At 36.1% G+C, this 59095-nt stretch overlaps 2 protein-coding genes across 11 annotated transcripts; one reads left to right on the top strand and one right to left on the bottom strand.

Moving 5' to 3' along the window:
- Positions 1 to 2791: 2791 nt before the first annotated feature.
- LOC117338786 (transmembrane anterior posterior transformation protein 1 homolog) lies at positions 2792 to 19187 on the bottom strand. Its single transcript, XM_033900131.1, has 11 exons — positions 19036 to 19187; positions 18599 to 18729; positions 17474 to 17598; positions 16857 to 17019; positions 16166 to 16301; positions 15218 to 15315; positions 14449 to 14599; positions 13058 to 13167; positions 11824 to 11883; positions 8777 to 8922; positions 2792 to 8181 (listed from the first exon to the last, which is right to left on the bottom strand). The coding sequence occupies exons 1-11, from the start codon at positions 19133 to 19135 to the stop codon at positions 7680 to 7682; spliced, it is 1722 nt and encodes a 573-aa protein (XP_033756022.1). The 5' UTR covers positions 19136 to 19187; the 3' UTR covers positions 2792 to 7679.
- A 114-nt stretch (positions 19188 to 19301) lies between these two features.
- On the top strand, positions 19302 to 52840 carry LOC117338784 (phospholipase DDHD2-like). Of its 10 annotated transcripts, none has more exons than XM_033900122.1 (23): positions 19302 to 19454; positions 19927 to 20214; positions 20483 to 20995; positions 21501 to 21679; positions 22392 to 22535; positions 31098 to 31121; positions 32489 to 32552; positions 32818 to 32907; positions 36376 to 36517; positions 36829 to 36931; positions 38009 to 38114; positions 38709 to 38836; positions 39302 to 39433; positions 42722 to 42817; positions 43025 to 43134; positions 44013 to 44229; positions 44959 to 44970; positions 45296 to 45389; positions 45563 to 45769; positions 46167 to 46305; positions 46965 to 47956; positions 48010 to 48140; positions 48671 to 52840. In XM_033900122.1, the coding sequence occupies exons 1-21, from the start codon at positions 19313 to 19315 to the stop codon at positions 47287 to 47289; spliced, it is 3255 nt and encodes a 1084-aa protein (XP_033756013.1). In that variant the 5' UTR covers positions 19302 to 19312; the 3' UTR covers positions 47290 to 47956; positions 48010 to 48140; positions 48671 to 52840. The 10 variants fall into 10 exon arrangements, with proteins under 10 accessions (XP_033756013.1, XP_033756014.1, XP_033756012.1 ...); XM_033900123.1 differs by having other exon boundaries at positions 48010 to 48677; positions 48731 to 52840; XM_033900121.1 differs by having other exon boundaries at positions 48010 to 48730; positions 48777 to 52840.
- The last annotated feature ends 6255 nt before the right edge of the window (positions 52841 to 59095 follow it).

Below are 59095 nucleotides of genomic sequence, written 5' to 3'. Positions count from 1 at the left end.
AATATTACTAACCAGTTATGTAAAGTATCCTGTCTGTCTATGGAGTGTCTGCATTGTTCCCAAAACTTAAGTTATAAACAAACTAATTAGTTTGATGGTTTGATCAGAGGCATTTTTAACAATCGGGACCGAGTCGTCAAAAGGTGATTAGGCTAATCACTTTCTCTGTTACTTCAAAACCTCCGTCTGTGTGTATTCCAGAAAACAGACAGGTAGGATGAGACTGAGGAGCGTTATAGCTTCATAAAACTTTGTCAAGTTGGTTTCACCAGAAATTATTTTATCAGGATTTTGATATTGTTGTTATTCACCTTTTGAACGACTGGGCCCTGGACCGAGTTATCAAAAGGTAATTAGGCTAATCACAGTTTAACAACAACTTAAATCCTGATAAAATCATTTCTGATAGAACTAACAAAAATCCCTGCAACTATAACACTAGTCAGTCGCTTGTTGACTTTTTAAGGAAAACACACACTCTAGTTTTGAAGTAAGAGAGAAATCAGATTTCACTAATCAATTGATTAGGGTTTAACTGGAGTCCAGGCCAGCACACCAGTTAGTGCGACTACCGGGGTATTTTACGGGGAAATTAGTTCTGGCTAGTGTTACAAAAACTTAACAACCAGTACAGCGGTATCGTGGTGTATATTGTATATGCTGATCACAAACGTTGGCCATGTTTGGTGGTGTGTATGGAGACGGGAAAGGATACTATGTAGGAATGTTTTACCTTAATTTGATATTCAATTCACAGAGGTATGATAGTAATAGATGTTACAGAGCCATTAATGTAGTTTTGTACAGAATACATATATTTTATTAGTGTGGATTATCTATACATTTGACATGTCAAACTGTTATTTTATTAGAAGAACTAGGCTCTCATGAGGTTCCCTTATCCATCCATGCAATGTCAAAATAATTTGTTTTTAATTTATTTTGCCTTTTGATCATGTGATTGCGTTTTGTAGTTTGTGCACCATCGGCAGATTTGAATATTCGAGTTTGCATTTAAATGTTTTGTTAGGAGCTCTCTTGGACAGGATGTAAATATTACATGGAGCATACATTTATATGCCATTAATCTGAAAAAGATCCAGATGTTTTAAGTCTGCTAATTATCTGAACTACTGTACACTATATGGTGCCATATGTTTGATCATTTTATCGGTAGATTTGTATGTAAGTGTTCGACTGATTACTCAATCTTTGAAACTTTTTTTTTCTATCCAGTGCCATCCTTCATTATCTGATATTGTTTGTCTTCAAAACAACAAACCCTGAGCTCAAGATATTTGTCTTGTAACACACTGATATAGAGTAATCAAATTGTTCCAATAAATGACCTTGACCTTCATTCGAGGTCACAGTGGTCATTTAATGTCACAGGCTCAAATAAGGTTACATGGGTCAAATAAGGTTACATGGGTCAAATAAGGTCACAGGGGTCAAATGTATATGCTACATTTACAACCTTTTGATGAATTAAAGTTTGGGGAAATATTCTTAACTGTTGGGTAGCCAGGGCTTATCAATACAAATTAACCTTCATTAAGGCTAACAGAGTTGGAACATGTTTAAATATTTTCTTTTCAAGATTGACTCATAAAACCAAAGGATGATGTTTGGCTGTCAAAGTTTTGTTCTTTTTGTCTGTAACACATGTACTTGTTAATTGACGAGTACATTTGTACCAGTACATCAGTTTTTTACAGACAGGTCCAACTGTATGTGTTTCTGTTTTTTCTCAGGTAAATTGATACTGGCAGCATGTTCTAAGATTAACTTTGTCCAAGCTTGATTTACCTTGCTACACTATATGTTACATGTTCACAATTCCATGCTGAACATGACTTGGCCAGCTTATAGATATTGTGAGTGTTTGTAACTTAGTATTGTTATCATCTTGTAAATGATGAACATCTGGTCAGTTATTGATACTTTGGTATGTTGGACAAATTTCACTGACAATAAAATTTTCATTATCCAAGCATGAATGCAAAAATTTTGTTTATGTATTTAGACATTGGCTTATAGCTGAACAACATTCAAGTCTGTCATCTTAACGTGCTATGTAGTGACCTCAATATGTTCCTGAAACAGAGGCAGATATCGACCAGAATTCAACTCCAGTCATTTAAGCTTGCAGGTGACCTCAAATCATACCTGGATTGGACAGAGATATCGGGTGAATTCCACATCAGATGTGGTGAGGGGTGTCGTGCGGTGACCAGAGACACTATGAGTCCAACATGTGGCAATAAGACAACACTTGGTGCCACATGTGGTGATTGGAAACATCAGAGGTGCCACATGTAACGATGGGAGACATGAGAGGTGCCACATGTGGTGATGGGAGACATCACAGGTGCCACATGGTGATTGAAGACATGAGAGGTGCCACATGTGGTGATCGGAGACATCAGAGGCGCCACATGTGGTGATCGGAGACATGAGGTGCCACATGTGGTGATCGGAGACATGAGAGGTGCCACATGTGGTGATGGGAGACATGAGAGGTGCCACATGTTGAAATTTGAGGCATCAGGAGAGGTGCCACATGTGGTGACATGATCTATCATGACATGTGCAGGAAACGTCTTTCAGAAAAAAATTTACCTTTCTGTTTTGGTGCTCATGACAAAGTCCCGCTTTGTATCATCTAGGATCTTGTTGATAACTTTCAATTTTCTGATTGTTGGTGTCCAATGGCACTGCTTGTCAGCTTTGTATTTATTCTAAATATTTATAGATAATTATCTAAATATAGAGACAAAAAAAAACACTATTAAATTATTACCTTTCGTGAATTTTTTTATTTTGCATCACTGCATTATACAGTATATGGATAATGATTAAAGCAAAATATTGGCGATCATGTTTGACAAAATTATACATGTACTACAGTATACATCCATGTACATCATATATCATAAGATAAGTAATTAACTCGTGAAGTTTTGACACACAACAGATTTCATACCAGGACGCTCAGATAAGGTATTACAGGGGAAGTCACATCATAGGAGATGGAAGTGGCTCATGTGTTTTAAAAATCTGCCCTTAAAACATTATAATAGTACATGGATATACAGTTAAACAGCAGATAAAAATAATCAGATATACAGGTAATGTGTAACAGTACTAATGATGATTTAATGTCTCTGTAAACAGCAGGAATTATTATACTGTTATAAAGTTTACTGAACATGAGTTTCCAAAATCATATTTTGGCAATTCATGTATAATAAGATGATCACATCAATCTTCATTAATAATAATAATAACGAGCAATTAACAGCTTAAAATTGACAAAGTAACAATGTTAATGCATTACCAGGCACAGCAAAAACCAAGTCAACAGAGAGGGTGCCTTACAGAGGGAACATCTGATTTCAGTTTACATTTTAACAATTTTTCAAATATATTGGGTAGGTAATAGCAGTCGGGGGAAATGTACAGAACTCGTAGTCAAAAGAGCTATCTAAAGACCGGTGGTCTGCTTACACTGAAGGCACAAATGAATTCTTATACCATCACTAAAATGTATAGTAAGCTGGGCATCGAACGTAATAAAGGTTTAATGTGATGACTAGATTTGACTTTAACCAAAAAGCCCTCTAGACAGGTGTTCTGACTAACTGAGGGACCTTGAGAAAGCTCTGACCTCTAGACAGGTGTTCTGACTAACTGAGGAACCTTGAGAAAGCTCTGACCTCTAGACAGGTGCTCTGACTAACTGAGGAACCTTGAGAAAGCTCTGCCCTTTAGACAGGTGCTCTGACCTCTAGACAGGTGCTCTGACTAACTGAGGAACCTTGAGAAAGCTCTGACCTCTAGACAGGTGCTCTGACTAACTGAGGAACCTTGAGAAAGCTCTGACCTCTAGACAGGTGCTCTGACTAACTGAGGAACCTTGAGAAAGCTCTGCCCTTTAGACAGGTGCTCTGACCTCTAGACAGATGCTCTGACTAACTGAGAAACCTTGAGAAAGCTCTTGACCTTTGGACAGGTGCTCTGACCTCTAGACTGGTGTTCTGAATAACTGAGAAACGTTGCCACCAGTGAACTGCCATTCAAGTTCCACTACAAGATAAAATGATTTTCAGTACATACATAAAACATTATGGATCATTTAGTTTTCATTTTATTGGTATTGTGAACAAGCTATCGGAATAATTACACATCAAGAACACATGCAACAAGTGACTAAAGGCAAAGAGACACTTTGATATTTTGTTGACAATCTCAAATTCTGCATACCTATTTGTAATCAACTTCATTAATTTATCACATTGCATAATTGAGCAAAACAAATTTAAACAAAAGAACTGAACAACAATCACGTTTAAAACATTTCTGACATTTAATGCCTTACAAGATATCTATATATGGATTTGTTGGCAAAGACTATCTTATAATCAACTCGGGCACCATGCGTATAACTCAAGCACCATGCATATAAAGCAAATACTGATTCATATATAAGCTGTCCTAAAATGACATCGTTGCTAGGCAACCCTTTTAGACACATGTAGGGGCTTGGCACGAACTTCCTAGCCAGTCCATATATATGTATTATACATGCCTGGTAACACATAGTACATATGTATATAGACCTGTGATTTAGATATAATGAATATGCCAGTTACTGTAATTTAAGATGATTAATTATCACACATTCAGAGTCAAATAATTGTTAAGGTACAGGGCTGTATACCTAGTACATATACATATTTCTACCACAATAGGTGGGTGTTATTCAATGCCCAAGGCATGAAATAATCATCAAAACTGTTGAATAACATTCAGTTTATACCACATGTCCAATAAACTATAAACGTGGTGACCTTTGACCGGAACTACTTTCTAATCACATGGTTTAATGCAATTTGATTGGCCAATACTTAAAGGTCACTTCATGATGTCATGGAAATGATAATGCACAAGAAGTAATTCGCAGTTGTTTTGTTATATTCTTCAAAATATATAGATTTTTATCAATTTATTGCTTTGAAAGAATAAACATAATTATTATTATGTTATAATTTGTAATAAATTGTAATATTTCCATACATTTCCGAATTTGTCAGTTTTGCATATTAATTAGCGGCATTTCAATTTAGGCCATATCCTTACACCACACCTGATATCGTGAAAAGAACACAAATTGATGCAAAACAGGTCGATTCATCCTCAGAATAACTTTTCTATTGCAGTAGAAACAGGTCACACAAACTCGTGGTTGTTGTATATGGTATTTCTTTCACTCTCATTAGCTATTTTTTCAAAATTACAAAAAAAACACTTGAGTGAAAGGAATATAAGACAACCACTCGTTGTGCAACCTCTATTTAACACTCATTCAGAATATGTTAAAATCCCAGATTGAAATATATTTTGTAGATCTCTATATGTATAAGGGTAACTTCGTAATTTACAGATTTGATTATGTGAAGGATTGTCTTGCAAAAAGCACTCAAGATTTATTCTGAGTGAGTGTACTGGTGGAGACTGAAAGATTTGACTTCAGATGAACATACTCGTGGAGACTGGAAAATTTGACTTCAGATGAACATACGCGTGGAGACTGGAAAATTTGACTTCAGATGAACATACTCGTGGAGACTGGAAAATTTGACTTCAGATGAACATACTCGTGGAGAGTGGAAAATTTGACTTCAGATGAACATACTCGTGGAGACTGGAAAATTTGACTTCAGATGAACATACTCGTGGGGACTGGAAAATTTGACTTTATATGAGCATACTCGAGACTCAAGTGTAGGAGCCCAAAGACAGGCTCTCTATGTTTTGGTGGACACTCATGTACATACCCTTCACTAAATTATTACTGTCATTCATATACATGTAATTCATCCACAACCTTAAGGATAACACACTCGCCGATTAACCATGTATTTCTACAGCATTCATGGTTGCCACTTCTCACGTTCTTGGTGGAAGACTCACGATTTTTAACGTTTTCTACCACTTACTACCTCAATATTTAACTCCCACTTACTACCTCAATATTTAACTCCCACTTACTACCTCAATATTCAAGTATCCCAGTTACATTGTATGCACTTTAAACTTTCCACTCTGAACCGATGGTGAAAGTGTATTTTGGGTGAAAAAGTGAGAGTCAAAGTAAAAATGTAAATCACATTGTGTCATTGTAGATAAAAAGATAAATATCACATAGATCTTCTAAAGGTCAATCTTAAGGTCAAGCTTAAGGTCAATCTTAGGGTCAATCTAAAGGTCAATCTAAAGTTTTATCTAAAGGTCAATCTAAAGGTCAATCTTAAGGTCAATCTAAAGGTCAATCTTAAGGTCAATCTAAAGGTCAATTTAAAGGTCAATCTTAAGGTCAATCTAAAGGTCAATCATTCTTGGAGTGAAACATTGCATGGGTGCTTTTCAGGAAGCAATATCACATACATGAACTGCAATTTATAATTCTATCACAGGCATCAAATTCAAACTCCAAATCTAATATCCCTTTCCTTTCCTGAGAGTAAAATTATGCTTTAAGCAGGCAATGATTTCAACAAAGTCATGACAACACTATCACATGTACAATGTATATTAACGAGGACCCATAAAACAATAGGACAATGGGTAACGAGGATCTTATTCTCCATCGATTAAATAAAGTTTAGATTTTACAGTTAAATAGAAGTTAAATAAAATGTGGACGTTGTATGAATAAAGTACCCAGTATTTCATACTAGGTTTCTGTCCAACATATAGATTTCAGTTTCCTGAGGGATTACATAAAGCATAATCCAAAGGTCTCTGACATTTTATGGGCCTTTTAAAAATCTAATATGGTTAATTGGCCCATATTAAATTTTTAAAGGGCCAAGAAAACATCAGAAACCATTAGATTATTAAAACATAATTAAATTAAGCGTATAATTTGATATTTAGTCAGTGGAATTCTACAGATGATCTGACTCGCTGGCTATACGCCACTGGAAATCATCGAACAGCATGTTCTGTAATTTTAAAATCCTACTTCTGGCGAGAGAAATGGTCACTGCTGTTAAAAAAAAAATGAAAATTTTGAAAAAAAGGAAAAATGGGGAGATACGACTAGAATGCAATCATATACAATTACACTGCAAACATGACAGCTGGTCTGAAGTACACACATAACTGTATGTAACTATATTACACTTTTGTTTGTACCGTAGAATACCCAAAGTACCCAAATAAAAAAGCTCTGAACTTTAAATATTCAAAAAAATTTCCAATGGATACACACTTCCAGGCACCTTAAAGCTGTTGATGAGATGATAGTGTGTTTCATTCCACGGCATGCTAATTAGCGGTTTAATTGACTACTAAGATCCCAAGGTTGACATCTCACTATTAGCAGAAAGGATAAACCTTTTTGCTATGTAAACAAATTTCCATCATAATTGATTTTCATATTTGACCACCATTTAGGTTTTACAGTAGTATCTCCAGAAAATTAAATTTTCAGATGTTTTTATGTCGGTGTTGCAGTAAATTTAATTAATATAGTGATTAAGATTTTACATTAAATAATTCAATAATGATCAATAATCACATGTTTTTATGTCAGTGTTGCAGTAAATTTCAAATATAGTGATTAAGATTTTACATTAAGTAATTTAATAATGATCAATAATCACAAGTAATTAGTCCTTTGTAGGATTTCTTTGTCTAATGTCACTAAAATCTGAATTAAAAGATGGGAAGATTTTTTCATCATGTTTTGAACCGATCCTTTTCTCCGTGAGAACGGAATCTTCTCCAGCGGCTCTTTGATCATCTTTATCAGGAGGTACAAAACCTTCTGAAAAAGTCACATTTTTAGTTAACTGTTCTGACACCGTTTTGATTCGGAATGGTGAACAATTTTCAACAGATGTACAAGTGGCGATATCTGTTTCACTTTTACTGCGGGAATTTTTGCCATTATCTGTTTCCTTCTGATAGCCATTACCAGCTGTAGTTGTGTCCCTTGATGAGAACTCTCCTGTGTTTGAGATTTGAATGTCAGACTTAGATCTGTGAATGGGAGATGAAGGCGGAATATCGTTGTATTTATTCTCAGAAGTGGGTTGTGGAACTTTTGAAGTCATCTCAGTCGCCTGCCCCAACAGGATTATACTGTTCAATACTTTAAATGTCACCAAACTGGGGGAAAAGAAAAGATAGGAATGTAGGAATTATAAAATCATACTACTTTGGGTATACATGGATGTGAAGCAAGTACATTTAGGTGAACCGCTTTCAAGACAGATCATATCATTATATATCTGTAATCCAGAATATTCAACTTCTACATATATTCTACATATATTTATCTTAATGAATCTACCAAATGTTATAAATGGGAAATTAAAATTGTCAATGAAGAAAGTTAAGAACACATTAATTATACTATAGTAATGTTCTAAAATCAAAGAGAGAGTCATATCAGATGAAATCCTTCGACAAAAACTCCAACACCAATTTCAATATGATATACATAATAAATAACAATTCTAAAAAAAAAAGATTTTGTCAAAACTTGTGACATTCACAAAAGAAAATAAACGTTCAAAGAAAGTTACAAGACAGTATTTTGTTGATCATGCCTCTGCCAATTCAATGTTGTACCCATTTTAAAATGAAACTGACAACTCCCAATTTTGTTAAATTTTCTTCTTCTTTTTTCTTCTTTTTTTATGGCTTCACATGAAGACTGACAATTTACAACATTAAATTATCAGACACAACCCTGACTTACCATAAAAACAGACAGAAGACAACAAGAGCGCCGGTCATACCAGTGACCTTGAATGACTTTGTACAGATCCTCACCAGGAGACAGGCCAGTGGCAGTGGTGTGAAGCCCATCCTTCTGGCTACCATGTCAGAGTAGTCTATGTAGGCCTAGAGAATATAAAGTTTATTTATAGGCCTAGAGAATATATAGTATATCTATAGGCCTAGAGAATATATAGTATATCTATAGGCCTAGAGAACATATAGCATATCTATAGGCCTAGAGAACATAAAGTATATATATAGGCCTAGGGAATATATAGTATATCTATAGGCCTAGAGAATATATAGTATGTCTATAGGCCTAGAGAATATATAGTATGTTTATAGGCCTAGAGAACATAAAGTATATATATAGGTCTAGAGAATATATAGTATATCTATAGGTCTAGAGAATATATAGTATATCTATAGGCCTAGAGAATATATAGTATATCTATAGGCCTAGAGAATATATAGTATGTTTATAGGCCTAAAGAATATATAGTATGTTTATAGGCCTAGAGAATATATAGTATGTTTATAGGCCTAGAGAATATAAAGTATATATATAGGCCTAGAGAATATAAAGTATATCTATAGGCCTAGAGAACATTAAGTATATCTATAGGCCTAGAGAATATATAGTATATCTATAGGCCTAGAGAATATATAGTATATCTATAGGCCTAGAGAATATATAGTATGTTTATAGGCCTAGAGAATATATAGTATGTTTATAGGCCTAGAGAATATATAGTATGTTTATAGGCCTAGAGAATATAAATTATATCTATAGGCCTAGAGAACATTAAGTATATATATAGGTCTAGAGAATATATAGTATATCTATAGGCCTAGAGAATATATAGTATATCTATAGGCCTAGAGAATATATAGTATGTTTATAGGCCTAGAAAATATTTAGTATGTTTATAGGCCTAGAGAACATATAGTATATTTATAGGCCTAGAGAATATATAGTATATTTATAGGCCTAGAGAATATATAGTATGTTTATAGGCCTAGAGAATATATAGTATGTTTATAGGCCTAGAGAATATAAAGTATATCTATAGGCCTAGAGAACATTAAGTATATCTATAGGTCTAGAGAATATATAGTATATCTATAGGCCTAGAGAATATATAGTATATCTATAGGCCTAGAGAATATATAGTATGTTTATAGGCCTAGAGAATATATAGTATGTTTATAGGCCTAGAGAATATAAAGTATATCTATAGGCCTAGAGAACATTAAGTATATCTATAGGTCTAGAGAATATATAGTATATCTATAGGCCTAGAGAATATATAGTATATCTATAGGCCTAGAGAATATATAGTATGTTTATAGGCCTAGAGAATATATAATATGTTTATAGGCCTAGAGAATATAAAGTATATCTATAGGCCTAGAGAACATTAAGTATATCTATAGGTCTAGAGAATATATAGTATATCTATAGGCCTAGAAAATATATAGTATATCTATAGGCCTAGAGAATATATAGTATGTTTATAGGCCTAGAAAATATTTAGTATGTTTATAGGCCTAGAGAACATATAGTATATTTATAGGCCTAGAGAATATATAGTATATTTATAGGCCTAGAGAATATATAGTATGTTTATAGGCCTAGAGAATATATAGTATGTTTATAGGCCTAGAGAATATAAAGTATATCTATAGGCCTAGAGAACATTAAGTATATCTATAGGTCTAGAGAATATATAGTATATCTATAGGCCTAGAGAATATATAGTATATCTATAGGCCTAGAGAATATATAGTATGTTTATAGGCCTAGAGAATATATAGTATGTTTATAGGCCTAGAGAATATAAAGTATATCTATAGGCCTAGAGAACATTAAGTATATCTATAGGTCTAGATAATATATAGTATATCTATAGGCCTAGAGAATATATAGTATATCTATAGGCCTAGAGAATATATAGTATGTTTATAGGCCTAGAGAATATATAATATGTTTATAGGCCTAGAGAATATAAAGTATATCTATAGGTCTAGAGAATATATAGTATATCTATAGGCCTAGAAAATATATAGTATATCTATAGGCCTAGAGAATATATAGTATGTTTATAGGCCTAGAGAATATATAGTATGTTTATAGGCCTAGAGAATATATAGTATGTTTATAGGCCTAGAGAATATAAAGTATATATATAGGCCTAGAGAATATAAAGTATATCTATAGGCCTAGAGAATATAAAGTATATCTATAGGCCTAGAGAACATTAAGTATATCTATAGGTCTAGAGAATATATAGTATATTTATAGGCCTAGAGAACATATAGTATATATATAGGCCTAGAGAACATAAAGTATATCTATAGGCCTAGAGAATATATATTATGTTTATAGGCCTAGAGAATATATAGTATGTTTATAGGCCTAGAGAATATATAGTATGTTTATAGGCCTAGAGAATATATAGTATGTTTATAGGCCTAGAGAATATAAATTATATCTATAGGCCTAGAGAACATTAAGTATATATATAGGTCTAGAAAATATATAGTATATTTATAGGCCTAGAGAATATATAGTATATTTATAGGCCTAGAGAATATATAGTATATCTATAGGCCTAGAGAATATATAGTATATCTATAGGCCTAGAGAATATATAGTATATCTATAGGCCTAGAGAATATATAGTATATCTATAGGCCTAGAGAATATATAGTATATCTATAGGTCTAGAGAACATATAGCATAGCAGTATGTTTAATAGTCTAGTGATATGAAGTAATACACACACAGATATATAGTAAGTCTATAGGACGGACGGATGGATGGACGGACCCAAATTGATATCATGTTTTGGTGAAAGCGAGGAATAATAAAATTTATAGTGTATAGAGTGTGTATGATAGACATTTTGTGGAGAAGTTATCCAAAAGAGTGTATATGATAGACATTTTGTGGAGAAGTAATCCTAAATTAGTCACATTTCTTGGTTAGAAATCCATACAAACAGCTACACTTGTACTTACCCTACTTTGTCGGTTGGAGATCATATCCTCAGACAGCCGTAATTTATACGTATGATAAATCTGTCAATAAATGTAGAATTGTTAGTATTATATCTCATTGTCAGTCAAAGCAGTGAGTAGATCAAAACTACACTGCCATGAAATTTTAAAGTAAGAATGGTCAAATCATTGAATTAAGTTTCACTCTGAAAAATCTACAACAAAGACCATGAAATGTATTCCCATATTGTAATACTTCCCTGACTTTTTACTTTATCAAAAGATGTTTTTACTGCATGACGTTTTTATTGCTGATTTTAGATTTTCATCTTAAGTCTTCTTTGCAATTGTATTTTCAAATATCTAAAGAGCCTTCAAGATTATTAATTTTACACATATAAGACATTACTGAATCATACAGTCTGATTTGTATACAAAGTTAACACACATCATATCTACACAATTGTTTCCACATCTAATTGGCTGTGCTGCAGTTCTGACTAGTTACCGTATTTGACCTAATTAGGGCACCTGCCCTAATAAGGGCGCCCCTACCTTTTTCAAGGAAATAAATCTTTGACTGAGTGTCAAAATGGTGTACAAAAGTAATAATTCATGTGAAATGTTTGCTACTTTATGTGTTTAATTTTCTTCAGCAAATTAAGTAACTGGAACAAGTTTTCGCCACATTTTGTTTATTCCTACAGATGACATGTCAGTGCAAAGAGCACCCAAAACTAAACACACATACAAATAATAACTTACCATCTTTATTTGAAGATAAAGTAAAAGACTTCATTCTTGTTGATAAATAACTTTTGTTCAGAACAGAAAGCTAGTAAAATACATTGTAAATCAATTATTAGGTCAAAGAAAACAATGTCTGATATGATCTGGGAAATCACCTGTGTCTATAAATAGAACACAAAAAAGTTCCATTTGAACATAAATGGTGGAACATTTAGCGGTCTCTGGTCAAACGATCAGCTGGAATGGTTTATAAGTTTACAGGAATATTCAAGTGATGTTTAAGCCTTATATATGATAATGAATAGATACTTTAGTATCTTTATCTGGAATATTTTTATGACTGAATATTTTACCGTTTCCACAGCCTTGGGTATTCTGCTATAAGGTATACTATTGTCTGTTTCATAAACTTCAGAATAACTAATCTTAATAAGGGCGCCCCCACTGTCAATTACCCGCACCCTGCGCCCTTATTAGGTCAAATACGGTATATGGTAAAACTCACATCAGCTGGCATTTCATTGAACTTGAGGATAAAGGCGTGTTTGACCCAGTCCACCATTAATTCAGCACACAACACAATGACAACATCAGGGATGATCAGCCAAACATGGTCTGTCGAGGAGAAAAACAAGGGAAGATTAGCCAAATATGGTCTGTTGAGGAGAAAAACAATAATTTCACAAAATAATCTACCATGAGAAATTTGCTAGGTAGTTCTGATAAATCACAATGATTTTTTTCATCTTCAACCTTTCATAAAGAGACTGAAATATGCACTCATGGTTGTTGGTTTTAGTTTCTTGAATTTGTAGAAAACTGAAATTAGGAATTTATGGGTAGGCAGGCCATCTTTCACACTATCTTGTAAAAGATTTTTAGCAGTGACCTTGATATTGACCTTGAAATGGTCTCAATTAATGTTGGTGTGAAATTTTGTGAACTTTGGTAGAAAATTTATTAGGCTTCTTGATTAATGGGAGATCTGAATGTTATATCAACATCTTAAGATTCTGTAGCATGATCTGTGTCCTTGACATTGAATCTATGACCTTGACCTTCAAGACCCTCAAAACCAATTTGTATCTTTGTGAAGTTGGGTTGGGAATGCTTCAAATACAACTGTAGCAAATTGGCTTCCATCAGCTGAGAAAAACCTCAAATCATATTGGAAGATAAGATTTACTTGAGAAACACACACACTCCCTAAAATGATTATATTTTTGGCAATGTTTAAATGAAAACTTAAATTTAAAAGCAGAATACATTTGTATATCAAAAGTAGTCTGAAGTATGATCGACTCCTATATGAACAAAGTACAAATCTGTAACCGTTTTGGAAATATGTTCTTTAAACCAACATCCATCAAGCAGCTGTTAATCAACAAATATGTTTATCCTGCAACTTGCACTGCATTTTCGGACTATACCCACCATACCAGGTAGATATTTTTGCTATATGGCAGTGACGGAAAACAGCTATATTTTAGAATCTTAGCATGTGCGTCAATTCGACTGACCTACTTCCAAGTAAAACAACATTTAAAAGGCGAACATATTTGGGACAATGTTGATACTGTTTCTCTTAAAAATGCTTATTTTTGATGACTGTTGCATGATAAATAGAAAACATGGTCAGTGTCTTAAAATATAAGTTGTATTTTTGGCTCAGGACAGAAAGACAAAAGTCTTTCTTTACCCTCGCCAAAATACAACTTTTATATATTTTAAGACACTGACCATGTATTCTCTATATATTCCGTGCCAATATTGCTTGGCATAGGATATTACTCCATGAAACACCAGTATTATACAGACACCCTAAGACTATGGGTGCCAGTTTCAGGTGTCCTTGTAAAGACAGACATAGTCTGGGTGTGATAATCATGTCCTCACCTACGTTCCAGGAGAACTCTGTCATGTTACGTATGAAGACGACGGCCAGTAGTATGGTGTAATGGAACCGCTCCTTCACATCACTACAGGAGATATGGTACAGTAGTTCCTTGTCTATCTTTCTAAACAAGCTGCCCTTGATTTCTACAAACTGTAAAATCCAACACAGATTTTATTACACAGTAAAACATTATAATGTCACTCATTTCATTTGCCTCCTTGCTTACCACAATATTATTTAAGACCCTCTATTATTACATTTTTACCAGTGAAACATAGAGAATTATTCATTCCATAAAGTTATATTTTCTGATTTGACCAATCAGAACACTTCTTACAAACGACAATGGGGAAAATTAAGATTTGCATATAGTTCTCTGTCATGTTATATGACGTCATTAAGCAAGACTTAATAAGAAATGTCATGATTTGGCGTAAATTTATGAGCCATTGACAGGGGGACCGCAATGAATTCTGGGAGAGATTGAGCTGCCTCAGTATATTTTGATATTAAATGTAATAAACAGAATATCTAGCAGTATCTTCAGCACTACACACTCATGAAAAATATCAAAATATTAGCCACACGAGTGAAATATATTTGGTATTACTGAAGACACTGTTAGATATCATCTATGTCTTTTTTCTTTATGCATTTAATGTCTTCATCACCTCTTCCAGTACCCTAAAATAAAATAAATATATGACAACAAGAATGAGGATTGCTATTGAGGGCAACATTACAATAAGACTTGTCGGCCATACTTACATTGTTTGACATCATGATGGTGAGTAGTGCTTTATTGTGAGAGTTGAAGGCGACATTGAGCACCGTGGCTTGGAACAGAATCAGCATACAGTGGATAACTAACAGTTAAGGTGTTACAATACACAATGGTAGACTTCTGTGATAAGGGCTGTTCCAAAATTACCTGTGAGGGGTGGGAGGCATTTTTTAGAGACCCTACCACCAGAAAATTACCAGTGTGGAAAGGGTAGGAGGCATTTTTAGAGACCTTACCACCCAGAAATTATCCATGTTGGAGGGGTTGGAGACATTTTTTTAGAGACTCCACCACTCATCAAATATCAAAACAGTTTTGTTATAACGAATTTCTAGAAAAATGTGGCTTTACCGCCACCAACCATCAAATTTTTATACAAGTCCCACCCCTCCCACACAGATAGTTCTGGAATAGCCCTAACAAATTCTTGATGGTCCTGTGGAATTTTTAACAAGTTATTTAGTTAACCCCAACAGACCTTTATTTTACCCATATCAACAGACCCACAGCGATAGCTCATCAGATCAGTCAGTTAGAGGACCGACCACACAACGTTACCCCAGGTGAAGATTTGAGGTGTGTGGTTCAACGCTCCCTACCCATATAAGTTTGTGTTTCTCGGAAAGCTGAGAAACGGGCCGGTTTGTACTACCATGGTTGCATCCTTGAGCAAGACCCTTTACCCTAATTGCTCTGGACTGGATCACTGGATGCAACAGGCAACCAGTATGTTGTTTAGTGAGGTATTCATCAACTACTACAAGGAAATCCCACCACAAAATGACCCTGGCAGTACACAGGTTGATAAACCCAGTAAACAAACAACAAACAAACATCAACAAAGTCTACTGAAGTTACCAGGATGTTACAAGAAGGAATGAAAACATCCTTGAAGCTTTGTCTGTGGCTAGAATCTTAAATTGTAAGGATACTGACATACAACACGGCCAATATTAGATGGGGTAGCACACCAAAATGTTGACGTTTCTTGTCCCGAGGCTCCATAGCTGTCCAGTACAAAGCATCCAAAATGTCCTGGCCGAAACTGGAGAATAGACGGTCAGCCATCTGTGACGAACAAACAAGTTGTAGTGTTAGTCATCCCTTTGCTTGATTGATACAGATTTATGGATCAGTGAATATGGGTACATAACCCTTGTTTAATTCTAAAATTCTAGATTACAATAACTAAGGGATATAACTCTCACACAAATTATAGGTATATACAGGGTGTTTCAAAATATCTGATACTTTTTAAATCCTGATAACTCATTTCATTCTAGTCATAGGAAAATAATATATATACCACAGCAAAACACATTTTCTAAATTTTATTGTCATATCTTACTGACCATACTGAATAGGGTATTAAACATTTAACTATTGGTATTTTATTTAAAATATATCATACAAAGCCTTAAGGGAGATAACTCACATTTAATTACATGTTACATAAATTATAAGGGAAGTGAAATCTCTCACTATAATAACTGGTAGTGTAATCTTTAGGGAGGTAAAAATGTAGCATACCCCCTTAAGGGAAATACCCTCAACATGAATTAATGGGTGATGTATCAAGTTTTCCTTAAATAAACTTATCAAGTTTTCCTTAAATAAACTTACGTCCAGCATATTGAAGAAGACGTAAAGTTTGACAATGGCCTGGCCTCTCACTAGGTGGTACATCATTGATGTATCAATGTAATTCATGATGAAGAAGGACGCTAGAAGTATAATGCCCTTCAATAGATCACAAATTTGAGCTGGTTCTAAAAGTTTCGGAGATCTGAAAATATCAAGGAAAGTAAATATATAACATATAGAGTTTTTAAGACAACATGTGAAAACAAAATTCTATTTTTATTTTTTCATTTCAAAATGTCAGTTTTTATGCATTGATGCCATCAGGATAATTAGGGAGAAAGAATACAGACAATATTTATCACTTCAGTCTGTGTTGTCGTAGTTGCAAGACACGTTGACCTAATTGCTTTGGATGGCATGTTACAGCCCTTCTTTATGTTGTTCAGAAATTAAAGAACATACAATCATATGTGTATGGAATGTTCCCCATGACACACAGGTCTGACATAAAGTGGAATAAGAACAGTCCATTTTGGTATTATTGTTGGGGGAATGAAATAAGCGAATGCTGATAAGGAGAATGTTTGGTTATAACAGCATAATATATAATTTTACATTTTACATCCTATGAATACCACAGCTTGTATCTGTCTTACTTTGGCATGAGGAAGCCACATGGGTGTGTGATGATCTTCAACAAGGCAAGAACGATTCTCAGTGGTAGGAATGTAAAAATGAACAGAAAAGCATCCACTAATTGGAAGAATCCAAAAACAATAAACTGTAAAAGAAAAACAAGATAATTAATATTCTTTTGATAGAAATATCAGAACATTATAAGCAATTTTAACAGTAATCCTAACCCTGGTCTGATCTAATAATGAAGGCAATATCAATCAAAACTGTAAAACTCAGGTATGAATTAGCAGACAAACATTTTCTGTAAATGAATGCAATTTCATTTCTTCACATTATAACTGTCCTCATGCTATATGAACTGGAAAAAAATCATAGTAAGTAAGAGAAGTCCTATATCCCAAACTCCATATGTCACTAACAAATAAAAATTTACATACTCTGTTCTACAATAAGAGGCTGAATGGGCCTTTATCGTTCATGGTCATCAGCTGCTTCTAATGCAACTTTAAAGTTTATCTATGTAACAGAGTGCATGATTAATTTAATTTAAATCACTGCCTCCGCTAGGGATCGAACCCGGGACCTCTGGCTTACTAGTCTTAAGCTCAACCGATCGAGCTAAAGAGAAGATCTCCCTAGCCGAGCAGTATATTGCGGCTGGTATTTACCAGGGTTACATATAGGTCATTTATGAAGATGCTAATCTGATTACAATTTTCTTCAAATGTAAGTATAGATTTTTCTATTTTGATACATGTAGACTATGTAACCATTTATTCCAGCATACTTCTGGCCAAATATCACGTTTCTGGGTCTCCTGGTTATTGAGATGTTGTCATTTAACGATTTTAAAACATATGGCCTAGGCTGTGATCTAGAAAATATATAGGTCAAGGTCAATCATTTGTACAAACTCGGTAGCCCTGGCCTTCATCCTAGTATGCTACTTTTAAATGTAAGGGAAAAGGGGATTTAAGACAGAAAATGAATGCTGCATCACAGAATAAGCTAACTTGCCATTCTGGCAGCTAGGTGAGCTCATAAGAAGAAACAGATGAAATCCATGTATTTTGTACTTTCTGAACCATCAAGATATGTTTTATTTTCAATTAAGAAAGTTACCTATACAATACTTCTATTACCTTTTCCAACTCTCTTGGAGTTTTCATAAAAGTGTAAACTCTCTGTCGTCGTTCTGTAAACTTGTCTTTATCTCGCTCCAACATATATCCTCTGGTTAGTTCCGAGATCACATATCCAAACACTGACAGTTCTGAAAAGTATCGGAATACATGTACAGCTATGCTGAATTTACCCATACAAAGTATATACCGGTAAGTCCATGGGGTAACACATTGAATTTGACTTAAGAGTTAATAGTGGGGTACTGTAATACATACACACTGGTAAACCATGGGGCTAACGCACTGGCTTTGACTTATAGAGTGTACAGGCACGTGCAATATGGCAGCTATGAAGCCATGTCGCGCATATCAACATATGCCAGTACAGTTGAGCTGCATATGATCTGTGTAGGCAGTTAGCAATGCCGACATTTATAGACTGCGATTTCACTTACTTTCAGGTTTCTTTGGTATATATGCGTCGTCCTGTTTCAACTCCTCTGTTAAATCTTTCGTGCTCGACATGTCCTCAATTTTTGGGGCACTGGAAGTCATAATTGTGGACGACAAAATCTAGAAACTCGTTACTTCTAAACCACCATAAACAGTCTTGGTTTATACAAAGCTTAATCATGAACAATCGTCTGATTCAAACGTTTTTGCGACTCCAAAGCACTTTACGTCTTTGTACCCTTTTCACAAAAGAGTTCCACATGACGTGTTGCATTGGAAATGGCAGACAGAAACGCCAAAGACTCGACCCCTCCGCCGCTTTTGTTAATGCCTGCAGGAGGAGGGCTGACTCTCAACCCCCCAGACCATCCAAATGTATTGATGCCTGTTATACAGAGTGAACCATCGCTTTTGGGATCCGGTAAATTTATCTTCTTTTAAAATAAAAAAAACGACGCCGGCAAATGTCATTTCCGCAGCTGTTTCAGGGAGTTTCAGTTTGTAAACATCAACAGATAAAGATCGGTAGAAAAACTACTTTCATTTTTTCTTCTTTGTTTATATATTTGTATTCCCTCTTAAGTATATACTCCTCTATCGAATGGTCCATTGATAACTTTGAAGCAAATTTAACAAAATTGTGAAGGGGGCCGTATGGCCTGGATCATAGATTGTCAATCAGGACCTGTTGACTGTTGATCTGGGGAAAGATACTTCAATATGAAAAATACCAAGAATTGCAACATCAGTTATTATTTATGTATGAATGGTGTATGCCTAATTTTCATAACAAACATGTAAATACTTGATTACTAACCTACCATCAACAGCTTTCAAATGATATACAGAATAAATCAATTTTATTTACGTGTCCAGTATTTTATTCGTTACAGATGAAGAAGGTGAAGCAGACAGTTTTGTTGGGCAGTCCCCACTACAAGGTTCTAATACTCCTTCACAGCCCTCAACCTTTAACCTCTTCCAAAAATCTGGAGGGGGTGGGGCTGATCCCTTCTCGCAGGTGGGACATAATCCACACCCAGGTCCGACTCCGACTAGTTTGTTTGGGTCCCCAGCTCCCACAACAGCATCGCAGGCCGTGGTTCAACCAACCATCCCTTCAACAACAAAACCAGCTGGCCAACCATTCAATGGAGGCCCAGTCTCACAGCCCATGTTCGGTAGGACTTTATTCAACTGTTTAATCTACCATCTTTCTCAATAAAAATCTAACATCAAAGAATCATAAGTCTCTATAAAACCAATTTCTGGATGTCACACCTGGTTTAATATTAAATGCTTTGTAAAGTAAGAATTCAGTATATTGTGTTAACTGTTATTATATAATATGTTTACAGTTTATGAAAATTAAATCTGTACATACTAAAATTACCAGGGAACAAGTATTTGTTACTTGACAAATTTTCATTTTTTTTTTATCTTATACAGGAAGTTCCCCCGCCCCTCCCCCAGCTGGAAATCAGTTCCGTAAACAACAAGGACAGAGATTGTCAACATATGCTCAAATGCCTTCAGGGACATATGCTGGAGGCCAAGGTGGTGCCAATCCATACTCCTTGGGACAGTCTCCGAGTATGATGCCTCCAGGACCTCCCAGTAATATGATGTCACCAGGACAACCTCCATACGGGGCACCAATGGGAGGTCTGCCCCCAGTTCCTCCCTCCATCCAGTCATCAGTAGCCATGTCAACATCTTCATCCCCCTATGGAGGGCCTCCTGTTGCACAAGTAAACCCAACAGTCTCTCAGACATCCTTCACACAAAGATCACAGACCAGCTTTGATATGGACCAGTCTAATTACTCTGGGGCCCAACAAGGGGGCTTTTATCAACCTGTTCGGCCCCACTGGTGTTTTTCTAAAAGAGTGGAGAGTAAATTGATCTGGTATCCATTCACATTGAAAGACAGTATGGCTATAGAAGAGGCTTATAAAAGTGGTGAGACCTTGTACTTTTTAAGTAGACAGAACACCGACTGTAGTCACAGAGACAAAACCTAGATAAATTCTAGATAAATTAAAGACCATTAATAAGTAAATCGTGGAACAATCTCTTTACAGGAAGGGAAAAGCAATAAGGTTAGGTAAGACAACCTCGTCAGCTAATACATTGTCTGGAATCTACACTGTAGTTAGGGATGTGAAGTGTATGGTCATTCCTAATGATACATGTTATAGATTAACGTATACATCTTTATATTCAAATTAAATCATTTGAACCTAAAAAAAAAAGAAAAATTAAGTCATGGAACACTCACCCGCAGTATGGCTTTGCCTTTGTTTTGGATTATACAACATTATCTAGCATATACTGTACCTCTGATTAAATTCATATCTAACAGTGATATCCATTTTCGTATCTTTTAAATAACCATTTGAGATTGTTGATGTAATTTCTACATTATCATTAGTCTGGACAACAACACTTGATGTTTTGTTTGTAGGTGCCGAAGTGGTCGCCACAGATGGTGGACGTTATGATGTATTCATGTCCACTCGTACCCGTAAATCTGTTTACTGGCAGGAAGATCCCTCTCCCGTCGTCAGAAGTACCTGGTTTTACAAGCGGGAGGGTGACAATCGATATGTCCCCTATGAAGAACAGATTGCGCAGAGACTTGAAGTAATTTAAAGTTTAATTATTCAGATATTTTTTTTATTACTTTTTCAGTACCACTGTGAATGATATTTTTACATCATTATTTAAGATTTGACACAAAAGACTTGTTTGCTTTTGGGTAAGAAGTAAATGGTTACATGGTGCAGACATACCTTAAAAAGTGCTTGAATTTCAGATCAGCATTTATAAAGTCCTGGAAATGTCCTTTTATATCTTGAAAGTTCTTTGAAAAGTGTTTTGTCTTAAAGTTTTTCTAGGAGTACTAGCTTTTTTTTTTTTACAAAGTTAAGAAAAAGTCAAGGAAATTTTATTTTTACATTGATTTCTAGATGTATTTAGTGGATTTAATTTGTTCATATTTACCCAGACCTTACAGTGCAGGTTTTTGAGCACTTAACTTACACAACATAATTAGAATGGTAAATTAATGTTCTTTTGTTATTTAAATTAAGTTACAGATAAAAATACTTCAATTCCCTATGAGTTTTGTCAAAAATTACTCCTCGAAAGTTGTGGAAAAGTGCTTGAAAAGCTCTTGAATTTTGTTATGAAAAATCTGTATTAACCATAGGTTTGATGCACTGGAAAAGCTTTTACTATATTAATTTGTTAAACATTTTCAAATTACAGACAATATTTGTGTGCTTTTACTTTCAATAAAGTGACATTAAGTATCCTGTTTCAATATCCTCTACATTTTGTTGCCTCCTGGCAGAGTGAGTACCAGAATGCCGTGACCAACAATGCATGGCACAAGAGGCTCGAGTTTCCGGGAGGGGAGACCGTTGTGATGCACAATCAGAATGTGATGGTCCACTTCCAGCCATCCTCACAGCCAGACGAGTGGGGAACTGTACAGGTGGGTGGACTATAGCGTTTCCCCTCCTTTAGGCTTTCATTATCAACAATATGATTTTATTTCTGAACATGGCTTTTCATTTCTTGACAAGAGATTTTTTTTTGTCAGGGCCATTTCTGAATTCTATGTCTCCAAATGGTGATTCTGACAAGATTGTATGGAACGCGAACTGTTAGACATGTCTGTGTGATAATTTGATGTTGTCAACCAGTCACTACCAGATGGCAGGTCAAAACAGTACAGTAGGACTATCCCCTTTTCATTTACTCATTTTCCTGTTGAAACACAAACATCTTTTACCTATTAAATGTTTTTTATTTTATAAATTAGTTAATTTATTTGGGTCCAAGAGACCTGATAGCTTAATTATAGAATTTCTGTAACGTAACAAGCTGCTGGCACTGCATATCATACTTACGCTGTACTTATCTATCAACTCTATAATCAATCTAGAATTACATGTAGTGCTGGCATCAAGTTACCCTACAAACTTGTGAGCTGATATTCATCATTTACAGATATGTATATACATATGTATATAACCTCCTAAAGTTTGATACAGTAGGTCAGTCTGGTCTGACAGCTTACAGCTTTAATAGTTACTAGATAATATGTACCAGCTTGTTGGCTATATATTCTCAGCTCTTTATATAAATCATAATTCTCAGCTCTTTATATAAATCATATCCAGGTCATACAAATATCACATCCAGGTCATACAAATATCACATCCAGGTTATACAAATATCATATCCAGGTCATACAAATATCACATCCAGGTCATACAAATATCACATCCAGGTCATACAAATATCACATCCAGGTCATACACAAGTCACATCCAGGTCATACACAAGTCACATCCAGGTCATACAAATATCACATCCAGGTCATACAAATATCACATCCAGGTCATACAAATATAACATCCAGGTCATATAAATATCTCATCCAAGTCATACAAATATCACATCCAGGTCATACAAATATCACATCCAGGTCATACAAATATAACATCCAGGTCATACAAAAATCAAATCCAGGTCATACAAATATCACATCCAGGTCATACACAAGTCACATCCAGGTCATACACAAGTCACATCCAGGTCATACAAATATAACATCCAGGTCATACACAAGTCACATCCAGGTCATACAAATATCACATCCAGGTCATACAAATATATCACATCCAGGTCATACAAATATCACATCCAGGTCATACAAATATAACATCCAGGTCATACAAATATAACATCCAGGTCATACAAATATCACATCCAAGTCATACAAATATCACATCCAGGTCATACAAATATCACATCCAGGTCATACAAATATCACATCCAGGTCATACAAATATCACATCCAGGTCATACAAATATCACATCCAAGTCACACAAATATCACATCCAAGTCATACAAATATAACATCCAGGTTATACAAATATCACATCCAGGTCATACAAATATCATATCCAGGTTATACAAATATAACATCCAGGTCATACAAATATAACATCCAGGTCATACAAATATCACATCCAGGTCATACAAATATCACATCCAGGTCATACAAATATCACATCCAGGTCATACAAATATCACATCCAGGTCATACAAATATCACATCCAAGTCACACAAATATCACATCCAGGTCATACAAATATCACATCCAGGTCATACAAATATCACATCCAGGTCATACAAATATAACATCCAGGTCATACCAATATCACATCCAGGTCATACAAATATAACATCCAGGTCATACAAATATCACATCCAGGTCATACAAATATAACATCCAGGTCATACAAATCATATCCAGGTCATACGAAAATCACATCCAGGTCATACAAATATCACGTCCAGGTCATACAAATATCACATCCAGGTCATACAAATATCACGTCCAGGTCATACAAATATAACACCCAGGTCATATAAATATCACGTCCAGGTCATACAAATATACATGTAACATCCAGGTCATACAAATATCACGTCCAGGTCATACAAATATCACATCCAGGTCATACAAAAATCAAATCCAGGTCATACAAATATCACATCCAGGTCATACAAATATCACATCCAGGTCATACACAAGTCACATCCAGGTCATACACAAGTCACATCCAGGTCATACAAATATCACATCCAGGTCATACAAATATCACATCCAGGTCATACAAATATAACATCCAGGTCATACAAAAATCAAATCCAGGTCATACAAATATCACATCCAGGTCATACAAATATCACATCCATGTCATACACAAGTCACATCCAGGTCATACACAAGTCACATCCAGGTCATACAAATATAACATCCAGGTCATACACAAGTCACATCCAGGTCATACAAATATCACATCCAGGTCATACAAATATATCACATCCAGGTCATACAAATATAACATCCAGGTCATACACAAGTCACATCCAGGTCATACAAATATCACATCCAAGTCACACAAATATCACATCCAGGTCATACAAATATCACATCCAGGTCATATAAATATCACGTCCAGGTCATACAAATATCACATCCAGGTCATACAAATATATCACATCCAGGTCATACAAATATATCACATCCAGGTCATACAAATATCACATCCAGGTCATACAAATATAACATCCAGGTCATACAAATATCACATCCAGGTCATACAAATATATCACATCCAGGTCATACAAATATCACATCCAGGTCATACAAATATAACAACCAGGTCATACAAATATAACATCCAGGTCATACAAATATCACATCCAAGTCATACAAATATCACATCCAGGTCATACAAATATCACATCCAAGTCACACAAATATCACATCCAGGTCATACAAATATCACATCCAGGTCATACAAATATCACATCCAGGTCACACAAATATCACATCCAGGTCATACAAATATCACATCCAGGTCATACAAATATCACATCCAGGTCATACAAATATCACATCCAGGTCATACATGTACCAATATCACATCCAGGTCATACAAATATAACATCCAGGTCATACAAATATCACATCCAGGTCATACAAATATCACATCCAGGTCATACAAATCATATCCAGGTCATACGAAAATCACATCCAGGTCATACAAATATCATGTCCAGGTCATACAAATATCACATCCAGGTCATACAAATATCACGTCCAGGTCATACAAATATAACATCCAGGTCATACAAATATCACATCCAGGTCATACAAATATAACATCCAGGTCATACAAATATCACATCCAGGTCATACAAATATCACGTCCAGGTCATACAAATATCACATCCAGGTCATACAAATATCACATCCAGGTCATACAAATATAACATCCAGGTCATACAAAAATCAAATCCAGGTCATACAAATATCACATCCAGGTCATACAAATATCACATCCATGTCATACACAAGTCACATCCAGGTCATACACAAGTCACATCCAGGTCATACAAATATAACATCCAGGTCATACACAAGTCACATCCAGGTCATACAAATATCACATCCAGGTCATACAAATATAACATCCAGGTCATACAAATATCACATCCAGGTCATACAAATATCACATCCAGGTCATACAAATCATATCCAGGTCATACGAAAATCACATCCAGGTCATACAAATATCATGTCCAGGTCATACAAATATCACATCCAGGTCATACAAATATCACGTCCAGGTCATACAAATATAACATCCAGGTCATACAAATATCACATCCAGGTCATACAAATATAACATCCAGGTCATACAAATATCACATCCAGGTCATACAAATATCACGTCCAGGTCATACAAATATCACATCCAGGTCATACAAATATCACATCCAGGTCATACAAATATAACATCCAGGTCATACAAAAATCAAATCCAGGTCATACAAATATCACATCCAGGTCATACAAATATCACATCCATGTCATACACAAGTCACATCCAGGTCATACACAAGTCACATCCAGGTCATACAAATATAACATCCAGGTCATACACAAGTCACATCCAGGTCATACAAATATCACATCCAGGTCATACAAATATATCACATCCAGGTCATACAAATATAACATCCAGGTCATACACAAGTCACATCCAGGTCATACAAATATCACATCCAAGTCACACAAATATCACATCCAGGTCATACAAATATCACATCCAGGTCATACAAATATCACGTCCAGGTCATACAAATATCACATCCAGGTCATACAAATATATCACATCCAGGTCATACAAATATATCACATCCAGGTCATACAAATATCACATCCAGGTCATACAAATATAACAACCAGGTCATACAAATATAACATCCAGGTCATACAAATATCACATCCAAGTCATACAAATATCACATCCAGGTCATACAAATATCACATCCAGGTCATACAAATATCACATCCAGGTCATACAAATATCACATCCAGGTCATACAAATATCACATCCAAGTCACACAAATATCACATCCAGGTCATACAAATATCACATCCAGGTCATACAAATATCACATCCAGGTCATACAAATATAACATCCAGGTCATACATGTACCAATATCACATCCAGGTCATACAAATATAACATCCAGGTCATACAAATATCACATCCAGGTCATACAAATATCACATCCAGGTCATACAAATCATATCCAGGTCATACGAAAATCACATCCAGGTCATACAAATATCATGTCCAGGTCATACAAATATCACATCCAGGTCATACAAATATCACGTCCAGGTCATACAAATATAACATCCAGGTCATATAAATATCACGTCCAGGTCATACAAATATAACATCCTGGTCATACAAATATCACATCCAGGTCATACAAATATAACATCCAGGTCATACAAATATCACATCCAGGTCATACAAATATCACGTCCAGGTCATACAAATATCACATCCAGGTCATACAAATATCACATCCAGGTCATACAAATATCACATCCAGGTCATACAAATATCACATCCAGGTCATACAAATATCACATCCAGGTCATACAAATATAACATCCAGGTCATACAAATATAACATCCAGGTCATACAAATATCACATCCAGGTCATACAAATAACACCCAGGTCATACAAATATAACATCCAGGTCATCTAAAATCACATCCAGATCATACAAATATCACATCCAGGTCATACAAATAACACCCAGGTCATACAAATATAACATCCAGGTCATCTAAAATCACATCCAGGTTTTCTCCAATGATTTCCAAACAAAATCAAACTTACATGACTTTTTAATGAGATTATTGAAAATCTAAACACATTCAAATACACCTCACAAGGTCTTACGTCCAAGGTCACATACGGGTATATGTGTGTAGGAATAAATATATATTTTCTTGATAATTATAGGAGGATTTTCAATTCAGTTCTATATGTGTGAATTCCATTCAGTTCTATATGTGTGAAATCCATTCAGTTCTATATGTGTGAATTCCATATTTTTTGTAAGCCATTGTCTGCACAGCTTGTTTGCACATAATATACACACATGCTCAACTTCCATCACAGAAGATTAAAATTAGTATAGCCATACTATACCTTACACATTACTAGCTATCTGACTTACATAATGAATATATAATTAGCAGGCGTACTATACATGTTACTATAGCTATCTCACAATGAGTTTAATATACTGTGTGTACTATTTACAGTGCACTCTTGGATTGATATTGTTAAATAGAAATATCAAAATGAAGCTAATTATAATAATCCACATTGAATATAAAACAACAAATAAGTAAATGTTTACTTATTCTTTCTGTTCAGATGCTCACATATGGTATGGGAGGTCAGGTACATGTTATATTCTCCATCCTATATAAATCCAGTTATTGTTCCGACTCCGAAAAATACAAGTCCTGGTATTTTGAATCCACAGTTTTGGGTTTAGCTTCAGTTTGATAACAGGTTTACCGCCTAAATGACTCTGCCTACTTCTCATCTCCCCGACTATAGTCAGTGTTCTGTTGGTGTTAGATACAAGTGTAGTTACAAATTTACGGCCTCATCACTCTGCCTTTCACTAGATTTTGTCTCACTGACTATAGTCAGTGTTCTGTTGGTGTTAGATAGTTACAAATTTACGGCCTCATCACTCCGCCTATCACTAGATTTTGTCTCACTGACTATAGCCATTGTTCTGTCGGAGTGGTTTAGCTTCTGTACAATTGCTTCCCTATTACTTTTTTAGCTGGCTGGGTAGTTCAGTTTAATTGGCAGTTATGTTTACCAAGCTTCAAAGTCTGCTTAAAACCTGATGTACACCCTTAAACTGAGAGACTGACCTGTCTGACATATGTTAGGGTAATCTTGTTTGGCTCAGTCAACAATCCTAATAGTCAAGGGAAGACAACCAGGAGAAAACATGATTTTCTGTTATTTAAAAATTTAATTAAAATCGGGATTGTTTTAATTTGTCAGGATAATCAGGATTGTTTTGGATGTTTCACTACATACAGAAAATAACTTACCACACTACATAAATCTTTTCAAAGACAGCACCTTGTAAAGTTAATGAAGAAACAGAATTTTATCACCAATGATAATCATAGTATGTGTTTGTTGTACCTATTAACAATCTAGGTCACCTGCATGTCTGTGTCCAGTAGTGGTCACCTTGTGGTCTGTTGTAGGTTTGGACATTTCTCAAACTGTTCAGTTCATGGTCAATGCTCCACAAATATAGTCATGTGGAGTGGACAAATATCCTGTCCAGGTCTCACGAAGAGAACAGTTAACACTCAGCTAAAGATGGAAAATGTAGATTACTCTTAATTGTGCTTCACAGATATTACTTATTTGTGTTCAGTGCATTTTGTAAGATCATGTGGGATGCTCATGTCAACACTAAATAGCATGCTGCATAATGGTCCAGGATTGTACCTATAATGGTCAAGGAAAGGCAAGGTCATAAAACCTTAACGACCAGGGTGATAATATCCTCAAAGGTCAGGGTCATAAAAAGGCAAAGGTCAGAGTTGTAAGATATCAAATGTCAGGGTCACAATACCTCAAAGATCAGGGTCATAATATCCTCAAAGGTCAGAGTCATGACTCCCTCAAAGGTCAGGATCTTAACTCACTCAAAGGTCAGGGTAATAAAACATCAAAGGTCAGGGTCACAATACCTCAAAGGTCAGGGTCATAACTCCTTCAAACAAAAGAGTCATAACTATTTCAAAAGCCAGGGTCATAAAACAATCCTCAAAGGTCAGGGTCATATAACTCTCTCAAAGGTCATGGTCATATAACTCCCTCAATGGTCATGGTCATATAACTCCCTCAAAGGTCAGGGTCATATAACACCCTCAAAGGTCAGGGTCATATAACACCCTCAAAGTTCAGGGTCATATAACACCCTCAAAGGTCAGGATCATATAACTCCCTCAAAGGTCAGGGTCATAAGACCTCATATGTCAGGGCCATAAAGCATCAAAGGTCAGGGTCATAAAACAACCCTCAAAGGCCATGGTCATATAACACCCTCAAAGGTCATGGTTATATAACTCTCTCAAAGGTCAGGGTCATATAACACCCGCAAAGGTCAGGGTCATAACTCACTCAAAATTCAGGTCATAACATCTCAAATGTCAGGATCATGATACATCAAAGGTCAGGGCCTTAAAACCTCAAAGGTCAGGGTCATTAAACAAACCTCAAAGGTCAGGCCCATAAAACCTCAAAGGTCAGGGCCATAAAACCTCAAAGATCAGGATCTTAACACCTTCCAAGGTCACAATACATCAAAGGTCAGTGCCATAAAACATCAGGGTCAGAAACTCAGTATGATAATTAGCATTGTACCTTTGAACCATCCACTCTAGCATACATGCAGTTTTATTTGTTATTATTTTTTATTGTACTTTTGGAAAGCCTGTCTTAAAAGCTACAGAATGCTTGCATGGAATTAGCACAGTTAATTAATTAAACAGAAGTTTCAAATTTAATGTGTAAGCTACACTGCAATTACGTTGTAGTGCATGCCTCTGTTTACAAAAAATAAAAATGGAGGAAAAGGGAGGTCTGAGAATATCACCTAGGCTTTACAAATTGAAATGAATCCTGGCATACTTTTGTGTTACATTTTACTTTAGTCAGCTTCTGGCAACAAAGTTGACCTTGACGTCATTTATCATCCTATAAACTTCTATACCAGCTAAAATTGCTACATAATAAAATCAGGTAATTATTGATTAAGAAAACCAAAAGGAGATTTCAAAACTGGCCAGCTGTACATGTGGGCTTCTGCATTAAAACATCATGAATTATAGCAATATTGACTCAATTAATTATCAGAGTTAGACTTTCTGACATTAATTTTCCACTTCTGATAAAATCTACATGATTCCATTCTTACATAAGAAGGTCAATCATTTACTGTGTTAGTGACTTGACCCCAAAATTCATTATATTAATCAACAATTTTTAATGAAGATAGAATTATAATTTGACTTTTGATTGATGACTTTTCTCTATTGAAGGGTCGTCCTCCTCCTCCGCTCATGGTGAGTGACCTGCTTTAGTTCCGCTAGACTTCGTCCATGTGTGACAGTGCAAGCATGGTCACACTTCACTGACTTTGTCTGAACTCTCTCTAATATGGACAGAATTTCTACTGTGTGTTCTTACTTTGTGTGTTTTAAGTTATCTTATCACTGTCAAAACTATTTCAGTTTTGATTCCTTTTGGAATAATTTTTGGTATTATTTTCTAAAACGTAAAAAAAAAAATGGATTTGGAACAAAGGAATTTGCATAATAATCATACGAGAAAATCAGTGATCATTTATAATGTTTTAATATCAATCTGAGAAAAAGGATTTTCAGAATTAGGCTAGCTGATGGACCATGTGATGGGAATACCAAGAATCGGTTGAAATTTCCCTGTGTCTATTGTGACCTCATTTCTCATTCATCATTCCTACAGACAAAATTACATCATATGTATATCTAGTTTGGTAGTGTATGTGAAATATAGAAAGGAGATTGGTGTGCAGTGACAGTACTCTTATAACAGGGTTTTTTTTAACTGAAAGGCTCTTGTTTGCTGCAGATATGATTTTGTATTGCACTGCATCATTGCTACTCACTGCATGAGCCTCCAACACATCTAGGCTAACCCTTACCCTTTTAGCCATGTTATACAGCAAGTTTGCTTATGTTTGCAGTGTGAATGCTTTGTGTATATAGTAGCCAGCAAAAGCTCTAAACCTAGCTGTTAATATAACAATGCTTTATATAGTATACACAGCTTACTGATATACTCATGCACTATGGCAATAAGTTTTTCAATGTTACTTTTTAGGTAGCTTGCTAAATTTATTTGTGAATGCATTTAAGCAATTAGTTTGCTTGTACAGTATTGTCAAAAACATATTTAAAATGTCTAATATACCATATATGTACTTAAAAAAATCATGCATTTCCCAGCAATATCTCAGAACAAGTATGTGATTAGTGTTTCAGTATATAGACATGCTATTTACCTAAATACCCATATGTATGTACCTGTAATTAGCAATTCCATTGAAGCATGTTTGTACAAATACTTGCATGCTGTTTATGTTCACAACAGGTATTTGTCCTGTCCATCAATCAATCCATCAGACTGGAAAAAAAACATATTTAAAACTCGAGAGCCATCTTACTCTTTTCTGCTGACAAGAATTTCTTTTGACTAGTGATCATAAGGCCTTGATTTTCCTGCAGAGTGAGAGGTTGCTAATCGAGCCCCTGATGTGGGCAGTATATGTTTCATTCTCTTTTCTTTTATGTTTAAATTCAATTTGAGAATTGAACTATGACCTGTCAAATACCATACTAGTATATGGCTCAGTCAACTGTCCTGAAATGTCCTCTTATTTATCCTGTAGGAGGAAGGCATGCGACCCAGGGTTGTGAAGAGAGGACTAGACGACTTTGAGAGTATACAGGAAGGTACGTACAAATGTATTAGGTGAGGCACTGTATTGGTACCAAAAATAGGTCACTCTGACCTACATTTTGACATTTGAAGTAGGTCAGAGAAAAAGTTTATCTGGGCACTATATCCAATATTGTTTGCTCACCTGGTCCGAACTTCATAGTATGTGTGAAAAAAAGTGTTAATACTAATTTTACACTGTTATATTGGAGAATGACACTACTTTCAGCAAGTGCCATGTTCCTTGACCAGTACCTCTGTAAATTGTTTGTGTTACAGGCGAGCCTAGTCAGGTTGATCATCTGGTATTTATGGTCCACGGGATTGGATCCTTCTGTGACGTCAAGTTCAGGAATGTCGTGGAGTGTGGTAAGTGTAATGTACTAGTATATGACAAAGGGGCACAACTCTTCATAAAGAAAAAAGAGCAAAGATTCTATTAAATGTGGGAGAGACATTGTTTCAAATGCAAAACATCAAAAAAATTAGTGATGAATAAAAATTGCAAATACAAATTCTACCTGTTAATTTATGGATGTTTACTTTTATGGCTGCTTTGCCCTAGATAACAATGTCAAAATCATCTTAGAAGCAAAGTCTTTTCTAAAGATGAACTTCCAAACAGTATTTGATCTCCCACTTTGTAATAACAACTTATCAACCCATGATTATAACATGGTATGGTTATCTATCACCAGTCTATAACTTATTGACCTGTCTGTATAACATGGTATGGTTATCTATCACCAGTCTATAACTTATTGACCTCTGTATAACATGGTATGGTTATCTATCACCAGTCTATAACTTATTGACCTGTCTGTATAACATGGTATGGTTATCTATCACCAGTCTATAATGTATTGACCTGTCTGTATAACATGGTATGGTTATCTATCCCCAGTCTATAACTTATTGACCTCTGTATAACATGGTATGGTTATCTATCACCAGTCTATAACTTATTGACCTGTCTGTATAACATGGTATGGTTATCTATCCCCAGTCTATAACTTATTAACCTGTCTGTATAACATGGTATGGTTATCTATCACCAGTCTATAACTTATTGACCTGTCTGTATAACATGGTATCGTTATCTATCCCCAGTCTATAACTTATTGACCTCTGTATAACATGGTATGGTTATCTATACCCAGTCTATAACTTATTGACCTGTCTGTATAACATGGTATGGTTATCTATCCCAAGTCTATAACTTATTGACCTCTGTATAACATGGTATGGTTATCTATACCCAGTCTATAACTTATTGACCTGTCTGTATAACATGGTATGGTTATCTATCCCCAGTCTATAACTTATTGACCTGTCTGTATAACATGGTATGGTTATCTATCCCTGGTCTATAACTTATTGACCTCTGTATAACATGGTATGGTTATCTATCCCAAGTCTATAACTTATTGACCTGTCTGTATAACATGGTATGGTTATCTATCCCAAGTCTATAACTTATTGACCTGTCTGTATAACATGGTATGGTTATCTATCCCAAGTCTATAACTTATTGACCTGTCTGTATAACATGGTATGGTTATCTATCACCAGTCTATAACTTATTGACCTCTGTATAACATGGTATGGTTATCTATCACCAGTCTATAACTTATTGACCTGTCTGTATAACATGATATGGTTATCTATCACCAGTCTATAACTTATTGACCTGTCTGTATAACATGGTATGATTATCTATCCCCAGTCTATAACTTATTGACCTGTCTGTATAACATGGTATGGTTATCTATCACCAGTCTATAACTTATTGACCTGTCTGTATAACATGATATGGTTATCTATCACCAGTCTATAACTTATTGACCTGTCTGTATAACATGGTATGATTATCTATCCCCAGTCTATAACTTATTGAACTCTGTATAACATGGTATGGTTATCTATCCCCAGTCTATAACTTATTGACCTGTCTGTATAACATGATATGGTTATCTATCACCAGTCTATAACTTATTGACCTGTCTGTATAACATGGTATGATTATCTATCCCCAGTCTATAACTTATTGAACTCTGTATAACATGGTATGGTTATCTATCACCAGTCTATAACTTATTGACCTGTCTATATAACATGGTATGATTATCTATCCCCAGTCTATAACTTATTGAACTCTGTATAACATGGTATGGTTATCTATCACCAGTCTATAACTTATTGACCTCTGTATAACATGGTATGGTTATCTATCACCAGTCTATAACTTATTGACCTGTCTGTATAACATGGTATGGTTATCTATCACCAGTCTATAACTTATTGACCTGTCTGTATAACATGGTATGGTTATCTATCACCAGTCTATAACTTATTGACCTGTCTGTATAACATGGTATGGTTATCTATCACCAGTCTATAACTTATTGACCTGTCTGTATAACATGGTATGGTTATCTATCACCAGTCTATAACTTATTGACCTGTCTGTATAACATGGTATGGTTATCTATCCCCAGTCTTTAACTTATTGACCTCTGTATAACATGGTATGGTTATCTATACCCAGTCTATAACTTATTGACCTGTCTGTATAACATGGCATGGTTATCTATCACCAGTCTATAACTTATTGACCTGTCTGTATAACATGGTATGGTTATCTATCCCCAGTCTTTAACTTATTGACCTCTGTATAACATGGTATGGTTATCTATCCCCAGTCTATAACTTATTGACCTGTCTGTATAACATGGTATGGTTATCTATAACCAGTCTATAACTTATTGACCTCTGTATAACATGGTATGGTTATCTATCCCAAGTCTATAACTTATTGACCTGTCTGTATAACATGGTATGGTTATCTATAACCAGTCTATAACTTATTGACCTGTCTGTATAACATGGTATGGTTATCTATCCCAAGTCTATAACTTATTGACCTGTCTGTATAACATGGTATGGTTATCTATCACCAGTCTATAACTTATTGACCTGTTTGTATAACATGGCATGGCTATCTATCACCAGTCTATAACTTATTGACCTGTCTGTATAACATGGTATGGTTACCTATCACCCGTCTATAACTTATTGACCTGTTTGTATAACACGGTATGGTTATCTATCACCAGTCTATAACTTATTGACCTGTCTGTATAACATGGTATGGTTATCTATCACCGGTCTATAACTTATTGACCTGTCTGTATAACATGGTATGGTTATCTATCCCAAGTCTATAACTTATTGACCTGTCTGTATAACATGGTATGGTTATCTATCACCAGTCTATAACTTATTGACCTGTCTGTATAACATGGTATGGTTATCTATCACCAGTCTATAACTTATTGACCTGTCTGTATAACATGGTATGGTTATCTATCCCCAGTCTATAACTTATTGACCTGTCTGTATAACATGGTATGGTTATCTATCACCAGTCTATAACTTATTGACCTGTCTGTATAACATGGTATGGTTATCTATCCCAAGTCTATAACTTATTGACCTCTGTATAACATGGTATGGTTATCTATCACCAGTCTATAACTTATTGACCTGTCTGTATAACATGGTATGGTTATCTATCACCAGTCTATAACTTATTGACCTGTCTGTATAACATGGTATGGTTATCTATCCCCAGTCTATAACTTATTGACCTGTCTGTATAACATGGTATGGTTATCTATCCCCAGTCTATAACTTATTGACCTGTCTGTATAACATGGTATGGTTATCTATCACCAGTCTATAACTTATTGACCTGTCTGTATAACATGGTATGGTTATCTATCCCTGGTCTATAACTTATTGACCTCTGTATAACATGGTATGGTTATATTTCAGTGGACGACTTCAGGTCTATATCATTAAGTCTACAACAGTCTCACTTTAAGAGTTACGTAGACTCGAATCGTATCGGAAGGGTGGAGTTTCTACCTGTCCATTGGCACTCAGCCTTACACGGGGACGCTACAGGTCTTGACAAGTAAGTGTCCTAATAAACACACTGCCTTACACGGGGACGCTACAGGTCTTGACAAGTAAGTGTGAGGACACTAGGACATCAAAATAGATAAGTCATAAAACAAGCTTTGATATGTTTAATGATCCTCTCAAATGTCTCGTCTGTAATTGAAATACATAATATAACATACAAATACCAAATTAAATATTTGAGTCAGTACCAATATTTCAATGACTTTAGTTCTTGAGTCATTATTTAGTGATTATCTGACAGAAAGCCTATCTTGAATTTTATAATTGTCTGTAAATTCACTGTTATTCTCTGTTAAACAGAATGCTGAAGAAGATCACGTTACCCAGTACAGGGAAATTACGGAACTTTGTCAACGATACACTCATGGATATACTGTTCTACACCAGCCCGACTTACTGTCAGGTACGATTTGTTTGTATCTCAGCCCGACTTACTGTCAGGTACGATTTGTTTGTTTGTCAGTCTGACTTACTGTCAGGTACGATTTGTTTGTTTGTCAGTCTGACTTACTGTCAGGTACGATTTGTTTGTATCTCAGCCCGACTTACTGTCAGGTAGGATTTGTTTGTATCTCAGCCCGACTTACTGTCAGGTAGGATTTGTTTGTATCTCAGCCCGACTTACTGTCAGGTAGGATTTGTTTGTATCTCAGCCCGACTTACTGTCAGGTACGATTTGTTTGTATCTCAGCCCGACTTACTGTCAGGTACGATTTGTTTGTATCTCAGCCCGACTTACTGTCAGGTAAGATTTGTTTGTATCTCAGCCCGACTTACTGTCAGGTACGATTTGTTTGTATCTCAGCCCGACTTACTGTCAGGTAAGATTTGTTTGTTTGTCAGTCTGACTTACTGTCAGGTACGATTTGTTTGTATCTCAGCCCGACTTACTGTCAGGTAAGATTTGTTTGTATCTCAGCCCGACTTACTGTCAGGTACGATTTGTTTGTATCTCAGCCCGACTTACTGTCAGGTACGATTTGTTTGTATCTCAGCCCAACTTACTGTCTGGTACGATTTGTTTGTATCTCAGCCCGACTTACTGTCAGGTACGATTTGTTTGTATCTCAGCCCGACTTACTGTCAGGTACGATTTGTTTGTATCTCAGCCCGACTTACTGTCAGGTACGATTTGTTTGTATCTCAGCCCGACTTACTGTCAGGTACGATTTGTTTGTATCTCAGCCCGACTTACTGTCAGGTAGGATTTGTTCGTCTCTCAACCCGACTATCTCTCTCAGTACTTGTGTAATACTTTTTCTCTTACACTCACATCTTACATGGTACTTTATAGCAAAAATCAAAAATAACATTGCAAAAAAATATGTTCAATTATTCGTATTCACTTATGTGGGGACGAAGTATTCTGTTTCAGATCAGGCAATGTTTTTAATGGAATTTACGGAAAAAACTTTGTAATAATCTATGATGTATTGTACAGATGGTGTGTCATCATTTATTTGTTTTCTTTGGCTTACAGATGATAGCGGATACTGTCGGAGAGGAGATGAACAGACTCTATAGTTTATTCCTCAGTAGGAATCCGCGATTCCAGGGAACAGTGGCTGTGGCAGGACACAGCTTAGGTACGTAAATCAGGGTCAGGGCAGAGCTTAGGTACGTAAATCAAGGTCAGGGCAAAGCTTAGGTATGTAAATCAGGGTCAGGACACAGCTTAGGTATGTTAATCAGGGTCAGGGCAGAGCTTAGGTACGTAAATCAGGGTCAGGACACAGCTTAGGTATGTAAATCAGGGTCAGGGCAGAGCTTAGGTACATCAATCAGGGTCAGGACACAGCTTAGGTTTATAAGTCAGGGTCAGAGCAGAGCTTAGATATGTAAGTCAGGGTCAGGGCAGAGCTTAGGTACGTAAATCAGGGTCAGGGCAGAGCTTAGGTACGTAAATCAGGGTCAGGACACAGCTTAGGTACGTGTATGTAAATCAGGGTCAGGGCAGAGCTTAGGTGGGTTAATCAGGGTCAGGGCAGAGCTTAGGTACGTTGATCTGGGTCAGGGCAGTATGAAATGTAATACTTCACGATTCTGGCATTATTAAGATAACACGTTGCTGTTGACAGGTTCTACGATCTTGTTCGAGTATTATAAAGATAACATTTTGTTGTTGACAGGTTCTACGATCCTGTTTGAGTATTATAAAGATAACATGTTGTTGTTGACAGGTTCTACGATCCTGTTTGATTTGCTATTACACCAGAAGGACCCAAGTTCACCTGACCTTCAACCTCCAACCGACAGTGCCCCACACCAGGTGGACGCTAGTCTGTCTACAAGTTTTACCGACGACACTGTAAGTGATATAGTCTAAATCACATCAACAGTACATTTCTCTGTGGTTTGTCAGATGGTCTTCAGAGAAAATCAGGCCAAGGATGTTTTAACTACAACATGATTCAGTGTCAACATGTCATATTCTCACAACTTTGATCACTAGTTCCATTTATAAAAAGTTTTGACTTTGAGAATACCAATTTATTTGGTGTTTATGAAGTAGCATTCCTTAAAATAACTGGCCTTGATAACAGTATTTAGGGTACAACCAAATGCAGTAAGCTGATCTGTATTAACCAAATTTTATTTCCACACATTAATATTGACAAATCATTTAGTATTCTGTTGTTTTACTGCAAACCTTAACTAAGGACCTAACTGTGACTTATTAAGTCTGTAATTTCGGAGTGCTGTTCCTGTTTTATCGTTTTCTGTTATTTAATGTTTAATTTTCTGTCAGAATTGTATGCTTGCTTCTCAACAGCACTCAACATCTAGTCAAAATGGTTTGGAAGAAGAGGAGTCGGAAATGACCTTGGAGGAACTCCTGGCCAAGGTCGGATTACAGGACAAGCTGGAGGTCTTCCATCAGGAACAGATTGACATGGAATCATTGGTGAGTAGTGGAGGGAAAGAAGGAGGGAGGGAGGAATAAAGTGTTGGGATGTAGGTAGAGGATATATGTGTAGTGGAGGGAAAGAAGGAATGAGGGAAGAATACAGTGTTGGGATGTAGGTAGGGGATATGTGAGTAGTGGAGGGAAAGAAGGATTGAGGGAGGAATACAGTGTTGGGATGTAGGTAGGGGATATGTGAGTAGTGGAGGTAAAGAAGGAATGAGGGAGGAATACAGTGTTGGGATGTAGGTAGGGGATATGTGAGTAGTTGAGGGAAAGAAGGAATGAGGGAAGAATACAGTGTTGGGATGTAGGTAGGGGATATGTGAGTATTGGAGCGAAAGAAGGAATGAGGGAGGAATACAGTGTTGGGATGTAGTAGGGATTGTGCGTAGTGGGGGAAAGAAGGAATGAGGCGGAATACCGTGTTGGTATGGAGGTCGGGGCTTTGTGAGTGTGGAGGGAGAAGGCCTGAGGGAGGATACCGTGTTGGGCTGTGTCGGGGATATGTGAGTATTGGAGCGAAAGAGGATGCGGGCGGAATCCAGTGTTGGGATGTGGTAGGGATATATGAGTAGTGGAGGTCAGCCGGGCTGGGGAGGAATACCCGTGTTGGGATGTAGGTAGGGGATCTGTGTGTAGTTGGGGAAAGAAGGAATGGAGGAGAATACGTGTTGGGATGTAGGAGGGGATATGTGAGTATTGGAGCGAAGAAGGAATGAGGGAGGAATACGTGTTGGGCTGTAGATGGGGATATGTGATAGTGGAGGAAAGACGGATGAGGGAGGAAAATACAGTGTTGGTATGGAGGTAGGGGATATGTGAGTAGTGGAGGAAAAGAAGGAATGAGGGAGGAATACAATGTTGGGATGTAGGTAGGGGATATGTGAGTAGTGGAGGAAAAGAAGGAATGAGGGAGGAATACAGTGTTGGGATGTAGGTAGGGGATATGTGTGTAGTGGAGGGAAAGAAGGAATGAGGGAGGAATACAGTGTTGGTATGTGGGTAGGGGATATGTGAGTAGTGGAGGGAAAGAAGGAATGAGGGAGGAATACAGTGTTGGGATGTAAGTAGGGAATGTGTGAGTAGTGGAGGTAAAGAAGGAATTAGGGAGAAATACAGTGTTGGTATGTAGGTAGGGGATATGTGTGAGTAGTGGAGGGAAAGAAGGAATGAGGGAGGAATACAGTGTTGGTATGTAAGTAGGGGATATGTGAGTAGTGGAGGGAAAGAAGGAATGAGGGAGGAATACAGTGTTAATATTTAGGTAGGGGAAATGTGAGTAGTGGAGGGAAAGAAGGAATGAGGGAGGAATACAGTGTTGGGATGTATGTAGGAGATATGTGAGTAGTGGAGGTAAAGAAGGAGGGAGGGAGGAATACAGTGTTGGTATGTAGGTAAGGGATATGTGAGTAGTGAAGGGAAAGAAGGAATGAGGGAGGAATACAGTGTTGGGATGTAAGTAGGGGATATGTGAGTAGTGGAGGGAAAGAAGGAATGAGGGAGGAATACAGTGTTTGGATGTAGGTAGGGAATGTGTGAGTAGTGGAGGGAAAGAAGGAATGAGGGAGGAATACAGTGTTGGTATGTAAGTAGGGGATATGTGAGGAGTGGAGGGAAAGAAGGAATGAGGGAGGAATACAGTGTTGGGATGTAGGTAGGGAATGTGTGAGTAGTGGAGGGAAAGAAGGAATGAGGGAGGAATACAGTGTTGGTATGTAGGTAGGGGATATGTGAGTAGTGGAGGGAAAGAAGAAATGAGGGAGGAATACAGTGTTGGGATGTAGGTAGGGGATATGTGAGTAGTGGAGGGAAAGAAGGAATGAGGGAGGAATACAGTGTTGGTATTAGGTAGGGGATATGTGAGTAGTGGAGGGAAAGAAGGAATGAGGGAGGAATACAGTGTTGGTATTAGGTAGGGGATATGTGAGTAGTGGAGGGAAAGAAGGAATGAGGGAGGAATACAGTGTTGAGATGTAAGTAAGGGATATGTGAGTAGTGGAGAAAAAGAAGGAATGAGGGAGGAATACAGTGTTGAGATGTAGACAGGGGATATGTGAGTAGTGGAGGGAAAGAAGGAATGAGGGAGGAATAGAGTGTTGAGATGTAGGTAAGGGATATGTGAGTAGTGGAGGGAAAGAAGGAATGAGGGAGGAATACAGTATTGAGATGTAGATAGGGGATATGCGAGTAGTGGAGGGAAAGAAGGAATGAGGGAGGAATACAGTATTGAGATGTAGATAGGGGATATCTCATCATCAGTCTCCAGCCTTGAGTAAAGAATTTTTGTTTGATTCATTATGACAGCTTTTTCACCTCTCAGTTCTTGAATCGTTTGTGGGTAAATTACATGGAAGTCCTGATGTCAGAATCATTTGTGGGTAAATTACCTGGTAGTTCTGATGTCAGAATCGTTTGTGGGTAAATTACATGGAAGTCCTGATGTCAGAATCATTTGTGGGTAAATTACCTGGTAGTCCTGATATCAGACAAGGTAAATATACAAACGGAGAATGTTCAACGTTTGGAAATAGTTTAGAAGATGATTTCAAATATCTCTGGGTACATTTAAATAGGGATACTACTAATACACTGCTTTTATGTACTGCTCTATTTACTTTGAATAAAAAGAAAATCATTTAAAACAGTCATGAAGCTTAATGTGTTGATTTTAAATGAATTTAATTACAACCAAGTTATCATTTTGAAATGTTTTGAATTAATTGATAGATTTTTGGCAAGCTTGTTCAAAACACAAAAGTGAATTTCTATTTCCATCTAAGTAACAAGCAAGGACAGTTTTAATATTCTTGCGAAAATGTCATTATTTTTTTCTTTTTTGATGTTGATTACATTACTTTTAATAAACATTAATTTCCCTGTAAACCACTTGAATTTGTTTTGTCACAAAAACGGAAAATTATAACTGCCATAAAAATCAATTGAAAATATTAAATATTTACCATCTTTACCTACTATGGTAGCTCCACCCTCCACTTCAGGTGGAGATTGGAGGTTTTTGGTTTGATGCTCCTTTTACCGGTGTCGGTTTACTTTGCTCGGGAAGATTAGAAACATTCTAGTCTGTACTCTTTGGTAAGACACTTTACCCTAATTGCTCTGGATTACAGGCCTCCCATATATTGTTCAGTGAGGTAGTCACCAACTACTACAAGGTGATCCCACCTCAAAATGACCCTGGCTGTTTACAGGGTGATAAACAAAGCAAACAAATAAACAGACATGTATGATGATGTTAGTGATTCTAAATATTCCATTGTTTTACAGAGCATGTGTAGTGAAGGAGATCTCAAGGACCTCGGACTTCCGATGGGACCCAGGAAAAAACTCCAAGGACTTATCAAGGATGAGCAGCACAGAAAGGTAAGTCAGATATTGGAAAGTTTGGAAAATTTTACACTCAAGTATTGTACACATTCCAGATCATCAAATCTGTCGGTCTTAAATTTGTATGGCCATACATTGTATAAGTTTGTACATATATAAAATAATATTGTTTAAGAACCATAAGATTCTTCAGGAAAATCAGACCATTTGTATAAAAATATCATTAATTGATTCCTGTTTCAGCAAAGAAATTCGGAGCGAGCTGAGAGGAAAGCTAAAGAAGAAATAGAACGGAAAGTACGGGAACAACTGGAGGGAGAAATGAAGTCTCAGGCAGCCTTAAGCAAACCAAGGTAAGTCTTGTAGGGTGTACAGCTCAAATCAATGACAAACTAATGTTAGAATACCAGTATTTGTGATAAAAACTGTGAACTTTGAGATTGAGTGATAACTCTCTCCACAGTTTTCAGATTGATTTCTCTCCTTTACATGCATGCTTTTGTTAATCAGTGTACTTTCAAGGACTCACACAAGTAAATCAGCCAATCAGCTGGTGTTTCACCTGAACCAAGTCCCTGAGGAAAATGTGTTTCTTAGGCTTGTAGCTGTTTTCCTGAGTAAATAACATATGAAATGGGTACTTACTATATACGAGAATAAGGAGTAGGGTCTTGAGGTTTGGAAAATCAAAAATATACACTCCTACTGAAAATAGAATGGCGTAGGATTTGAGGTGTAAAAGGCGGGAATTCCCCAGGTCTGGGTTAATGTCAGGGTTACTGTCTTTCGAGTACCTGTGTGCTCTAATATGCCATTAAACCTATGCAATAACAACATTTATCCGACAGAAAAAACTTCAAACCTTATAATAAATATGATATAAATTTCACATCATTTGAACTTCAAATGAGCGAATGAAGGGATGGGGTCACTAGTAATAACATATTATAGTAAATTATTTAGTTATGTGAGTCCTTAATATTCAAAACAGATTTTAAGCTCTTCCACATTTTTTTCTGAAATTTCATGTTAGATACCTGGTTATGAGAGTCAATGCTGGACAGGGAGACATACAATTCCACAGAATTTCTACTGAGTGTTTATATTTTTTTGCTGTGTTACTTTTGATAAGAATCAAAAAGAGACATTATTTGACTGTATTTGAGCCTCAGCAGAATACTGTGGTTTATCTTTAGTATCCAGTACAATGACCAGTTCTCTGTGTTTCCAGTGCCTCTCGATCGGCCAGTATAAATGTGGAGTACATACAGGGTGTGTCTGGTACGGGGCGACCAAGTGTAGCCTACCCACAGCTCTCATTCAAACCCAGCGCCTTCATCGCCATGGGGTCTCCCATTGGTGTGTTTCTCTCAGCACGAGGTCTGGACAAAGTCGGTGAAGATTTCAAACTTCCAACGTGTTCCAGATTATTCAATGTTTTTCATCCAGTAAGTACAATCCCATGAACAGTTACATAATTTAGTCTAATAAAAAATGAAATGAAATTTAAGAAAGTGAAATATTGCACAATAAAGGAATTTGTCATCCGTAAATTAATCTTATTTCAGTACCTCTTTTAAGGTCACCTGTCTCAAGTCTCAAGTGACCTATTCTAATCACCTTTTGTCCGTCATCGTCTGTCATGCATCTTCCGTTGTGTGTGGTCCATTTGTAAATGACTTCTTCTCAATAAGCAAGAGGCCAAGGGACTTGATATTGGGCCTATAGCATGCTGGGATGAAGGGCTATCAAGACTGTTCAAATGAATGACCTTGATCTTCATTTAAGGTCAAAGGGGGTCAAATATGATAAAATATTTAAATGTCTTCTTCTCATCAAGGAAGAGGTCCAGAGACCTCATATTCAACCTTCACCTTGCTGCGGCATTGACCTTGAAGTTGAGGATTCAAATCTTCCAAAATATATCAAAACTCACTGGCCTCTTGTTTTAAGTATGAGATAGGGCCCAATATTTGATATGTGCTCCTTGTCAAAAGATATTTCTATTGGGGCGTTGGTGTCTTCTGACGACTCTCGTTTATTCTTTATATTTTTATACAAGAAAACATTACTATGATAATAATGTTGACTAAAAGTATTTTGCTAGGTATACATTTATGTAACTTTGTGATCTGAGTAACATCTTTTATTTACTCCTATCTTCTTTTTATTTTCAGTTTGATCCTGTGGTGAGTCTTATAGCATCTACAGTAAAATTATTTTATCTAAATTATTTTAATCATGTGAGTCATAAAATGATCAAATTCATAATAGACACTACTGACCTAAAAAAAGGTCAGGCAGCTGTTATTGTCTAATCCAGATTTTCTACTAATACTGATCATTGAATCATTTCTATGTTAAAGATCAGATTCAATACGTTTTTTAAAGAAAAAAAAATTGAAAGAAAATAATACAATACCATGCCGGTTTGTGGAGGATTTATTAATAGAAAAATAATAAATGTAAGTGAAATAAAGGAGTTACAAGATACCTTGTGTATGTTGATTACAGGCATATAGACTGGAGCCTTTAGTATCATCATCAGCTGTTAATATCAAACCAGTACTTATACCTCATCACAAGGGACGCAAACGACTCCACCTCGGTAAGTCACAAAGTTCAAACAGCTCCACCTTTGTAAGTCTCCTAACAAGTCACAAAATCTCAGTAATTCCCCTGTTAATGGATAATTTCAGTGATATGCAGTGTGATGTAATGAACATATCAAATAACTTGATTTAAATCATAAAAACATAACTTTGATATTTTGTGTTTCAGAACTAAAAGAAAGTTTGACAAGGGTAGGCGCAGATATAAAACAGAAAATAGTGGATTCACTAAAGAGTACATGGAATACCATAAATGATTTTGCGAAGGCTCATCGGACAAGTGAGACAACGCTTGGAGATTCACTGGAGCAGCAAGTCGATAGCCAGATATCATCAGTCATGCATGACTTGTCCCAAGAGGAAGATGATAAATTATGTAAGTAAAATGTCGATAGCAGTTGAACACTTTCAGCAGAATATTTATTGTAGATGATCGTGCACAGTATCAGATATTGTTGCTCCCCTCATAGTTACAATTTATTATCTTCCTTTGTAGCTATAGTTCATTATCTCCCTTTGTAGCTATAGTCTATTATCTCCCTTTGTAGCTATAGTTATCTCCCTTCGTAATTATAGTTGATTATCTCCCTTTGTAGTTATGGTTTATTATTTTCCTTTGTAGCTCTAGTATTTTATCTCCCTTTGTAGCTATTTTTTTCCTCTTATAGTTAATAGTCCATTATCTCCCTTTGTAGTGATAGTTTTTTATATCGCTTTGTAACTGTAGTTTATGATATCCCTTTATACCTATAATTTATTATCTCCCTTTGTAGCTGTAGCCTCGGGTGCTGAAGAGGAGATTTACATGGGCCAGATGAATGAAGGCCGACGTATTGACTACGTTCTACAGGAGCGGCCAATAGAGAGCTTTAATGATTATCTGTTTGCCCTAGCAAGCCATGGATGTTACTGGTAAGTCTAGATTGCCTTACTACTAGTAGGTCATGTTACTGGTAAGTCTAGATCGCCTTACTACTAGTAGGTTATGTTACTGGTAAGTATAGACCTCCTTACTACTGGTAGGTTATGTTACTGGTAAGTCTAGACCTCCTTACTACTGGTAGGTTATGTTACTGGTAAGTCTAGACCTCCTTACTACTGGTAGGTCATGTTACTGGTAAGTCTAGATCGCCTTACTACTGGTAGGTTATGTTACTGGTAAGTCTAGATCGCCTTACTACTAGTAGGTCATGTTACTGGTAAGTCTAGACCTCCTTACTACTGGTAGGTCATGTTACTGGTAAGTCTAGATCGCCTTACTACTGGTAGGTTATGTTACGCGTAAGTCTAGACCTCCTTACTACTGGTAGGTTATGTTACTGGTAAGTCTAGACCTCCTTACTACTGGTAGGTTATGTTACTGGTAAGTCTAGACCTCCTTACTACTAGTAGGTCATCGTACTGCTCTTTTATGGATTTCCAGAAAAAATGATTATTTTTATTCATTGTGAACAAGCTGGACATGTTCTTAACTGTATATATATGTAGTATGTTTACATTTCTACAAATATAATGATACAGAGATCAGAATAAGTCTTTTAGTAAACTGATATTTTGACTTTGTTATATAGGGAGTCTGAGGACACAGTTCTACTTGTGATACGGGAGTTATACGGCCCTCTTGGAATTCTGCCAGAAATGCCTGATTCAAGTGGAAAACGCCTTTACACAGGTCCACCTCCAATGGGGCCCCCAAGGGGGATACAGCAAGTTCCAGCCATGCCACAACATTCTGTTGGAGGACCATCATCACAGTTTTCCCCTCAGGTGCCCCTCATGAGCCAGCAAACCAGTGTACCTTTAATGTCACCCCCATCAGGACCTCCTGCCAGTCAGGGGCCCCCCATGGGGATGGCTCCGCCTCTTCAAGGATTCGTACGATCTGGACCGAAATAAATATATATATGGATCAAAGTATTTGGTGAAAGTGAAGAAAAATATTTATTAAAGTATTTCATTGTTTGAACTCAGTGAGTCAAAAATTGGTAACAGAAGTTTATGTAGTTTAAACTAACCGTAAATAACCCATTATGTCATATTTAAGGTAAATTTACAAAGTGACCAGTTTTGGATGTTTTAGTGGTACATGTTACGTGTACTCTGACACATGTTACGTTTCTAATTTATTACGTTACGTACTGTTCTGTCCTTGTCTTGTTTTAATGAGGACATTTTTAAATCAGATGTGGAAGTAACGAAGTTTATCCCCAACCCTCAGACTGACCAAATACCAAGTAAGAGGTCAGTTTGACCGACCCTCATACTGTGACCTAATACCAGGTACGAGGTCAGTTTAACGAACCCTCATACTGTGACCGAATACCAGGTACGAGGTCAGTTTGACCAACCCTCAGACTGTGACCAAATACCAGGTACGAGGTCAGTTTGACCAACCCTCAGACTGTGACCGAATACCAGGTAAGAGGTCAGTTTGTCTGACCCTCATACTGTGACCGAATACCAGGTACGAGGTCAGTTTGACCAACCCTCATACTGTGACCGAATACTAGGTACAAGGTCAGTTTGACCAGGCCTCATACTGTGACCGAATACCAGGTAAAAGGTCAGTTTGACTGACCCTCATACTGTGACCGAATACCAGGTAAAACTAAAAAGGTCAGTTTGACCAACCCTCATACTGTGACCGAATACCAGGTAAAAGGTCAGTTTGACCAACCCTCATACTGTGACCGAATACCAGGTAAAAGGTCAGTTTGACTGACCCTCATACTGTGACCGAATACCAGGTAAAACTAAAAAGGTCAGTTTGACCAACCCTCATACTGTGACCGAATACCAGGTAAAACTAAAAAGGTCAGTTTGACCAACCCTCATACTGTGACCGAATACCAGGTAAAACTAAAAAGGTCAGTTTGACCAACCCTCATACTGTGACGGAATACCAGGTAAAACTAAAAAGGTCAGTTTGACCAACCCTCATACTGTGACCGAATACCAGGTAAAACTAAAAAGGTCAGTTTGACCAACCCTCATACTGTGACCGAATACCAGGTAAAACTAAAAAGGTCAGTTTGACCAACCCTCATACTGTGACCGAATACCAGGTAAAACTAAAAAGGTCAGTTTGACCAACCCTCATACTGTGACCGAATACCAGGTAAAACTAAAAAGGTCAGTTTGACCAACCCTCATACTGTGACCGAATACCAGGTAAAACTAAAAAGGTCAGTTTGACCAACCCTCATACTGTGACCGAATACCAGGTAAAACTAAAAAGGTCAGTTTGACCAACCCTCATACTGTGACCGAATACCAGGTAAAAGGTCAGTTTGACCAACCCTCATACTGTGACCGAATACCAGGTAAAACTAAAAAGGTCAGTTTGACCAACCCTCATACTGTGACCGAATACCAGGTAAAAGGTCAGTTTGACCAACCCTCATACTGTGACCGAATACCAGGTACGCGGTCAGTTTGACCAACCTCATACTGTGACCGAATACCAGGTACGCGGTCAGTTTGACCAACATCTCACACATAAATGTAGAAATCTAATGTAGAGATATAATTGTTAAGATTCTGTACAGTGTGATATTTCTATGAAATAGAGGTTTATGATGTTTACAGTTTCATTTTTATGACTAGTCAAGCTTTTACTTGCACAGTTCACTCTGTACAGGTGACTGAGAGTTCTCTGATCTAAGATTAAGGAGACTCAATATTTAAAAAAATGATAAGAGACTATGTACATACCCAGGCATTAAAGTTGCTTTATAATATATACATAATGTATATATATTGTATACATTATAAATGATCTGCTCCTCTCCGGTGCGAATTTACATCATTTAGTGGACTCAGATTCTTATTTTTTTAATTTTTAGATCATAATCTGTTAATATTATTTAACATTGTTGTCTTTAAAGCATTAATATATGTGTAACCTACTTGATTAATAATAATCATTATAAGACCATTGATCAAATCTGTCACCTCTCAGAATCAACCTCGCATCCTGTTGATTATTTCTGTAGTCTAAGAGTAGTTTTTCGCACTGATACAGTCTAGTGGCTAGGTCTCCACATTTTACACCACGAGAGGTTTGACATTAAGTTATATGTGATGTGGGTATCTCCCAGTGTTGGGTATGTGATATTATCAGCATTTAGACAGGTGTTCTAGTAACATACAAATATGAAACCTTCATTATCGGTGATGTTTGAAATAATCTGATTATTAAATAAATGCATGATTAAGCAATATTCATTGAACCTTCTATCAGTTTAAGATTGGTTCTGTTGTGAGAACAGAGAAGACAGTGGGAACTTCCTACCTGATGTTCTGTGTAGTATTTCATTGTCTTTGTGACGTCTTTAAGAAGTATTTGTATGGTAATGAGAGGTCTCTGTAATGATGTAGACAATACTTTGTCAATACTATGGCTGTCACTGAAGTGCTTATTCTCTCCCATGGTATGTAATCTGTGGTTATTTTACTTCATACACTTAATGATATATGTAAAATTCAGGATAAAATGTACTTTTTATTACTTAACTTACTGTCAGACCCTGTTTACTGTCACATGACCCTGTCATCTGTCATATGAATGGGTTTGTTGTCACATGACTTGTTCTGATGTCACATGACATTCTACAGCCACTGGGACTGAAGATGTTGTGATAGTTTGTTGTGCCATTTAATATGATTATTAAGGATCCTTACACATTATTTGTGTATTGTATCTCATGATTTAATACATTATACACGTTTGACCAAAATGGCTGATAAAATATCAATCAGCCCGAAGTGTTATTACTTGTCAGATAACCAAGTGTTTAAATGTGATGTACTGGTGATGTACTGGTATATTGATAGTTTGTACAATAATGTGATGTACTGGTATATTAATAGTTTGTACAATCATGTAATGTACTGGTATATTAATAGTTTGTACAATAATGTGATGTACTGGTATATTACTAGTTTGTACAATAATGTAATGTACTGGTATATTAATAGTTTGTACAATAATGTAATGTACTGGTATATTACTAGTTTGTACAATAATGTAATTAACTGGTATATTAATAGTTTGTACAAAAATGTGATGTACTGGTATATTAATAGTTTGTACAAAATGTAATGTACTGGTATATTACTAGTTTGTACAATAATGTAATGTACTGGTATATTAATAGTTTGTACAATAATGTAATGTACTGGTATATTACTAGTTTGTACAATAATGTAATGTACTGGTATATTAATAGTTTGTACAATAATGTAATGTACTGGTATATTAATAGTTTGTACAATAATGTGATGTACTGGTATATTGATAGTTTGTACAATAATGTAATGTACTGGAATATTAATAGTTTGTACAATAATGTAATTAACTGGTATGTTGATAATTTGTACAATAATGTAATGTACTTGTAAGTTGATAAATTGTACAAAAATGTAATGATTTTGTTGTTGTTGATCTTATGTTGAACAAAGATGATAAACTTTATAAAACGATTGTTCACCTTGTCAAGAGTTCATATAAGGTTGCTGTATTCTATTCCTCATTGTGTTTGGTGTGTAACTAACGTTCAGTTTTAGTATTGATCATATATTAAAAGTTAATCTCTGAATGGTATATCAATATACACTTAAAATGCATGTATTTAAATGATGATGAAACAAATGTTTTATAATGACAATAGGTGTTTTTTTTGTTTCATTTACTAATACTGTTTTATGTCACCTGCAGTCACCAAATATTTCTATGGTATTATTTGGTGTCTATTCTCACTCTACTGTGTTAGAAATCTTTTCCCCAGATGATGAGAGTGTTAACCTGAGTTTGATGGCAATCTCTTTTAAATGGTGAATGACTTTATTTAATTAAAAACTTCCAGAATGTGTTCATCTGTAGATCAACTTTGTATCATCAGTTGTGCAATTAAAGACTGGTTTTTGTCAATTTCATAATAGATTATTTTGATAATACTTAGATTTATGCACTGTTAATGAACTTGACACAATAGTTCTGACATTAATTTACAGGGTACACCATACTTTTGATAAACATTGAGGGTCATTCAATCACATTGATAAACTTTAAGGGTCATTAGATTACATTGATAAATATTGTAGGTCATTAAATCACATTGATAAACATTGCAGGTCATTAAATTACATTGGTAACTTGTACTAGTACAGTAAAATTGCCAGTTTCCCTCACAACTGTTTAGATTTTGTGATTTTGATGTGATCCGTTTATACATGTTGATCCGTATGTGTATAATCATTTCTCTGTCAGGTTTTTTTTATCCTGAGTCCCTCAACATTCCTACTTCATTCATTTTTTGTTCACTCCTCACCCATCTAGAAAGGAAAAACACTGGGCAGTGTTGTTTGTTTGCTTGCTGGGTTTATCACCCCATGAACAGCCAGGGTCATTTTGAAGTGGGGTCTTCTTGTAGTAGTTGGTGACTACCTCACTGAACAGCATACAGGAGGCCCGTTCAAAGCCATCCATAGCAGTTAGGGTAAAGTGTCTTGACCAAAGACCAGCCCAATTCTCAGTTTCCTGAGAAGCAAAAAGCGACATTCGTAGGGAGCTTCAAACTCGTATATCCGATCTTCACCTGAGGTTACGTGGCCGGCTGACTGAGCTGTTGTTGCCCCTACCCTGGGCAATTGGTACTTTTAGATGTATAAATGTATAATTTCGGTCACTTTAAGAATTAGGTGATATCCATCACAGAATCCGCAGTTCACATCATTTCACATCAGAAATTGAAATATAGTATACATGTACACCCATTGAAATTGTCTCCCTTTTTTTAGCATTAGGGAAGGAGTATATCTATCACAAACTTTTAATACCAGTTTGGCCCGGTCAATCCATGACCATTAGGGAAGGAGTATCTATTACAAACTTTTATTCAGTCCAACATTTATTTTATAAGCCTACAAGACATTACACCTTTAACAACCTGTAAATATTTAACATCAAAGGCAGACTTTCGTTTTACTTGTTGGTATGTGAACGGGTTAGATAATATATAGATTTAAACAAGAATAAAATTCCTGTCATTTTTTATATTATTGATGTTATTTAATATTTAAAGAGTGGTAGTAATTTTATTTTCGGTTTAGATATCACATCAGCATTTGCTTTAAGAAAATCGTTATCAACAGGAAGTAGTTTTGAATTGGAAGATTTTTTTTTTTTCTGGAGAGAGGTATTTAACGACAGTGTTAATGTCAGATCCCAGTGCTCCACATCAATATACATGTATTTGGTTTATAAGTATTTGTATGAATGAGGCATGAATGCAACATTTCCTCTGCTATATTGTGTTAAATTTTAAATGTAAATAAGCTATTTAAAGACGCCTGTATGGTTTCTTTTCCTTTATTTGTGTTTTGATGTCGGTCTCGTCAGAGTTCGAGTATGAAAGAACAGAGAAATAAAATGGTGCTGTGATTATATTTGTTTTGTTTTTCTATGTTAAGATAGTTTATAGTGTCATCACAATGAAATGCTATACCTGGACTTATTAACGTGACGCTCCACCTGGTCAAATACGTAAAATTTCTCGTGAAGGAATTCCCAAGGCTAGTTTATAGTGTCGTCACAGTGAAATGCTATACCTGGACTTATTAACGTGACGCTCCACCTGGTCAAATACCTAAAATTTCTCGTGAAGGAATTCCCAAGGCTAGTTTATAGTGTCGTCACAGTGAAATGCTATACCTGGACTTATTAACGTGACGCTCCACCTGGTCAAATACCTAAAATTTCTCTTGAAGGAATTCCCAAGGCTAGTTTATAGTGTCGTCACAATGAAATGTTATACCTGGACTATTAACGTGACGATCCACCTGGTCAAATACGTAAAATTTCTCGTGAAGGAATTCCCAAGGCTAGTTTATAGTGTCGTCACAGTGAAATGTTATACCTGGACTTATTAACTTGACGTTCCACCTGGTTAAATACTTGGTATCTCGTGAAGGAATTCCCATGGCTTGTTTATAGTGTCATCATAATGAAATGCTATACCTGAACTTATTAACGTGACGCTCCACCTGGTCAAATACTTGGTATTTCTCGTGAAGGAATTCCCATGGCTACTCGGACTGTGAATCCACTGATTGACAACGTAATTCAATCTGTTACAACTTATTTCAACTTAAAACAAGACGAGAAAAAGCTCCAGTATGAGAAATTATCCAAGAACCAACGTCGTGCCAAGTCCATATATGTGTGTAGTAGTTCATCTACTAGGTTTCAGGATAGCTAGTGGTATACAGGACCGTTTAATAAAAGTCAACTCTTCAGAAAAGAAGAGGTGCAACTCCTGAAGACAGGTTTTCAAACATTGTAGGTTAGGATTATGATATGATGCCGGCCTGCCGTTTAAGGCTGAAACATGTCGACAACCAGCTATAGAAGAACGGAGAATTTACTGCTTAAAAACCTCATAGACGTATATATCTGATATATAGGTCTCTGGAAACCTGTCCTAAAGAGTCATTACCCGTCTAATCTATTGACTTGCTTAATCTTTGATTATTCTGAACAGACATACATACCTGCCAAGTTTAGCAGGTAAATGCAAAATCCTGCATTCTAGTGTATTTCACGATAGATTCATACAATTTTTTTTTGGGGGGGGGGGGGGGGCTTTCTAGATCCTACTCCATATCTTGTTAAACATAATATATAACAGTGTTTTTTGAAGTAACGTCTCTCCAAAGTTGTTTTAAACAATCCTTTACCGCTCCTCCCAAAACAGACAATGTTATTTTCAAAAACTGATAAATTCGGTGCCAGAATCGCAATCGTGGGTGAGGAATTCCAGTTGCTAGCTATTCTAACATCATCATTTTAAAATCCTGTTCATTTAGTATTTTACTTGTACAATGTTTTCCCAACTAGTAACTTTCGTCTTTTCGTTAGAGTAATCGGAAATCAAGTTATGATATCGGATCAAACGGTGATGGGCTGGTATTTTCCGCCAGCTATGACGTCACACCAAATTGAATTATGATTAGAATTTCCACCAGTCAGAACGTCACATTAATTATCATTGGAATTTCCGCCGGATATGACGTCACATCAAATTAGATTATTATAAGCGTTACCAAGCGAAAAGTACATTTCTAGTCGTGATAGTATCGCTGATGAGTCTAGAGACCGCATTTCACTCCCTTAGTTGACAATACAGAGAGAGATTTATAAAATACATGTAAATATTACTGTTCAAAAACTGATGCCGAAGTCTCCATTATTACGAACAGGACAGGAGTGTGTGTGATGATATTAAAATTGGCGCCACAGAAGTCTAGAACAAGGAAGAACCGTCGTGGTTGCGACGAAATCAGTAGTTGTCAAATGATGGAATGCACGTCCAATACCTTTTTGAACCGTCTACATCCACAGGCGCTTGCATAGAAAATATCACTTTCGATTTTTTTTTTGATATGACAGCGGTATGTACATTACACATACCGCTGTCATATCAAAAAAAAAATCGAAAGTGATATTTTCTATGCAAGCGCCTGTGTCTACATCCAGTTGCGTAGCTACCATTGACACAAAAATGCAAATAATGATGAATTAAGAAATCAAACTTCTAAGAAAATGTTAAGATTATCAGATACTCGGACCGAGATTCACATGACTTATTGAATTATCATGATGACATGTTACAAAGCTCTGATTTCCCAGATAATGTTTTAACATTTGTTATCGTTCCGGCATTCTCCTTAATTTCGCGTCCGTTTCAGAGCTTATAATAAGTAAAAAAAAGTTGATATTAACACCATATTCAAGAAAGTTACTAACATGAAGATAGCTGGATGTTAGGTTGATTACTACTTGATTCAAATTTCAGAGTAGATTCAGTTTAAGTAAATTGTGTAACCTTTCATTCTCATGGTTATTGACAAGTCTTTTAAAGATTTTAGCCTATTTGACCCCTTTGACCTTGAATATGGGCCAAGATAATTCATATTAATGTAAGTGTATAGGGTGGCCATATCTAGCTACGCCACTGACATCACTGTTTAATATGTACAATAATGTAATGTACTGGTATATTAATAGTTTGTACAATAATGTAGTTAATGTACTGGTATATTAATAGCTTGTACAATAATGTAATGTACTGGTATATTAATAGTTTGTACAATAATGTATGGTTATATTGTGTTAAATTTTAAATGTAAATAAGCTATTTAAAGACGCCTGTATGGTTTCTTTTCCTTTATTTGTGTTTTGATGTCGGTCTCGTCAGAGTTCGAGTATGAAAGAACAGAGAAATAAAATGGTGCTGTGATTATATTTGTTTTGTTTTTCTATGTTAAGATAGTTTATAGTGTCATCACAATGAAATGCTATACCTGGACTTATTAACGTGACGTTCCACCTGGTCAAATACCTAAAATTTCTCGTGAAGGAATTCCCAAGGCTAGTTTATAGTGTCGTCACAGTGAAAGCTATACCTGGACTTATTAACGTGACGCTCCACCTGGTCAAATACCTAAAATTTCTCTTGAAGGAATTCCCAAGGCTAGTTTATAGTGTCGTCACAATGAAATGCTATACCTGGACTTATTAACGTGACGCTCCACCTGGTCAAATACCTAAAATGTATCGTGAAGGAATTCCCAGGGCTAGTTTATAGTGTCGTCACAATGAAATTTTATACCTGGACTTATTAACGTGACGATCCACCTGGTCAAATACGTAAAATTTCTCGTGAAGGAATTCCCAAGGCTAGTTTATGGTGTCGTCACAGTGAAATGTTATACCTGGACTTATTAACTTGATGCTCCACCTGGTTGAATACTTGGTATCTCGTGAAGGAATTTCCATGGCTTGTTTATAGTGTCATCATAATGAAATGCTATACCTGGACTTATTAACGTGACGCTCCACCTGGTCAAATACTTGGTATTTCTCGTGAAGGAATTCCCATGGCTACTCAGACTGTGAATCCACTGATTGACAACGTAATTCAATCTGTTACAACTTATTTCAACTTAAAACAAGACGAGAAAAAGCTCCAGTATGAGAAATTATCCAAGAACCAACGTCGTGCCAAGTCCATATATGCGTGTAGTAGTTCATCTACTAGGTTTCAGGATAGCTAGTGGTATACAGGACCGTTTAATAAAAGTCAACTCTTCAGAAAAGAAGAGGTGCAACTCCTGAAGACAGGTTTCCAAACATTGTAGGTTGGGATTATGATGATGCCGGCCTGCCGTTTACGGCTGAAACATGTCGACAACCAGCTATAGAAGAACGGAGAATTTACTGCTTAGAAACCTCATAGACGTATATATCTGATATATAGGTCCCTGGAAACCTGTCCTAAAGAGTCATTACCCGTCTAATCTATTGACTTGCTTAATCTTGGATTATTCTGAACAGACATACATATCTGCCAAGTTTAGCAGGTTAATGCAAAATCCTGCATTCTAGTGTATTTCACGATAGATTCATACAATTTTTTTTTGGAGGGGGGGGGAGGCTTTCTAGATCCTACTCCATATCTTGTTAAACATAATATATAACAGTGTTTTTTGAAGTAACGTCTCTCCAAAGTTGTTTTAAACAATCCTTTACCGCTCCTCCCAAAACAGACAATGTTATTTTCAAAAACCGATAAATTCGGTGCCAGAATCGCAATCGTGGGTGAGGAATTCCAGTTGCTAGCTATTCTAACATCATCATTTTAAAATGCTGTTCATTTAGTATTTTACTTGTACAATGTACTCCCAACTAGTAACTTTCGTCTTTTCGTTAGAGTAATCGGAAATCAAGTTATGATATCGGATCAAATGGTGATGGGCTGGTATTTCAGTTTCCGCCAGCTATGACGTCACACCAAATTGAATTATGATTAGAATTTCCACCAGTCGGAACGTCACATTAATTATAATTGGAATTTCCGCCGGATATGACGTCACATCAAATTAGATTATTATAAGCGTTACCAAGCGAAAAGTACATTTCTAGTCGTGATAGTATCGCTGATGAGTCTAGAGACCGCATTTCACTCCCTTAGTTGAACATACTGAGAGAGATTTATAAAATACATGTAAATATTACTGTTCAAAAACTGATGCCGAAGGCGCCATCATTCCGAACAGGACAGGAGTGTGAGTGATGATATTAAAATTGGCGCCACAGAAGTCTAGAACAAGGAAGAACCGTCGTGGTTGTGACGAAATCAGTAGTCGTCACATGATGGAATGCACGTCCAATACCTTTTTGAACCGTCTACATCCACAGGCGCTTGCATAGAAAATATCACTTTCGATTTTTTTTTTGATATGACAGCGGTATGTACATTACACATACCGCTGTCATATCAAAAAAAATCGAAAGTGATATTTTCTATGCAAGCGCCTGTGTCTACATCCAGTGGCCTAGCTACCATTGACACAAAAATGCAAATAATGATGAATTAAGAAATCAAACTTCTAAGAAAATGTTAAGATTATCAGATACTCGGACCGAGATTCACACGACTTATTGAATTATCATGATGACATGTTACAAAGCTCTGATTTCCCGGATAATGTTTTAACATTTGTTATCGTTCCGGCATTCTCCTTAATTTCGCATCCGTTTCAGAGCTTATAATAATTTTTAAAAAGTTGATATTAACACCATATTCAAGAAAGTTACTAACATGAAGATAGCAGGATGTTAGGTTGATTACTACTTGATTCAAATTTCAGAGTAGATTCAGTTTAAGTAAATTGTGTAACCTTTCGTTCTCATGGTTATTGACAAGTCTTTTAAAGATTTTAGCCTATTTGACCCCTTTGACCTTGAATATGGGCCAAGATAATTCATATTAATGTAAGTGTATAGGGTGGCCATATCTAGCTACGCCACTGACATCATTGTTTAATATGTCGCTATATACTTGTACTTATCCAGCTATGTGGAGAACAGCTAAGTTATGCCTCGTTTCAAAAAGGTAATAGGCATTCTCCATCACATTACCGACCGTTATCATTATCCTCTGTAGGCAAAGTATATGAGAAGGGTTATTTTAAACATGTTCATAATTACAGCGTATTTCATGAAGAATTATATCTTCTATGAACACCAGTATTTAATGGCCTTATGCCAGACCATTTCACTATTTTTATCAATTGATTGAAAATAATCATAATATTTGCAGGGCTCTCGAGCAAAAAATGAATGTATACATGTTTAATATTTTGTGATATATGAAAAGCCTTAGATAGTGTTTGGCACTTGAGGCTAAGATAAATCTGGAATCTGATGGAATCACTCATGATAAAGTTTTGGATGATTAAAGATTATTTCTGTCACAGAGCAGGAGTACCACAGGGTTCCATTCTTGGTCCTGTACATAAGTGATATTGTTGTAATTATCAATTCTACGTCTCGTCGTTTTGCTGACGATACCGCTATTTTTATATCCTTCACACTTTGTTATGGTATTGAAACTGAGTTAAATGAAGCCTTACAGTAGCCCGAGTTTCCTCTGGCCCTGACACCATGTCTCAGGGCCAGAGGAAACTCGGAGTAGGCTTACAGTCGCGCGATCCCTGGGCACATCTGTAGCTAGTAAGTTTTAAACCTGGTAAAACAGAGGTTTTGTTTATAACTAATTTTGTAAATTTAAGTGGTTAACATGACCTTAGCTTTGATGGCGAATCTTTATAAATTTTATTGAAAAGCACAAATACT

The sequence above is a fragment of the Pecten maximus genome, chromosome 12, assembly GCF_902652985.1.
Source record: "Pecten maximus chromosome 12, xPecMax1.1, whole genome shotgun sequence".
Lineage (NCBI taxonomy): Eukaryota > Metazoa > Mollusca > Bivalvia > Pectinida > Pectinidae > Pecten > Pecten maximus.
Note: the sequence above shows the minus strand (reverse complement) of the source record. Positions and strands in the feature narration are given on the sequence as shown.

What these genes read in the sequence shown, in the direction of transcription:
- LOC117338784 (XM_033900128.1), top strand. Translation starts at nt 19,313, where the DNA reads ATGGCAGACAGAAACGCCAAAGACTCGACCCCTCCGCCGCTTTTGTTA. An exon ending in GCAGCCTTAAGCAAACCAAG is followed by an intron (nt 43,135 to 44,012) that starts GTAAGTCTTGTA and finishes CTGTGTTTCCAG; the next exon opens with TGCCTCTCGATCGGCCAGTA. An exon ending in AGAGGAAGATGATAAATTAT is followed by an intron (nt 45,770 to 46,166) that starts GTAAGTAAAATG and finishes CTCCCTTTGTAG; the next exon opens with CTGTAGCCTCGGGTGCTGAA.
- LOC117338786 (XM_033900131.1), bottom strand. Translation starts at nt 19,135, where the DNA reads ATGACTTCCAGTGCCCCAAAAATTGAGGACATGTCGAGCACGAAAGAT. An exon ending in TATACCAAAGAAACCTGAAA is followed by an intron (nt 18,730 to 19,035) that starts GTAAGTGAAATC and finishes GATACTTTTCAG; the next exon opens with AACTGTCAGTGTTTGGATAT. An exon ending in ATTGGCCGTGTTGTATGTCA is followed by an intron (nt 15,316 to 16,165) that starts GTATCCTTACAA and finishes CTTAACTGTTAG; the next exon opens with TTATCCACTGTATGCTGATT.